The sequence below is a fragment of the Columba livia genome, chromosome 3 (genome assembly GCF_036013475.1).
Source record: "Columba livia isolate bColLiv1 breed racing homer chromosome 3, bColLiv1.pat.W.v2, whole genome shotgun sequence".
Lineage (NCBI taxonomy): Eukaryota > Metazoa > Chordata > Aves > Columbiformes > Columbidae > Columba > Columba livia.
In genome coordinates this window covers 77588820-77660860 of record NC_088604.1, presented here as the reverse complement: position 1 = coordinate 77660860, position 72041 = coordinate 77588820, and the positions used below count along the sequence as shown (strand labels likewise).

The 72041-nt window shown below is 42.6% G+C and overlaps 1 long non-coding RNA gene across 3 annotated transcripts; it reads left to right on the top strand.

The window, feature by feature from the left end:
* Window positions 1–27796: 27796 nt before the first annotated feature.
* On the top strand, window positions 27797–69967 carry LOC102092664 (uncharacterized). Of its 3 annotated transcripts, XR_272318.3 has the most exons (6): window positions 27797–27878; window positions 28025–28079; window positions 29098–29195; window positions 33571–33675; window positions 55776–56038; window positions 56203–56601. It is a non-coding gene; the product is annotated as an uncharacterized LOC102092664 (long non-coding RNA). The 3 variants fall into 3 exon arrangements; XR_010471480.1 differs by lacking the exons at window positions 27797–27878; window positions 56203–56601 and adding an exon at window positions 67970–69967 and having other exon boundaries at window positions 27885–28079; XR_002421527.2 differs by lacking the exon at window positions 27797–27878 and having other exon boundaries at window positions 27886–28079.
* Window positions 69968–72041: the final 2074 nt, after the last annotated feature.

Genomic DNA, 72041 nt, shown 5'->3' with positions numbered 1-72041 from the left:
TCTGTGAAGATCTTCATGAACCATAGAGAAAACACCTTAAAAAGTCAACCGTTTTCACCATCAGCTCTCGTCATCCTTCTGCTATGGGAATGAGTTCCAAGGAGCTGATACTCTTCACTTCCAGTTCCCATCTGCCTGAACCTTTCATACCACATGATGGGTCCAGGGAGAGACATGAAAAGGCTTATACTGGCAGCTATGTAGTCCCTTGGGAAAATGTCATTTCCACTTTGCAGGGCTCCTCAGATGCTTGCTGGTGCCATTTATTCACTTTTACTTTCTAGTATGCAGCGTGACAAAAGGAAAGTACGGCTTAAGAGATGTCTAAAGAACACTTCTCAGAAATGGCCTCCCTGCATTCTTCTATTATTTCTTTTTTTTTCTTTTTTTTTTTTTTTTTATGAACTTAAGCCATGCAGAGTAGTAACAAAGAAATTAAAATTTGAGAAGAATGTAGTATAAGAAAAATATTTTATTAAAGCGTTTAAAAAAAATGCTTCTTAGTTCTGATTTTTTTCAAGGGTCTTTGATTTATCATCTCTTGCCTTTTCCTCATACTCAGCAGCTATTCCTAAAAAGCCCTTCCATACAGGTTTCTTTCCATCACTAGTGGCTAAAGGTTCAAAGAGATTTTGTTCTTTCGACTGAGGAAATGCTATGCTTCTCTGACACTTGGGACCTTATGGTCACCACCAGTCCAATGCAAATCAAATCCACTTCACCATTTACTTCCCTTAATTTATCAAAGTTTGCCATTTTGAAATAATAATAGTAATGTGTTTAGAAATGTAGTTGGAGGCCTTATTTAACCTATCCACTTACAGAGACTGACTAAATATAATCAAATTACAAGCAACATTGCAGGCTAATGTAACAATAATATTAAAATTATCTGGGAACAATGTAGAATTATGAGTCACATGCACTCTAAGGCCAAACTGAAAAAAAGCAGTAATCTTGTTAGACTAGACTAGACTATGCTATGCTATGCTATGCTGTGCTATGCTATGTTATACTATACTATACCACCACAGTATCCAACAGTATTTCTCTCTAATAACACTGCAATCTCTGTACATTTCTAACTGTAAGAATTCACCAGGACACCTGTAGCACCATTCTGCTAAAACTATTTCAGCTGTCCTTCTTTGGACTGAGTTTGATTTAAACAGATTCTTTTTCCCCCATATTTTCTCTTCATATCTCTTTCAGTCGTATTTCTTGCATTATTACAGTACTCCTCCATGACATTATTCTTCATTTCTGCTGTTACTCACCAATGCATACTTTTCAATATCTGTGCTACAATTTGGATGACAAGTGGGACATCTTTCTATTATCAACAGTACCTAGCTTCATATCCTACACTTCTGAGACTTTTTCTTAGTTCCTGGAGTGTCACTCCAATCTTCAAAAAGGGCAAGAAGGAGGACCCACGTAACTATAGATCGGTCAGACTCACCTCTATCCCTGGAAAGATGATGGAACAACTTATCCTTGGTGCCATCTCAAGGAATATCAAGGATAAGAGGGTCATTAGGGGCAGTCAACATGACTTCACCAAGGTGAACTCTCATGTCTAACCAACCTCACGGCCTTTTATGATGACATAACGAGGTAGATAGATGATGGCAAAGCAATGGATGTGGTCTACCTTAATTTCAATAAAGCATTTGACACAGTCTCCCACAGCATCCTTGCTGCTAAACTGAGGAAGTGTGGTATGGATAATCGGGTAGTGAGGTGGACTGTGAACTAGCTGAAGGAAAGAAGACAGAGAGTTGTGGTCAATGGTGTGGAGTCCAGTTGGAGGCCTGTATCTAGTGGAGCCCCATGAGTTGGTACTGGGACCAGTACTATTCAATATATTCATCAATGACTTGGATGAGGGAATAGAGTGCATTGTCAGCAAGTTTGCTGATGACACAAATCTGGGAGGAGTGGCTGACACACCAGAAGGCTGTGCTGCCATCCAGAGAGACCTGGACAGGCTGGAGAGGTAGGCAGGGAAAAATTTAATGAAATATAACAAGGGCAAGTGTAGAGTCCTGCATCTGGGCAGGAACAACCCCGGGTTCCAGTATAAGTTGGGGAATGACCTGTTAGAGAGCAGTGTAGGGGAAAGGGACCTGGGGGTCCTGATGGACAGCAGGATGACCATGAGCCAGCACTGTGCCTTTGTGGCCAAGAAGGCCAATGGCATCCTGGAGTGTATTAGAAGAGGGGTGGTTAGTAGGTCCAGAGAGGTTCTCCTTCCCCTCTACTCTGCCCTGGTGAGACCACATCTGAAATATTTTGTCCAGTTCTGGACCCCTCAGTTCAAGAAGGACAGGGAACTGCTGGAGAGAGTCCAACATGGGGCAACGAAGATGATTAAGGGAGTGGAGTATCTCCTTTATGAGGAAAGGCTGAGGGAGCTGGGTCTCTTTAGCTTGGAGAAGAGAAGACTGAGGGGTGACCTCATTAATGTTTATAAATATGTAAAAGGTGAGTGTCACAAGGATGGAGCCAGGCTCTTCTCGGTGACAACCAATAATAGGACAAGGAGCAATGGGTACAAACTGGAACACAGTAGGTTCCACTTAAATATGAGAAGAAACTTCTCAGTGAGGGTGACAGAACACTGGGACAGGCTGCCCAGGGAGGCTGTGGACTCTCCTACTCTGGAGACATTCAAAACCCGCCTAGACACATTCGTGTGTAACCTCATCCAGGGGTGTTCCTGTTTCAGTGGGAGTTTTGGACTAGATGATCTTTTGAGGTTCCTTCCAATCCCTAACATTCTGTGATTCCTGGGTGTTCTGACCATCAGTGCTGTTTCCTAGATTAATTTAGGCTTCAGATCTCTTATTTCTTTTGACAAAGATTCCTCAGTCACATATATCTGCTTCTCCTCGGTGCTGCATTTCTCAGATTCTCTCTCCTCCACTCCTCCTGATTTCTGCCCGCAGGTCACACTGATATCCAATTAGTTTTCAGTTTAACTAGGTGTGTGAGTAGTCAGAGTTTGCCCATTCAACATGCACATAGGCATGTACAGGCAACAAGGGTGAGATTTCACAACCACATTCACAAGCAGATACTTGCATATGGTTCATTGTTGTAAGCTTCTGTTATAGCTGTTGGAAATCAAGTCAAAACAAGCAGCAGACATAGGGAATTATTCAGTTCATCCTAAAATAGACATCTAAATATTTATTCGGTTGATTCTGCACAGACATCTAGCATCATTTGAGATCCTCTGTTGTACCCAACATAGCATCTAGTGGCTATCCCAGAAGGGTGCATGTCCCCCATGGGTCCTGTGCCTTGTGTGCCTCAGTGTCTTACATGCCACTGCACTGGATCCCTCATTTAATTGGCTGAAATGTATCCTTAGTGGCTGGTCAGCTGAGTCACCTGCTGGCATCGCTGCCTGTAAGGACCAGGGCTCAGTTACCCACACTTTTGCATCTTGTGCCATTTTAGATATTCCAGTTTGACTCACCTGTGGAAAGAAGTCTATAGATCTTGTTCCATACATGGAGGTCTGCAACGCCTTTCAGTGACTCAGATGCCTATGTTCAGCTCTCTGAACCTCTGCCACAGGTCTCCACTGACTCCATAGGATCTAGGATATCTGGAGGCAAGTAGCCACTGAGATGCAGGTGTCTCCAAATGAAACTGGGTCTTACCCACAGGTGTGCAGTTGAGTAGGAAACCCCATCTCCTGCATTACAGTCATCTAACCAAGAAGACTGTGCAATATGCAGCACGGGGATTCAAGACCATCAAGGTGGAGAGAGGTGTTGGAGAGGACCTGAAATGTTTTCTACAAGTGTTTGTTTATTTGTTTCATTTTTTTCTCAATACTGGAATCAGTGATTTGAGCTTTATGTTGATTGGTGATTAATGTAATTGATTTAAATTACTGGACTTGAAACCATTTCTTTTTGCCCACAGTAGGTGGGTGACTCAAAACTCCATAGAGTTTAGACTTGCTGAAGTAATTTTCATGTCCCAGAAACTTTACCTCACTTTTTACCTCCTGCTTTCTTAACGATTTTGATTTATTCTTTAGGTAATACTAAACAAATATGTTGTCCAAACTCATGTCATTAAAAATATGGAAAAATCCCAACAGCATAAAAATGATTGTATCTGAAGGAAGTCAGTTACCTGTAGCAGAGACAAAGGGGGCACCCTGTTCAGAGGTGGGGGGTTATACAAAGGAAATAGCCCATTTTTAAAGAGGAGCCATAGCTACCTTTGGCCAAACACAAAGCGCCAGTCAGCAACCAACAAACCAGTTAGAGAAAGCAGGATAACCCACAGCTTTCCATGGCACATCTGTATTTTAAGAGTGGACATATGTGTCCAGGTGACTTTCCATGCCGGTATCATGCAGGGAGAGAACAGAACAGGTTTTGTAACATCAGATAGAAGGCGGTTGGGTCACCTCTGGCCCTGCAATCACACTGCTTAGCACTGTCATGCTGCTCACCAGTGGGTTCTGTCCCATGGTCCCCCATGTCAGCAGAGGCATCTGCTGCACCCCCATCACTTCAGTCGCCTGGGTTGGTCAGCCCAGCTCTCTTGGCAGCCACAGTCAGTCATCCCCATCAGCTATGCAAAACAGGTGAACTGCACAAAGCAGACTGACCATGTGTCAACAGGTCGGTGTGCAAAGAAACACTTCAGACTTCTAATGCTTCAAATATTCTGCACCGAAAACAAAAATGATGATTCAATATGAAAGTGGTTATTAAGAATGTTTTCATGCTAAGGCTGAACTTTAGCAAGAAAGTTTTACAGTTGTATGTTAATTTTTATGGATCTCCATCTGCCTTCTTTTAATTCCTGATTCAAAATAATACATGCATCTAATTAGGGGGAAGAAATAATGCTAGGTAAGCACCGTACTCTGAAAATAATAAGTAATTTATGGTCTAACGAATGAATTCCAAAAATACTGCTAACTGAAATAAGCACATCAAAACTACAAAGAATATTTGGAAACAATGAAACTTTTTTTCAGATGTGAGTTCTGTACTGAAGTATAGAAGACTCACCTTATCTGATAATTCATTTGCAGTGAATAATCTAGCTCTACTGCTTGAACACCTCTGCATGGTCAAAAAGTTTCATTAGACAGACAAAAAAGCAATGCAAAGGAAATGTATGTTCATCCAAATATCAGCTAAGGAAAAATGCTAAGATGCTGAGCTTTCCTTGAAAAACTGGAAGGAATATTCAAAGTTGTCATGTGTTGGTCCAGTATCAGTAAGAGGGAAAATACAACTATGTGTATTCATTAGGACCTCAAATTTTAAGAAACTTAGAAAAAAACGAACATGTATTTCTGATGCCAGGCAAAGGCCAAAACCTATTTTGTAAACACCTGCATCAGTAGGTCAGAATTTGTATTAAGAGAAACTGGGCTTTTTTCTTTGAAATACCCAGGCACTGAATGCTACCGAGGTCACCTTAATATGTAACTGACAGTAGTATAATTCCTCAGAGCCAAATTTTAATCTGATTAAAATTGATATTTGAGAGACCTAATCCCTATTTTTAAAATGGCCTTAAAGTTTTAATCCTGCTCTCAATTACAGCATTTTAAACTGACTTCAGAGTGGTTATTTTGGATTTACATTAGTACAAGTGCGATTAGAATAGGAGCCAGAGGCAGTTCACACTCTTTGCAGTTCTCAACAGCAGAAAGACAAGGTTTGAAGCACACTATACAGTTAAATAACTTGGATTTTTAATGACTTGTCTTCCTACATATCTTAAATTGTATGATATTTTGAATGTATGTTCCCTTGCATTTGTTTACCTAACTAAATAAAAACATTAGTTACCATCCAGAGTATATTATTTATTTTTCCAGTCTGTTCCTATTAAACAAACAAACAAACAAACAAACAAACCAAAACAAAACGAAAGACAAAAACCCCAGCTTTAATCACTTGGACTTGATCTAAGCTGTGTTTCTTTATGTTATTTACAGAAATTACTGCCTGGCACTTTAAAAGGAGAAGAAATCCATTGAAATAAGTAAAAAAAAGGTGAATGTAATAGTTTGTGTAGAAGTCACAGGACAAAGAATTTGTAAGGTTATGAAGAACATCATGGTATATTGAGAGCTCTCATGGGAATTAATCAAGTATTAGAAAGTCTATAACATGCCATTGAATCAATCTTCCCAGTTCATGGGGGGATCAATTATTTTTCTGCGTTCTCTGCTGAGTGTTTCATCTGTTCTTCAAAACTTCTATATCAACTATTCTAGAGGTGTTTTCTTTTTCACAGTATATTTCTGTTTCCCTGTGACTTTTGTCACACCATTCCTTGGAGATTTTTCTAATCTTGCAAGAGGGTTCACTTAAATGTTCAGTCAGTAGCTTACATGCTAGCTGAACCACTTGTTTCCACAGAACTATAGAATTAAAATAAACCCCATCCCCTGTTTTTCATTTCAATTCATCTGAATTAAGTGGCTTAATTCAGAGTTGGAAAAGTACAGAGATTACTGAGATTGTCTTTACTAGATTATCCGCTATAAAAATCCAAGGTTTCTCCAAAGCTTTTGATACTGTTTCCCACAACCTTGCCCTAGAGAAACTGATGTGTTAAAGTCTAAACAAGTGATCCACATGGTGGATGGGGAACTGACTGGCAGGCCACACCCAGAATAGCTCCTTTTCAAACTGGCAGCCTGTCACAAGTGGCTTCCCACAGGGATCAATATTGAGCCCAATGCTGTTTAATATCTTCATAAGTGATTTGGATGATGGAATCAAGTGTACCCTGATGAAGTTTGCCAATTATACTAAACTGAGTGGGGAAGTGGACACTTCAGAAGAGAGAGTCACCCTGCAGGAAGACCTGGATAGGCTGGAAGAGTGAGCTAACAAGGAAGTTCAACAAGGACAAGTGTAAGGTCTTGTACCTGGAAGAACAAAACCCAGGAGTGCAGCACAGGCTGGGATCTACCCAGCTGGGGAGCAGCTCAGTGGAAAGGGACCTGGGGATGCTGGTGGACAACAAGCTCAGTATGAATGACCAGTGTGCTGCTCCTGTGGCAAACAAAGCCAACAGGGTGTCAGTTTGCATCAACAGGAGCATCACCAGCAGAGACAAAGAAGTCATTATCCCACTCTACTCAGTCTTAGATTAAAATAGCCTGGCACCTTCCTGTGTTGATTGGCAGCATTTCTTCCCCAAGCTGTGTGTTGCACAGCAGAGGGTGCAGAGAGGAGGCTCCACATGTAAATGTGATCATGGTGTTTGTGAGGAATCAGACTCTAAACTCAGCAGAAGAATTGAGTCCCTCTGTGCTTCCTGACTCACTACTTTCAGTGGAGTTTGAGTCAGGCAGTAATTTTGCATCTTTTTCTTAGTCTTCATGCCCATTACAAGGCAGGGTGACTTGACTGCTGTGCATCTATTTGACACATGCTTGCTGCATTTAATACATGGCTCCTTACTTTGCCTTTATCATAACATGTACTTGTGGAAGCCATACATGTTATGGGAAGTATCAGGTTCTAAAGGAGAATTTCCTTGAGGCAGAAAAAGAGTCTGGAAAGACTTTAAATGAACTAAGAAAAAATAATAAAAAAACCACCCTTAACAAAAAACTATTGATTGTATCAGTCTCAGTCACTTGACTCACAAACACCTTTATTTTGGTTTTATGGTTGTAGAAATCTGTTGAGCTTGACAGAGATAATCCAGTGTGAAATAAGAGCAATGCATTGATGCATCAGGCCCTTGATTTAACAGTTTTTCTGTCTAAATCCCACTGTTTGGGATTTCCAGTCTCCTGTATGTCTTGCTAAACGGAAAGTTTGCTATCACAGTGATGTTCAAGGAGTAGTCTTTGCTTTCTCTATTCGTTGGCTAAGCTAGTGTATTGGCAGTTGTCCCAGAGGCACTGATAAAATATAGTATATGTAACATATATCATAAAGCTTGCCTTGGATAAATAAAGGGGTCATGATTATTTTCCTTGTTGCTCTTCCCATATGTTTTGTATAGTCTTTGTCAACATTGTGCTCTTACTTGTTTTCTGTTGAGGTATTTTTGCTAGTAGTAGTATAAGTGTAATTCAGGATGCTATTGAAGGAATTTGGGAACATTTAGCTGGAAAATGAAAGTGTTGTCCCAGAAAAACCCCTGTAGAACCAGATAAAATGTCATTCATTCAAATATTTTGTATTATATAAAATTACATGCATCACATTATTACAATTGAACAAAACAATCTGAAAAATGAGCCTATGATGCATAATAGAGCTTTCAATCTGTGTCTCCACCTACGTGCATTTAGCAACCCTACTGTATGATCCCAAAGTGGCTGGAAGTCTTCTGAAGTTCTTGGACAAAGAAACAACCTCATTCTGCTATCATTCTCTGATGTAATTATATCCCAATAAGCTCACTTGCCAATAGCAAAAGCTAAGAGAATAGGTAAGCTGAGCATCAAGGCAATATAGTAGATGTTTTGATTTGAAAATCCAGGAAAATTCATGATCCATGTTTTAATTTCAGAGTGACTAAACGAATTGTTTCAGATTGAATCTTCCTTTCTTTTCAGTGACCTTCAGCTTCTTCTTTACTGTACTGCCTAAGGTAATGAGCCTGTCAAAGAAATATGAAGATAATTCCTGCGCTCGCAGGAACTTAGTTTGTCAATTAATTGAGATGCATTTCTTTAAGCTCATAGGGTTACTTCTAGGAAAGACATCTCACCTAACTAGTTATGCACAGCAGTTAGCCAGCTAAGCCTGAAAATCTGTGGTTCATGAAAGCAGACCATGGCCAGCCTATCAACTATTGGGAATCCCCTTCCAGGACACATAGCAGTCCCTACATGTGGTACAGAGCTGATACCTGCTACCAATTTCACATCAGGTAGCTATTGCATTTGAAACTCTCTCTTACCTGTGTACAACACAAAGGAAATGGCTTTTTCTGCATAAGTGGAAAACTTTCTGCCTGGTTTTTGCTGGAAACAGAAATATTTCTTCCATTTACCAAGAAGAAAAGGTGCACATTGTGCACATTCCATACATGCAGTAAGCCTTCTAAAGTGTGTACAGTTCGCATAGCGTCTCTTCAGGCCTCAGTGTCTCTTTCATCCTGCTGGGTAATTAAGGTTACAAAGTCAAATGTGAGATGAGCAGAATAATGTGAAGCTCAATAAACTACTGCCCTACTACTCCAAAACCCACAATGAGGGTACTTGATATTCACTCAGAAAAGAATCAGCCTTACTATCCCAGCTTGTGTAACTGACACTATCTGCCTTTTTTAACCTCTTCCTCCTGCTTCCACCAAGAGGCTTTCACCTCCTGTTTCCTGAACACCTTGTGAGAATAGTTTTCATTCCTGTATAGTCCTAAGCTGCCTTCCCCCTTGCTGTGTTGTTCCTCAGCCAGAGGTTTCCCAGGAGCAGGGCTTGGAGACAGGAGTCCACCATGACACAAAACCCAGCTCGAGATTGCCTCCTCCTATACTTCAAACATAGGGCCTGCTAACACTGTCTTCTCCTTCCTTTCTGTGTTGCTCGGGTGGTAAGGGGAAACAAGATCCTATTTCCTTCCTTCCTCCCTCTTCCAAACCCTACTTTCCTACTGTAGTACTCCCAGGCTAGGAATGTCCTCCGTTATCCCAGAGCTGATGGGAACAACTATGGCAATGCTGGGTGACACACCACTCTGGGGGGCAGAGTGAAGGAGTGAGTGAAGCAGGGAGGTGGATCTTCAAACCATTTTTAACCACATACCTGCAACCAGCCGGGCACCTCCCAGGCTGAAGATCCTCACTCAGCAGAGAAATAAGTAACTTGGATTTTTCTAAAACAAGTTTTTTAAAAGTTTGCAGAGAGTGAACAATGTGAAGTTTGAAACTTAAACCTTGCACTGGCAGTTTTTGCTGCTCTCACCACGAAAGCTTATGTTCCATGCATAATGGGTAAAGCAATATTTTCATCAAATTTGGGCATATTTTTGTATTATGTGTTTCACTAATAAGTAACAGGCAAAAGGAAAACTGTTTATTTCACACAGTGCTGACCCGATGTACCTTCTTTCTCTGTGTACCAGTTACTTGAACCTGTCCTCTGTTGGCTCGTGAGCTGTTGATGATTACATCCAATACGTTATCTTTTAAACACAGCATGAAACTAATTACTACCACCCATATCTCTAGGCACCTTGGCTGCAGTTCTGATTATTCTTAGCTCTAGATCAAGAAAACCCACTGACCTCTTATTTTATATATTCTTCATTTATAGATTTTTTCTGCTCTGTGTCTGTACTTCAGGCACATCTTTTAGACAAAGAAATTCCAGCAAGGACAGTTGTTTGCCCTAAACACTAGACTCCATTTTCCCCTTTCCCAAAATGTTTTGTAACCACATCTGCTCTGGAACTTTGTCCTCAGAGCAGCTATACCAGAAGCAATGCCAGGGACCTCAACAAATTATCTGTGAATTAATCTGATCTTGGAAGGAAAAGGCCTTTTCTAACTCTTTTTTTTGGAGATTCAGTTTTGTTGCTGCAGATTAAGGCTTCAGCCTTCCTTTTATTGGGTACTTTACCTTACTTATTTGGCATCCATGGACACACCCCCTGGCTGTAAAGTGTGCCTCTCTTTGCATTGCAGTCCCGTGAAAGGTGATGCTCCAATGCTGCGACAGCTCCCTGGTAGTATGAGGGGCTGGGGAAACACCATAGCCCTCTACCCAGCAGTCTTCCTTTGTGGAAGCCATTCTTCAAAGCTTCAGTGAAAGAGTGAAAACTAAGATACACTCCAAATCAGAAAGTCTCTCTTCTTTGTCCTTGTTTCTCTGACTAGATTAGGGGTGAACCTTAATGCTATGAACCTCAACTGAAGGCAGGGAAAATGCAAGTTTGCATGAAGTAAGACCAGAGGTAATGCAAGGCAGAAATCTGAGGTGTTTTGCCTAGGCTAGAGGAATGCACCAAGAGGAATGATATTTCCACACTTATGGGGTCCAGCGTATTTAATCCTAGGCCCTTTAAAGACCTATCCAATTAAATCTGACTCATTAACATTAAGAATTTGTGAAGAATAGGAGAGGTACTAGAAGATGGTTCAAAAGGCAAATAGTGCACCTTGTTTGAAAGTCTTAGAGACAGGATGATCTCAGAGATGACAGAGCTGGCAGTTCAGTTGCTAAAATACAGTAACAACTAGTCAGTAAGACAATCTGTATGCCCGTTCAAGAAAAGCGAAAAAAAAAAGGCAAGTGGAAGTGTAGGAATTGGTGTAAATTTGTCAAGGGGAAATTGTGTTAAACTTATCTATTTTCCAGCTGCAACAGGGTTTGTGGCTTTGCAGATACAGGCGAGGCACTGTTGTCTTATATCTCAGCTTAGAAAAGTTTTTGCAGCATATGACACAGATTCTCATAAAGAAATTCAGGTATAGGAGGAATGAAAAAAGAAGATTGGGAAAGCTTCCGTTGCTCCAGAAATGGAAGGACAAACTAAAAGAGGTGGGTTTTTTTCTTGTTCCTGGTACAATTCTGTGTTTTTGTTAATGCCCTGAACAACAGATAACAGCACAGTCGTTCAGCAAGGCACTGGAGGGCAGATCTAGATCTCAGAATGAGAAAGCATGTTAGGAATCATCAGCTGTGTAGTAGGGTACTGCAGGATGGGATGAATGTAGAAATCTATCAGGAGCAGAACAAAGAGTAATAAGTTTAAGGGAGATGCAGATTAGATAGCAGGAACAGCTTTCTGGGATTGGGAATAGCGAGACCATAGAAAACTTGCCCAGTAAGGCCATGCAGTGCACATCTTGGAAAGTTTACCAACAAACAAACTTTATGTGGGCTCTCTGCTCCTCCTTTTTTTCCTAATCTTCCTTTCATTTTATTTTCCCTTCTGTTCCTTTGCTTCCATCTTGCAGGAGTAGATGGCAGCTTCAGGTTTCTTCCAATGACAGTATGCAAGCCCAGAGGTGCTGAAGATAACTATTCCCTTCAAGAGAGGGAGGAAGTGAGAGAGATTTGAGTTCAAGTTATGGATACATCTGACAGGTAACATCACCCTGAGGGGATTACCAAAAGACATTTAATTTTCACTTATCAACAACAGACTTGCTGTACAGGGAAACACATGAGCCAGTCTCAAAATCCGCCATTTAATTGCTTTGAGCTATCCATCCAGCACTGCCTTTCACCTCCAGAGTCTCTGAGGGTGCCCCTGCTTCACATATGCATTCAAGCTCCCAAATGTTATATACAGCAGTGAAAAACACTGTTAGAGTGACCTAGGGTGACCTTTTGTCTGATATCCCGATGAAGGCAGGGCCCTGGGACTCTATGGCTTCCTTTCTCCCAGCTGCAGCAATCTCCACTGCTCTTGCTTGTGGACAAGTAACATTTTTGCTGCCTCCCCTCCACCGCAGCCTGGCAGTATAGGGACCAGAGGTTGTGCACCGCCCTTCCTCACACTTGTGTGGGGAACTTTAGCCCATCTGAAAGGGTTTTCTTTTTGCAAATGTTCTGCTCTGGAGATAGTGATTTCTGGCTCCTTTGGGACAGTCATCAGTCCCATAGAAACTGAGGTAACAACTGGCAGAGAAGACAGAGTCACCGCACTTCACATGCTTCCAACCATGCTTTGCTCTGACTTGTTTCCACAGGGAAGCTGCAGTACCACCCTGACAGATGACATATATGTTACACCATAGGATATTGTTTGTATTTCTTCTGACAAAATATTTTGTATTCCCATTCCTCTCTGTCTCAGCACAGGAAACTTGGCATAATGTTACAAAGGTTTGTCAGGAACAGATTTGTTTCTTACTCTTTGGAGAAGGCATGAGCCACCTAGCTAAAGTGCACTTTGCACCACATTGCTGCAAAAGAAAAGCCAATGCAAAACTTGACAAAATGTATTTAAATCTGGCTTTATTTTCCATCTCTGCTATTTCCTAGGGATGAAATAATGGTATTATTGCCCTGAGTAGACATGGTTCTGAGGTGCATGAGCCCCAGAGATGCTCAGGGAACAAACTTTACTTCCTGAAGGTGCAAAGCCCAAGGACCCTCTAGAGTAAGTGGCCAAGTCTCAAGTGCAATATAGGTCAAAGAGAAGCTAATTGTGTGACACTGTGCAGGATGTATCATCGTTACTTTTATTCATGTTAATTTTGCTAGTGTCTTAAGACCTGCCACTGATGGATCCTTGTTGTACAAGATTAGCTGATTTCCCTGACCCATGGAAGTTACAGTTCAATGATCAGAGAAAGGGTTGGGAAAAGCATTCGACACACACAAGCAGAAACATTCATGCATCATGTTGATCTCAGAGTGTTTTTTTTTATTTCTGTCTCCACATGTGTAGGTTAAATAAGTTCAGGTAAGACAAATGTAATAATGAATGCAGAATAGATAAGGGAGAGTAGATGAGACAAGAGCAAGAGGAACAAAATGGACATTAAAAATAAAAATAAATTTCTCTTTGACCCAGAAATCCCCTGTTTTTGCCCAATCTAGAATCCAGACCACATGTTTGCACACAGGTTCTGCAGTCACAGCCACATCCACTTGGGAAGGGCTTGTGGAATTTGTTGCATGAGAAATTCAGGTTGTCTGTCAGCCATGCAGGTTTGTAAGTTGTTCTGCCTGCTTATGTCTTTCATGTAGCCACAGGAGCACTCTCGTAGTTTGATTTCTATTACTGGGAAGTATCCATCTGCGAGTCCCATCTGTTTTGCTTAGCCTGCCTGACACACACAGCAGACCCAGTCCTGAGGGCAGGCTGACAAGGGGCTGGTGCACACTTGCATTTCCTACCAGTGACTGAAATGGTTATATCAGCGTTTTCTGCACATGGAAAATGGGAGAATACCCAAGTGTCAGGGAGAGGTTTGATGTCAATTCTTCTAAAAGTCAATACTTCATAGGCAAGATGGCAGCCCCATTCGGACCTTTTTATACTTCAAATCCTGCCTCCAAAACAGGTCTCCTATTCTAAGAACTGTTGGCGTATTTCCAAGTTCTCTGCCATTTGGAGATGTTCAGTGAGTTTCCTCCTTTCTATTTTTTGGGTGCAAAAGACATAACAGCAATCCACATGTGTATTCAGTAACTTTGAGTTTTGCCAGTTTTCAGCTTCCATCTACTTGGACAATTCAGTTTCTCACGACCCTTCCTTCCACATCAGCTACCAGTGTCATCTACATAACGATTTGTTCCTCTATTTTTGATTCTCAGATTGCCTATGAAGAGGTGGTGCCCCATCCTCCCATGCTGTCTTTATCCATCGCATAAGCAGCTGTGCCTTGAAGTGCTGCAAGTGAGCAGAAGTCACCTCAGCTGGTAAAAACACTGCTACTGAGACCTGAGAAATGTGACATCTAACTGTTGCAGTTGTACAAGGTCAGTACTAGGGAGCCTAATAACAGACCAACAAGCAGAAAAATTATGTCTGTCATCAGCTGAGGTTTGCACAAGATACCTGAATTATTGTGCGGAGGAAACTGAGTGGATGGGGCAATATCCAAATACAATATCCAATGGTAAGACACTAAATGAATAAAGGTATCACTAGTGACTGTAACATTTATACGTACTAAACATATGGATATCTTGCAAATTAAAACAATGTAAAATAAGTGTGCGATAGAAGATGTGCTGCCTGATCACTGGTGCTAAGTATACCTGTAGCTTCTTCCTATTTTGGCCTGGTATGGAAACCTGCTGATGATCCCCATGTGCAGTTGAACTGTGCACTTTGTGGAGGCCAAGTCCTGGATTAAGATTGGGGACACCCTCTGCAATAGTTGACTGTAGCGAGGATGGAGCATCCCCAGCACAGAGTGCCACACACTGCCCACAGGTTCCTGACCCTCATGCTCTGGAAAAGGCTGCCCAGGGCACAAAGGCTGTCTGATCTGCCAGCCAAAACCTTCTGAGAACACCCAGCTTTTTTTCCACCCTCATAACTCTGTTCACGGCCAGCTCCATAGATCCATCTGCTGTATTCCCTGCCCTCTCAGGCAGATTCTGACATTCTCTTATTAAATCAGCTGTGAACTGATTTCCACACTGGATCAGCACAGCAGTGTAACAGATCTGTACACAATTTCTAGTAAGGCTAGAATGGCACCTTAAGCTATTCGATACCTTAGATACATGTAGCAGGTTTTCTTTCCCATACTCAGTGTAATTAAGTTGCTTTTAAAGGACTGGGCTACCTCAAAGATACCAGCCCAGTTAAAGTAACATGTATAAAAAGTGTATAAAAACCAAGCAGCTTTCTTAGTAAGATCTGGCACCCAATGGCAGCTCTGAACAGGAGTTCCCCTGCTGTCAGACAAGCTGGGCTGTATCCCTGAGTTCCACGTAAAAATTCACGCAACTCATTGAATTAATCAGTTTTCTGCAGGTTATAGGTCCTTCCATATGTTTTCACTTGTCACACAGGAAAACATATCAGTCTTACTCATTATTGTTTTTTGTTTTCCAAATTCATGCGTGGATTTCATTGCCACATCCGTTGCAAGATGTTGTTTATTAAAGCAGGTAGACTCAGGTGCTTCTTCCCCATTTTTGCTAGCATAGGCAAGCAAACTGTGCAGAGTTGAAGTCCATCTCACGCTCCACTGCATTCTGGCTCATAAGCTCCTTGGCGTTTGTGTGACCTCCATGCATGTGTGCAACAGAATTACTGACTAGAGGAAAAAATCCCCCTTCTTGTGAGCCAGTTCTGCAAGGTAATTATAATTGGCCAGATGAATATTAAAAACATCCTGTGGTTCTGCATCTTTGTAATTAGTGGCTGGTGGACAATCACAGAGGAAGGAGTCAATGTTTCCATGTCTGGCAAGTGAGGGACAGCCAAAGAAGAACAAAATATAATGCGCAGGAACACCAGTCAGAAGCACCCATGTTGCTCCATCATCTTTACTCTTTGCAGATCATTGCGTTCAGAAGATTTTTAAGGCCACAGCTCTTCTTTCCTTTGCCAGGGGGAAAATTTCCCTTTGCTGAGGGAAATATGTGGCAGCTGTTGTTCAGGGTGAAATCTATGGGATTTAATGTGCTTTGCCTTTCTCATGGGCTCCTTAAGGCCCAAAACACTGACTTGAGAAAATCACCAGAGTCTGCAGTGCTGCACCAAAAACACCAATTAAGCAGCGTAGTGAGAAGGAGGAGGGAATACACTTGGGAAAAGGGTTATTGAGAAGGGTCGAATGTGAAATGGGTTACCTTTCTGCTGGCTTTTGCTAGTTCTAAGCCAAATGTCACATTTTGTCCACTCTGGACAGAATGTACCACAGGGAAGGAAACCCAGCCCTGATGGCTGATGCATATTTTTTACGTTTTCACAAGGTATTTTGGCTCAGTTGGTCTGTTTTTCATACAATAGCCTGTCTAATGGAGTCATTCTGTTGTCCTTTCAACAGTTCTGAAGTACAGCATGTGTTGATTATCTCAGTTGAATGAATCTGAGTTCATTTATAAGTTGCTTTGTTTTGACTTCTTTTTTTTTTTTTTTTTATTTCTTTGTTCTTCCCTTCTCTGTCTAAAGGACAGAAAATTGTTTGTAGAGAGAAAAACATATAAACAGTGTGATTGAGTACAATAAAGAACAGCTTGTTAAAAATGTGCTTTTGGTGTATGTGGAACCCAAGCTTTTCCTTTTTCTATCATGCCTTGCTACACAAAGCATTAACCGAGTTTGCTGTGGGACTTCCATTATAAAATCCTCTTTTCTTCTGTCTGTAAAAGACTGAAAAAATCTTGTTTTAGGTTGAAATGATGTGTTTTCCTTTAAGCCAAAGACAACATTTTCCTAAAGTTTGAATCAAGCTGATACATCTATTTTTTAGTTCTACGAAAGTTATGAAACTTACCAGAAATTAATCTTTTTGCAATGATTAACCATGGCATAGAAAATATATTTATTCTTTTTTCCTTTTGTCTTTTTATCCAGCTTAAAGTAAGGCAATGAGAGCTTTGCTATCTTTCCTCTGAAACAGAATCAAATCCCATCCTTTCAGACGAAAAACTGTGTGTGACTCATTCTTATGAGCCAGACCAACCCAAAAATGCGACTGCCATCAAAGTTGGCTTTAATTCATCAAGAGTTGAAGCGACTGAACATCTGTTTAGTACGTGCACAGTTGTATGCATTCACTAAACGTCAACCTACGTGTCTGGGACTACACGCGGACATAAATACATCTAATGAATGTTAATTGTGAGGTAGTGTTTCATTCTGGAGATCTATCACTGCATAAGCTTCCTTAAAAGAGTACAACTTTCTCAGCATTGAGACTGATGTGTTTGGGCCTGTTTCTATGGCTTCACTTGCCCAGGCAAACTGCAGAAGCAAGAATGCTTTGAATAAAAAATTCAAAGCTGACATGCTTTGAATAACAAATAAATAATGGCATGCAGGTAGGGATGCAGTTCTGACGAGCAGCTTAGGAATCACTCAGCTGCTAGGAATGGTTTGCCTGAAGGGGAGAGGCACAACACTGAGGCTGAAGGCAGATCTTGGGGCTGGCGTGGGAGGAACGAGGGCCCTGCAGCCTCTGCCAGCCCTTTTGTCTCCTCTCTCCCCACACTCAGGTGCTCTTGTTTCCCAAGTAGTAGGGGGAAGAGCAAAGTATTTGCCCTGAGCCACAGGGACAGGTTATGGGGAGCCAGGGGTGGATGGGGTGGTGGTTGGAGTGGGCATTGGCTCAGAGGCTGCCCCGTGGTCATGGCACTGCCTGTGGGTGTGGGTATGGTCTTGCCTCCTCTCCATATCTGTCCCCTCTTCCTCTGCAGCACCTGCCAAGAGGATACTGTGCAAGGACTGGATCTGTCACTCAGTCATGGCTGGTCACACAGGCCACAGGGAGCTGTGCTTCATTGCAGACAGACGTATCATCTGGACCTTGGGAGCCAGCAGGGCTGGTGGCCGCAGCTGGAGAAAGCACGGCTGTGCAGGCAGGGGCAGGCAGAGGGGTCTTGCCAGGCAGGGGGTGATGGCAGTTTGGCTGGGCTGAGGAAAGGGGAGCGCAGCTCCCTGTGTTGCAAATTGGAGATCACAGGTTTTCTTCTCAGGGGAAAAGACGGCTTACATGTCAGATCTGGGGGTTGGCAGCTAGAGATTGGGGTGCAGAGCATCAGGATAGGCCTGAGCAGGCAGCATATAGAAGGGAGAGGAGGAAGGGATGAATATGCACAGAAAAGAAAGGGGAACGTGAACTAAAAATATAAGAAACCACTGGTACAGAGAAAGTATTTCAGGGCCTTCTGTTCTTTCTTTTTATAGCAAAAAGGAAAAGGGAACAGACTTTAGAAATATCAGGCCACATATTCCTGGTGAAGGAATCCTATTCCAGCTACAGCCTAATGAGATGTGTGGATATGACACTGCAGGAGCTCCTGAAGATCAGGCGTACTGCAGGATTCAACCAGGGGACAGATTTCTGCAAAGCTGTCAAAGTGGTTCATAAGGAACTTCTGGCCTGTTAAGAAGCAAACATTTCAGAAATTCCAAATAAAAGCTTACTGTCATGAGATTTTCATCTAAGTTTGCAGACACAAGAGGCTGAGGTTCTTTATAGATATATTCTGAAAGAACATCTGATGTTTGGATGCTTATGTATATATAGCACCCTCCAGCTGGGGCTTTGCTCTTCTCTGGCAGAACCACTAGGATGAGAAACAGCTTTCACCACTGCAGATATTTGAGGAAAGCAAACACGATCAGATTGAGCAAGCTGTTTCCTTAGCATGGCGTGAACTTTAGCTTTAGAGTTTCTGAGAATTGATCAGTCAGTCTCTTAAACATAGAAACCCCTAGGTAATTAGGAAGATGGCATTATTCAGAAGCCTTTGCTTTTAGTACCCTTTGCTGAACAGTTGGGGCTGGGTAATTATAGTCCCTGGGGGACAGGTTTCAGTGACTCACAGCCCCCAGCGATGCTTAGGCCTCATTCTTCCAGATGCACTGAGAAGTAAAACTGCACACAGAAGCAGTTTTTGTCTGAATTTGCAGCAGCAGGGATTTGTGTGTGTGTGTGTATGTGTGTATGCCTGTGGTTTTTGGTTTTGTTTTTTTTCAGGGTTATCAGTTCCAAATATAAGAGATAGGTTGTGTGCACAACATTTCCCTTACATCAGCAACAATACCACTTCTGAAGTCTATAGGCAATTAATGTACTGTGATTTTTTAACTCCTTTCTTACTTTTAAGGACAGAGAAACAACACTGCTCATTAGCCCCACAAGCTGCTCTGAAAACTCACCTAGACGAGTGCAAAATCCATTAACACATATGCACCATGAGTACAGAATATGAACAAAAGGACAGGCTTTTATTCACCTGTTTTAAAAAAAGTATTTGCCAAAAATAATAGGTGTATGCAATTATGCAATACTCATATATGAGAAAATCTGAAGCTATTTAGCAATAACATCTTTCTCAGCACAGTATGAATGGCTAGAAATAAAGTATTAGTTGATACTGCTGCTCTGCATTTTACTACAAAGAATTTTCATTTGGGGCAGAACCAGCTACACTCCTTGTTCAAAACAGCACAAGGTATTTCAGTACTTCTGGAATTTTCCACATTCCTTTTCTGTGAAAGAGCTAGGAGTTTCCACATATATTCTGTTGAGTTATTTGATGTTATTTTTTTCATTCAATCTGAATTCTGAATTTCCTGGATCCCAAATGTCTTTATAAGGTATTACCCATCAGGTTACTGATGTGTACAACTAACCTGAATGCCAAATTAATAACGGGATTGATTGGATTAGCAGCTGTTCATTAAAATTTCTCTTCTCATTTTAAACTAACATCTGTGTTTTCTTATTTAAGATTTTATAATATCATAAACAGTGCAAGATAATTTCTTACCATGAAGAAGTTTTAAACAGATGGATTATAATCAATTGTGAGTTGCATCTGGCGCCATTTTCAGATTTCTGATTTTACGCTAAACTATCTCTGATTAAATAGCCATCAAAGTGATAAACAAGGACTCAGATTTGTAAAACAAAGGCCAAAAATGCCTCAAAAATTAAGTCTGTGGAGAGGTGGAAATTTGCTTGTGGAGGTGCCTCACAGGCTTTCTTTATGTACAGGCACGTCATGGGGGTGCATCAGGCAGAGCTAGTTCTGATCAAACAGGCTTAAGCCCTGGGAAAAATCTAGCCACATGAGTGAACTATATTAGTTTTAGCAAAGCAACTGGCTGTGAGGGCAGTATTGTGCTGTGTGAACGCACCCCAAAGATGCATCCTGAGACAACATGGAGACGGGGAAGGTGAAGCTTAACATTTTAAAGGAATGACAAATTTGATCTGACTGTGAGTCCTTAAGGTGAAATAATCTTTCAGCAATTAGGGTGAAACACAGCTAGCACACATCCAGCCTTACACAGGTGCCAACACTTCAGTCCTGACATGGGGACCATATGCAGGTTTCTCTCTGTCTGTGATCTCCCTGCTTCACACAGGCAGCCTACCTTCCCTGCACTGCAGAGCACAAATTCTTCCCACCCACAACAGTTTTGTCATATTAATGGCCATCAGTACTGTCCAGCCAAACAACTTGATGCCTCCTGTAACACCTCCTGAGCATGTAACACAGGAATGATGTATTATAGAAAGCTGCCGATGAGCCCAGGGACTTGCATATGCTCAGCTTCCCACAATACCATTTTTCTCTGCATCCATTTATCCCTTAATTAGTGTGATGTCATATGAAAGCCCATACTCTCCCACATTTTCTGTCCTCATTGAAGATATTCACACTGCATTTAAGTCCTTCTTACAAACACATCACAGAAATTCTGGTTTGCATTTGCTCTACTTGAATGGTAAAAGGGCAAACAAGGGATGCTGGTTTGAAGCCAAGGCAACAAAAGAGCAGGAATGGATCCTGTAGCTCACAGCCAAGGCCAGAGCAGATACTGTGACATGCTGTGGAGTAGGAGCAAAACTGTGCCCTTTTTGGCTTTGTCCTGCTAGCCAGAAGGTGTGTGTGGGCTCATGCTGTCGTGGAAGGTGGTGGTGTTCAGCCAAAACAGGCCTTGAGTGTCAGTGACCCACAGCCACCTTATGTGTAAAATAAAGCTCATTTTGTCAAAACTTCGCTATGCAGGCAAGGCAGGAGAGGAGGCAAGCAATGAGGTAAGGGGGAAGCGGGGAGAGAAAGAAGACGGACAGTCCAGGAGAGGGGCGGGGGTGGGGAAAAAAAAAGCAGAAACTGAGTAATCATCCAGGATACACAGCAGGAAGAGAGAGACAGTCTCAAAAGTAGAGTCCCACTAGGTTTGCCTGGTGTCTTAGCTGCCATCTGAACCCACAGCTGCATCCTCTCTCCCCTAAGCAGAAGAGACCAGTTCCACCTCTATGCCAGCACTTTTCTCTAGGCCAGGAAAAAAGAAGGATTAATTATTTAGCTGAAAGGCCCTACATGAGTTTGTTAGCTGCTCTGGTTGCCACGAGGCATGAAGGCAAGTGCTCAGGCCGGCTCTTGTTCCAGGGAAGCTCCCACTGCTGAGATGACCCATGACATGAGGAGTAAGCTTTGAGGAAGCCCAGTGGATCTCCCTGATGAGTAATTTTGTTTATTTCTTTGTACAGATGCTGGCAAACACTTTAAAACCTCAGTGCAGGATCCCTGGTTACTGCACTGTCTGGTTTAAGAGACTTATGCACTTGCATGTAAATTTGGTTGTTTGCTTCTGGTTTTCAGTAAAGATCCTTTCAGCTAATCCCACATCTACAACAAACCACCAGTACTAGACCAGTGAAAGTGAAGCTCCTAACTATGTTGTACATCTTGTTGGGAATATATTGCCCACCAGGAATTTGACATCAAATTACAAAATATTAATGCTGAAATGCAGGAATTTTCCTCTGAACAATTATTCCAAGTCTCACCTGACTTCTCCTGAGAGTGTCTGAGATCTAAACCACTGAAAAATGTTATCCATCCCACCACACAGACAGTGTTTCTACTGCCTGTGTTAAAAGACTTAGCAGTGATGGTCAAAACTGAAGCAGCTGCCTTAGCTTTTTCTCATGGCCCAGTCACCACTAGAAGGTGGAAGAAACTTTCCTGGTATAAACTGCATGCTAAGCCTAAATGCACTTAACAAGACTAGCATAACTCATATCACTTGTGATGCAATTTATATAGTACTGCTTGTGTGGAAAATAGCTCTAAAAGTGTAGTTATTTTTGTGTTGTCATTTTGTCAGCAGTGCAGTTTTCAGACAGCTCTTAAACATTCTGGGGGCCACCCTGTGTATGGCTCCCAGAGGCTGAGCGAGACCACTTGGTTGCACCCTCAGAAGAAATGGCCACACTGCACAAAAAGCAGGTATGTTCATTGTGCAATCTTGTTTCACTCATTGGAAAACAGACCAGAAATTTTCCCCACAACACTGGTTCTTCTTTAGGGTATCGAATTGTGGTGTTTACATACTGTAGTGAACAGTGGTATAAGATCAATAAATACGGTGATTTCAAATTACATGGAGACCTGGATAGTGTTCAAAGGATTTTGAAGGACAAACATCTATATATTGAAGGAAGTATTGCACAAGAAAAACAAGGTGTTTACTGTTACTAAATGGATTCTAACTGTTGTTGCTGTCTTTGCAGCAAATTATGGGAACTGTGAAATTAACTTAAAAGGCAGAATTTTCTCTGTATGGATTAAAGCTGCACTATCCCCGTCAACTTCCCTCATCAGCTTTTTGAGAAGGAGTTTCTTATTAATCGAACCCTGGAGGAGTAAGTTTCCAAGAACCACATAGCAATTATCCTAAGCATGCTACACTGCATATCCTAGCCCCCAGACAACCCATCTGTGTATCTAAATGCCATTTTCTGTCCCTCCTGTATAAAACTGCGCCTGGAAAGGGAGAAGCATGAGGGGAGGGGTGCTGTTAAAGAGATTTCTTTCAGCCCATCCATATGAGAACAGCCTCTGGTGTGGCTGCTGGTGGTGGAGGGGAGGCAGCAGTGAGGTGGGCCTGCAAGCTGCAGGGCTTGCAGAAAGAATTTGATTTTGCAGATGGTGGTCTTGGTCACTACCCCTGTCTCCGGTCACCATACTGAAGCCCCTCAAGGGCTCATGCAGAGCACCTGAGGGGCTGCAACCTCTCTGTGATGTATGCAGGCACCTGTGCGAGCTGGCAGCATGGGCAAGGGACAGGCAGAGCAGTGGCCCAGCAGCAGCAATGCCTGGCAGCACTGAAAAGAGTAGCAAGGAAGCAGGTGAAAGCCCCTGAGAGTCCCCATGGGGCCTGGTGTTCCTCTAGGGCAGCCAGGCAAGGGAGGTGATTGTCCCACTCTGCTCTGCACTGGTGAGGTCTCACCTGGAGCACTGTGTGCAGTTCTGGGCACCAGAGTGACCAATGACAGAACCCGAGGGAATGGCAGGAAGATGTGCCAGGGGAGGTATAGATCAGACATTAGGAAAAGGTTCTTCACCCAGAGGGCAGTGGAGCACTGGAACAGACTCCCCAGGAAGGTGTCACAGCTCCAAGCCTGACAGTGTTCAAGAAGAGACTGGACAATGCCCTCAAACACATGGTCTGAACTTTGGGGCTGTCTGATGCAGGGGTGGGAACTGGACTTGATGACCGTTGTGGGTCCCTTCCAACTCAGGACATTCTATGATTCCCTGCCTTATTGCTGTTTGCACAGTGCCCTGCATTTTATTGGAGCACCCATGCCTGCTGATATGCCCTGCAACCAACCTTACTTTCAACCTCCTCAAAGCACAGCCCCATCTTCTGCCACCACCAGCTGCTAAGTAAATCTACTGGACCCAGATTCTGCTTCTTTGGGGGATTCTCCTGTCCCGTGAGTATGGGAGCAGCAGCTCCTCCTGTGTGCCTCATGTCTCACAAACGTTGCCCTTTCCCTCCTCAAAACCAGATATTTTTTTTTCTCCCGAAGTCTTTCTTTATTCTCTTTGCTACTTTTTATTCACTTACTCTGTGTTTGGAGGAGGAGACAGCAGAATAATACAACTGCATTTGAAAGTCTGTGCAGTGTTATGAACTGGACCCAAGGCGTACAAGAAATGCCCCGTTCACTTTCCATCATTGCATGAAATAACCACTAACATATTTAGAAAGCATTTAGTTCTTCTCATTTTAGTATTTTAGCCTGGTACGAAGACCTTTAACACCACTTAATTAGAAAAAAAGTGAATCAATCTCTGCAGGAACCATCTTTCTCTGCCTTGTTCCTTCTATCTCCTTAAGTTTCTACACCATAAAATAATCTCCCTTGCTATTCTTCATATTCCACACATCAATTCCTCTCCACAAGGCGTCAGATAGAAGAAAGTACTCTGAATGCTAAGATTCAAACTTAAGTGCTCTCTCAAGCATAGAAAAGGTTGCCATTCTTCTTTTTGCTATATGGAGTTGTAGTTAAATGTGATTGTGCATGTGTATTTCTTGTGTTCCTGTTAAACAAAACTTCAGCAGAAAAATTTTGCTCTTTTTGTCAATTTTCAAGCCTATTCCAGCATTTAAATTGATGAAAAACCTGATTTGATTTTACTGACTTTACTTGAGATCAAGATTATTGACACCTTGAACTCTTTCAGCTCTTCAGGGATGAAAGAAGTTTTCATTTACCTTGGCATCAATCCAGTCTACTGAAGAATGATTTTTAAAAAAAAAATATCTTGCTGCTTCTCTGTTCTGGGTCTTGTTATAACTCTTGTGGTCCAGACCACAGGCTACCACAAAATTCCTTCACCTTTTCCAATGTTGTCAGTCACTCACCATTATTGCTTTTCTGTGCAGAATCCCACAGATTCAGGTATTTACTGTAAAAGTACCTTATTAGATGTTGTGCACATAAAGCACTGTACACATCAGCAGTGTGTACATCAGCAGATACATCTGACCACTAACTTGATAAAACCCTCCAAAAGAACACTGCATAGTATTTAAATAAAACTGTGCTGCAGTAGAGCAGTTCCAGCAAGAGACGGCTGTCTTTTGGCCTTGTATCTGTATGTGCTTGTATACATCACCAGGTCCAGCTGCTGAAGTGAGTAGAGATAAAAGATTTATTTTGAGACAGTACATTACCTTGAATAGCATCACAGTCCTGCGTACCAGTGACAAATGAATAATGGAAGTACTTTTTCTGCCAATAGCCTTTGTATTTGTCTATTGCAGCTCCTGCCAACAAGTTTCTAAACTACTGTTTGTGTATCTAGGGCATGAATTTACAGAGAATATGAATAGATATTATTTACTATAGTTTGTTTTGCAAATGCAATATATTTTTATACTATTATTTCTTAAACGGTGTTTCTCAGAAACCAGAAAGAAGCAAGCAGTCTTTCTTTTGATTTTTAAACTGATGAATGCAAAGCGGCAAAGCTGATCAGTCCTATAACTCTTCAGTAAATCTTCTTTTGAGTTTAGAACTTAATATCCTTATACTAGTGGTCTGTCCCTTTTGTATGCAAACCGGCAGGTAACTTGCACTCAAGAAGCAAGTAACTGCTCTTTCAGAGAGGCTTTATTTACAGTTTTGTGCTGGTAAACTTTTGTATCAATCCTATGCCACCCAGCCCATGCACTGAATGAAGGTCAAAAGGTAAACGAATGTTTAATTAAAGACTAAACATAGATATTCTGGAGTGCTGTAGGAGTTAACCCCACCACTGCCACTGACCAGTGTCTGTGCAGTATCTGCACTGTCTACCACATAACTTGGCTGTGGCTATATGATGGAGACTGGAGCCATGTCCCTTCCTGAGACCTGGATCATAAGGTGGAGGTAGAAGGGAACAGATTAAGACCAGCTAAACCTTGGCCTATTTACCATCTTTTTCTGAAGAGACTTATGCCTTGGAGGAAAGAAGGATCAAGTGGCCCTTACTTGAGGGGACAGACCTTGGCAAGACCAAAGAACAGGTTTGGGAAGCCACTGTGCGCCTATGCCCCATCCTGTGCAATCTGCACAAAAACTGCTTGCACTTCAGTCCTTGATAATTGAGACAGACAGAGACAGGATTTTTAGGAATGAGTCTGACATATCACATTCCCTTGGCGATGGCTAGTGCCAAGTCACATTGACTTCCACAGTTTCCCTCCCAGTCTGGACCTTACGCCAAGGTTATCTCAAGGTTGAAAGGGACCATGCTTCTCACTTTTCATAGCCTGAATAGCTGATCTCTGTCCACGTTTGTTTGTGAAATGACTTCCTCCCTGGTTGTAGCTGTCCTTGTGGAAAGTTTCCCTATTTATTTTCATTGAAAAATATTGGCTGAAACTCACCATATTGTTTGGGCTCCTGCATTTATTGCTAGCTATCAGTTTGTGTTGTATATGACTTGAAGAGTTCATCTCTGCCTTCCAAACCTGCCACTCTCTTTCCCAAATGTCCACTCTGGGGCCTCAGCATTTTCACTCCTCTAACCAAATCCCAAAACAGACCAGAAGCAGCTCCACAGGAGAGAGGCCACAGGCCACCCCACAGGGACAGAGTGGGCAAGTGGCTGTCACTGAACAGAAATCTTACCCTGCATCATCCGGCTGTGCTACAGCCTGGTGAAAATTCATGTAAAAATCTGATCCTAACCAAGGCTGTCTGCAGCACACAAGTCTTGACTCCTTTCAAAAGCTTTCATGACACATTTCTTCATTACTGGGAGAGCTGTTAGGTCAGAGGATCATAGGATATCTGCTTTACTTGCCTAAATCTTCAGAGCTTTCCAGGCTGCTGTGCAGCTGTATTGTCTGACTCACATTCCCTAGCTTTTTGTTCTGCATTAATTTTGACTGCACATAAAACAGCACACTATTTAAAAGACAAACATTGATGAAAAAAGAAATCAGAACGTCAGTGGAGCTGACTGTGCTGCACATTGATTTCAAAATCAAATTTTACAGGACAGCAGATTTGTCCCAGTATCTTACTCCAATTAGACTTACAGTTACAGTGAGCACTGTCAGCTGAAAAGAAATGTGTTAACAGTTCAGCAAATGCTGAATCACAGTGGACACCTTATAACTAGTCTGTCTCACTCCAACATACATAAATTGGCTGTTGTCATTTTCCCTGCAGTGATGGGTGACATAATGCACCAACATCAAGACACAACTGCAAGAAAGTCCAGCTGAGAAGAACACAATCTTAGTAAGTGTTAGGTCTGAGAAGGAATTTATAAGACTACTGCTGCAAATTCATTCACGATCTTCATTCAGTCATTGCACAAAGCAAGTCACTGAGTATAGCAATGCTTCAGCCTCCACAGCTGTGCCTGAAGGCAGAGAACAGCCCAGTCTGCAGGCCAGTGCTACATGGTAGTCAGCAGGTGCCTTCATATTTGAACTATGGATCTATGCTGCCTTTTTAACAGCAAAAGAGAGGAATAGTAATTGAAAATGAAAAATGCTGTATGCATTTTAACCTGTTCCAAAGACCTCAGCCCAACTGCAGATGGCTAAACAAACCAGCATATTTGCTGCATAAATATACTCTATAAGTAGTGCCATCCAGAGCAAAGGAGTGATGCTTTATACTTGCCTCAGACCTTCAACACTGCCATCATCTTAGGATTTCCATTTGTAGACAACTAAGGCACAGAGCAACTAAGTACCAAGAACTGTAGTTTGAGCTGAGGCAAGTTTCAGCCCTAAAGATAGCGCTGGAAAGAAGAGGAGCAGAGTTCATGTTCAGACTATTTTCCTGATCTAAACTCTGACCCCACTCACTGGCAACAGAGAGAAGTTAATGTTTGAATGTCTGCTTGCCCTCTGTAAAAGTCGAGGCAAAGCGCTTTTCCTCCTGTGAAGAGCTAAATATCTTCCTGACTGGGAAATACTCATCCTGACCCACAGGTAAGGGCCTGCCAGGCCCATGTGGTTTCCTTCCCTGCCCACTGCCTCCTCTTACCCTGCCAGACACAGGGGGGACCTTACTTAGTGCAAAATGCCAGGGATTGCTGGAAGAGGGTTGATAACAATGTCGTGATGCCTGAAAACAGGGCTGCTCACAGACCTCTGGAGAAGGGAACCTGCTCCTTTGCCAGGACTCAGCTGGTAAGTGGGGGCAGCCGGGCCTGGGCAGTCACCCCCTAGTCTCGCCATCAGGTCCCATAGGGCAGCAGGGTAGGTAACATGGACACCCTCGGGGTTGGGACAGCCTGTGACATGTTCTGGAGAGGACAAGGGAAAGCTCTTTGCACCCTTATCTTCTTTGCACATTTTTTCAGGGATCCAGTTATAAAGCTGCAGATCTCCATATCTGTTAACACATCTGGAGAGAAGAAAAAGATACATTAAATTCCCATTAAACTGACAAAACAGCAGAGCATCTGTCTCTGCTGAGACCCTGTAACAAAACTTGAAGTTACCTTATCCTCTGTGCAAACAGTAAAACAATGGGCAGGACCCCATCTTCTCTCCCCCTGCTTTTATTAGGAGCTGCTGCTGAGAAGCTGGGTAGTGCTGCTGCTGCTGGTTCAGATCAAGGCAATGGAGTTCCGCATGAGATCCAGAGTGTTTTTAAAGGCTTAAAATAGGCCACAACTTGTCCAAAAATCTAAATTAAAAATCTTTTTCCAAGGTTTTGGCCAGCAGCTCCACTTGTCACAGTGACGGGCTGGAAAGCCAGGCATGCAGCTGTGCACAGCTTTCCACGTCCAGGGCTGGAACATTTTAATTGGGGAAGTGTGGGGAAAACTGAAGGCCCAGGAACCCATTAGGAAAGGGGAAGGCTTGAGGATGCTGAGACAGTTTGGGCTTTGCTTTTAGAGAGGCAGAGTGCTGGACTGCTGAGCCATCCTGGCCCTGTTGTTAATTGAGAGAAGCATCCCCTCAGTACCAGACGCTCCAGCATCATTTTACTTACTGCAGGGATGTCCCCTTCAAAATATATATAAATAGAGTGAATGATGTATAATACATGACAAAGCACTTATACACTTAGTTTCTAAGTAGTTATACACTGAGTTTTCTCTTGCTCCTTCCCAGTGCCGTGCCTATAGCTGAGATCACTATTGGTACCAATTAAGTTTGCATTGAATTTGGCTTGTTTATTGTTCTTATTCTCTCCCAGGTGCCACACTTGAACAGACTCTTTCAGGCAAGTATTTCAGGCTTCGGTATCATGCCAGCTGACTTCAGCTAGAGGAAGTGGCTGAAAGCAATGTTATGGTAAGGGAGCAATGTACACAGAGGAACCAAGTTCTGAGCAACTGGTTTTGGTTTACTCTTAGCTCTGAAGTCAGCTGCTGTGTTTCAGACCTAGCAAAGGTGCTATGTGCCAGAAACCTTGTCTAATCTTTTCCAGCCATGCCATTTAGTCTAATAAAAGCCAGCCTGTGGGGGAAAGTCTCAGAGTTACAGAGAGTAGTGAGGCTCCCAGCTCCCACCACTCCTAAATGCCCCTTTGCTGCAGAAGGATGGTTCTCAGAAAAAAGCTCAGGGGAGGACATGAGCGCAACCCAGGGGCACTTATTTGTGTAGGCAGCTCTAAATAAACACCTTGTCTTACCCATGTCCTTGTGCTATCATGGTTATACCAAGACTCTCACTCTTAGTTTTCAGTCATGTCATTCACTTGCCATTATTATGGTGAAAAAGAGAGAACTCATATTTCCATTGCATGACTGCAGCATGTGCAATTAGAAATAGCTATGTATGGATCAGTGGAAATTTCCAAGGGCAACAGATAAGGTGCTTCCTCTTTTCTTTCATAACAATTGTATCTCTGGCAACTTTCAGGCACAAAGACCTGTGTGAAAGTCAAAACAGTCAGTTTTTAACTCTTGTGTACCTTTCTTCTAGTATTCTCAATTTAAAAAAACAAAAATCTTCAATAGGATATAAACAATCCTCATAGCACACAAGAACACCTCTTTAAAAGTGCAGAACTGTTATGACTTGTACATCGGCTTGTACAAGAAGAATCTTTGAAAAGCAACAAAAGTCTGTAAAATCAGCACTAGTGTTGAAAAGTAGATCAGTTCAAAAACTATTCTTTGTTTCCTGGAGAATTTCACCCATGTCAGTCCAAATATGCACAGGCATGCATATGCACACACACACACACACACACACACAAAAATCTAAATACTTTCATTAAAAGAATATTTTTTATGACTGAATATTTTTCAACAGAAATATTCTGGGCTGCTCCACCAAAGAGCTCTTTTTTTAATCAAAGGAAACTGCAGAGATCCTCAACAGTATGAAATGTGTTTGCAACGATCTTCATTATTAACTCCTGATGGTGCATCTGTTTCGTCCTATTCAGTAAAGCCTTTTACAGATTTTGATTCTTTCTTTTCTTGCAGTAGGCTAACGCTTCTTGCTGTAGGCTCTGGACGTGCACCCTTTTGTTTCCCTGTCCTTCTATGTGCTTTTGTTGTCCTGGATCCTTCCATCCAGGGACTGCTCTTGTTCCCTGCCTCTTTGGTGAAGATCAAAAAAACAAGGGTGTTTTTCTTAACTTTGCCCTTGACTTTGTTTGTGCTGTTAGAAATATGTCTAGTATTTCACTTTATACAACTGCCCACTTTCATAAAACCTGCAAAGACTAGTAGGGTTTTCAGCAGTCAGATCTCAGACATATATCTGATTGCCTTTCATCTTCTCTTTAACAAAACACTTCTTCTCAGCCTTCCACCGCTTAAACCCATTTATTTCTTTTTCTGTTTTCACATTATTACCTTTTCATTAGATTTAAGAATTCCTCAGGAGAGGGACCATTAAAATAATTCTTACTGGTTGTGGAACACCTTTGACACCCTCTATGTTAGCATTGAAGCCTGTAAATACCAGTCTTGAAATAAATTGCAACCATTTGCCCATCTGATACCCTGTCCATACACGGGAAAAACCAAGCTTCTGAGGTGATCTTGGTGATAAACCCCATATTTAAAAGGAATTTTAATCCCATCCCTGAAAGATTTAAGGGCTCTGCACTTACACACGGGCTTTCTCGCAGAAGGGAAAACTCCCTGAAGAAAATACAAATGAACTCTCTTTCTGCTTGCTGCTTCACTATTAAAGGTTATGGGCCTGCTAATTACTCTGTGAAGAAAACATGGCCACACTGTTTGCATGAGGGCAGATCTTGCTGGTACAGAATGGTTCCCACTCAATCCAGCCCTCTCTAATATTGTGCAGCAGTCATTTGAACATCGCAGAGGTGTCTAGGCCTCATACCCATATCTAAACACGAGTGTTCACCCTGAACTACCTTACAGTGACATCTGGGTTGCAACTAATCCTGGGGACTTGGCTGGATCTCTTAGTCAGACCAACCATAGTTTTCCTTCCCCACCTGGGCTACTGTCCAGAGGTCTCATGCAGGCTTTTGGCATAGATACAGGCATGCTGAGCTATCAACTTTCAACATAATCATGAATCGTTACAGTAATTGAAGGGATCATTCCTACTGTGAGCTGCAGTAAAGGCCTTCACCACCAGGAGATTAGTTCATATTTACCCAGTTCACAGACAGCTACATCACTTGAATGATGCTAAGTATCTCCACTGTAGAAGGTTATGTGCAAATCAAAGGAGCCATTTACAAAGCACTTACAAAACAGTTCCAAGAGGCTGTTATAAATCTTATGTCTCTTGCCTAGACAGAGCTGTGCTGGAGATGATTCAGCCCAGTTTGATAGAAATGGCTGTCAAGATGACAGCCAAACTGGCTGTTAAATACTACTTTTGGCAAGCTCTGTTCACTGCCACTGAACTCCAGTCTCCCAGAGGCAGTGCTGTTACTCTCTGCTAATAAAACTGCTTCTTCCTAGCCCACCACGAAATCTCTGGTCTGGAAGTCTCTGGGTCGATTGTACTGAGGGTGTGTGAGGTCATTTTGTCAGGTTGCTGTGCTAAGGCCCCTCTCGTGCTCCCACTCTAACCTCTCCAGGTGTCTCTGGCCTCAGAAGGAGCTGTGCTTCTTCTGGAAGTGCCCTTTGCATCCAGGTGAGCAGTGGTAACACTTCTTCAGGCAATGAAAAAGTGGCCATGTTTGCACATTGCAAAAAAAAGGGTATTTTCTAGTGTTACCAATGCTGACATCAAGTAATGTGTCCTCTTATAAACTTGTCTCTTGGGTTTCTTTTTTTGCCTTTGTTTTATGATGTGTTTTATCCCCTGAACCCTGTCTTACCTCAAGAAATTGTTCCTCAGTAATTCATCCAAGAGTCATCAATGTCACTCACAGATGACCTTCCAGAGATCAGGAATAAGCCTCAAATACAGTCATGAGTCCAGTAATTCACGGTCTTAGGTCCTCCTTGGTTCCCTTCATTCCATCCTTACCACTCCAGTCCAAGGTTGAAATCCAGCTGTTTTGTATGTGCACTGAATAGACATGCTGCCAATGACAGTGAATTGGGCCTTAGGGAAGATGGAGATCACAGACCCACAGGATACGCCATCATCAGGAGGCTCACCTGTGGGCCAAGCAGCTCTGGCAATGTAATAAATTGCTGAGACAGTCAAACAATGTAATTGTCTGTGCTGGGGAACTGATGAAAAACAATCTGCAAAATTTGTGTTCTGCATATCTCTAGGAACACTCCTGTCTTTCTGCAGCATTAGAAACCAGTCCTCCATATTCAGGCAGAAGGGGACCAAGGATGGGATGTTTCTGATGATGCAGTTTCAGACCCATGTCACCCACATCTGATATTTGTTGTGGCTGCTCTCAAAACACATCTGTTTTTCAAGTACATTCCATTCAAGCAGCTTTCTGAAAATTAACACATCTACACAGATGTTTCAGCTTACCCTAGCAAACTCCCTTTGCACAGAGGGGCTGCAATTCTGTGTCTGTGCATGTGCATCTTGTGCCTCTCCTGTGTAAATGTGTCCCTCTGGCTCTGACCCCAAGGTTTAGCTGCAGCAGCACTAGGCAATATTTTCTGTGCAGTTTTACAAAGAAGCTGTGCTTAAGTATTCCTGTTAGCAGCTGATGAACTTGGGGGTATTGCATGGTAAAAATGTTTGTGTTTTTTAAAAAGCACAAAGAACCCTTAAGGAATATCCTCACAGGAATTTTTGCTGATGCAGTTTGTTTTGTTGCTTCCTAATTGGAAGGAGGCCTTGTTATCAGCATTTGTGCCCAATTGCACAGATTGTTTACCTGCTGTGAGGGAGCCGCAGCTCTCTGTATTTTAAGCCAGAGCTGCTAACACCATTATTTTCTGAGGACACAGCCAACAAAAATATCAAAGCTGCTTGAGATTAACATGATGGTACCTCCCCTCAGCTTTGGCCTCCAGCTATAAGCAGCTTTGTGGTTACTCAGGGAAAATCTCCCAGTTCTTGAGAGTTTAAACCTTAGTTTAAGTGGATATAAAGGAGAACAGCTTTACACTACTAAGGGTTATTTCAAGAATTATGATGGTTTCAAGCACAGAGTCCTGTTCCTGTTCCCTTCTGAGAAGCTCTGCTTAAACCTAATGTGACTTTATCTGAGAAACAGTTGAGAAGGGCTTGGGAGAAATCAGCCAGTACACACCAGTATCGATAACTGGGACTGACAAAAACATGATTCTGTTGCCAGATGTACCTCAACATCTTCAGCAAGATACAGCGAGACCAGAAGACATCCAACCTGAAGTTGGGTAGAACATAGTGAAAGAAAATAAATCCCTACCCTGGAGGACAGGTAGGTCTCGGACCATGAGGCATTAAGGAAAGAGGGTCAGTGATTCATTGCATTTCTTTGGAACCACTTAACTTTAGTAAGAATGGTCCATTATAAGGAATGAAACAATAAGGTAATTTTGATACAGAAAGATAGGGAAGAAGGAAGCAGATACTCTCAGCTATTGAAACTAAAAGAAACTGGAAACCCTCTCGTTTAAAGGTTATCTTCTCAGAAACTTTGTTTAATTTAACATGAATGCAATCAACAGTCTCTTTTATTAATGGATTGTTTTCAATAAATTTATAATATTTTCCCAAAAGCATCCAGGAACATGCCTGTGTTCACATATTCAATGCTAATACATGTGGGAAATAAGTGTTTACTAACCCATTACTTTGCACTTGCAGAGTGAGGGTATTTTTTTCATTTATCAGGCTGATTGAAGTCTTCTTTGCTTAACGGAGTACATGTGTGTTGTATATATATATGATCACAGAACCCCAAAAGGGATGTGAAATAGAGAAGTGGCTGGAATTCACTGAAGACCACCACTCATTCTCATGCTTCTGTCTGAAACAGGTGGATCTGGAGAGAGTTATTTTAAGCTTAAGTTGATGCTGACCTCAGCTGAAATAATTTGCCCTCTTGCTCTTCCTGCGATACAGAGTCAAGAGGGAGTTGTCTGACTGCTGTGTGTGATTGTACACATCCGTCAAGAGAACCGGAGATCTGAATGCAAAATGTAGCACTCAGAAACACCGTGTTGGTTTCCAACACTCCCTGAAGGATACAAGGACCATAAACCAGTGAATGGATTACAATAAGGCATAAATAGAGGATTTTTATCTGTGACAGATGTAATCCTGCTCCAGCACTGCTTATGTTATTTAGAGGAAAGCAGTCTCTATTTCAGACCAGCTTTCTGAATTTCAAATGAGAAAATAAGTCATAAGCAGTTTTCCATGTGAATAACTGTCAGCCTTGTTTGGAAGTGGTTTGCCAGCCTTGTTTTGAAGGACCCTGGCCATTACCTCTCACAGAGCATCCCTTACCCGTCAGCACGAGATCAAAAAACGGACCACAGGTTTTCACGTAACTTGCCACCCCAGGCAGGAAAAGGCTTTCTGTACTGCCCTGGCTTACCATTCGAACCCTGCATCACCACAAGTCAGCCAGGCTGGAAGAAGGTTCTGAGGAATAAAGTCCCAAAGCCAAGAAGCAGGTGTGAGACATGCTTCTCACTTGCGCAGACATACGCTACAAAACGTTGCAACCTTTCCTGCGTAATATCTCAATGTATGGTCATGAGGAAGGATGGAGTAGAGAGTGCACATACGGAAAACGTCTCTTATTTGAATACAGGAGCATGTACTTTCCCTCTGATACTGGCACATGCAAGGAAATACTGATATGCCAACTCCAAATTGTCAATCGCAACCTGATAAGGAGAAAACTTTGAAAAAGGAACAAATTTTACTAGATTTTAGGATAGAAATATTTTTTAAATTAATTATTCCCAGAAGCAGCACAGCTGGATTCTGGATGACTGCGTCTGGATTTCAGTGCACTGACAAGCCCTTCCAGGGAAATAAATTGAAAGATGAAGATTGGGAGTTAAGGCTGTGGTAAGTTCAGGTGTCGTGGGCATACGGCACTGAGTTAGTTCACTCCTTTGGACAACCTCTGATGTACTCACAGCTTTGGAGACAGGAAGGGAAATGTGCATGTCAAATAGCTGAACAAGGACGTATAACTGAGTAGAAAGTTCGTATCAGTAAATGGCTGGATTCTAACACTTGGAAGAGCTGGATTATTTTAGTTTTCCCTAAAAGTAGACCCTGATGAACTCAAATGAAATCTAAGATATTCTAGACTCTTTAGCCAGCCAAGAGGCAATCACAGATGCTGACTTATCATGGGAAACAAACCCGCAGAGTAGCTGGTGTCTGGGGTTTCAGGAACTGTTGTACTGTATTACCAGGCAAAAAATGATAGAATTCAAGCAGGACAAAATAATTCTGTCACTTTAAAGAGTAATTAAAGAACCAAACTGGTACAGGGCTGGTTATGTGCAGATTTTTAAAAGATTCACACATTTAGCAAGGTTAAGAATGATGTGTCTATTAGCACTGAGGTGAAATGAGGGAGTTTAAAATTTTTACTGAACTTCCAAAAAAAAAAAAACACCCCACAAATCCAGGTAACGTGGTCTATGAATGAACTTTTCATGGGAAGGGGGGAAGTTTTATTTCTTGGGACATCAAAAAACTAGCCAAAATCAGGAAATGAGTTGCAGAAAATGGCCATACACTGTCATGGAGATGAATAAGATGACCTAAATGGCACAAAAGGCATTTTTTTCATCTCTGTTTCTATTCATCTTTAGCTACAGAGACATATCATACTGGTATAACAATCCAGTGATTTTGTAGACTTGGTATTTTGACACAGACACATAAATATACCTCAACAAATTCCTCTCTTTCTCTCAGCCATTGTTGCTTAGATTTTTATACAGATCAGACCATGCACTGCTGTTCTGTTCCCAGCTGGGGAGACGATCGGTGACTTCCAGGTCAAATAAATTCAGCAGTGTCCAACAGCAAAAATAACACACTGACGCAAATCCGCGCACATTTAGTCAGCTGCTGTTGAGTCCATGCTCAAGCTCAGTCCCATTGTTTGTACTGCCCTTTCCATACAGTGCATGCAGGGACACATACATGGGCAGTGGAGCCATGCAGCCTCTGTCACATTTCTCACCGTGTTTCCTTAGCCTTTCACTTCCACTGCACAGACCCTGGACATGTGAAATCTTGGGTTTTTCCTTCAGTGGCATCCAGAGAAGCAGAGAAGTTATTACCAAGGAAGCACATAGCTTTTCTACTCTCCAAGGGAGACAATGGAGACAGAGGTATATGGTTTGCATATTCCAGAGTAAGGGCAATTTACAAAAAAGGGAGCTTTCCTCATATCTATTTATAAAAGACTGGGTTTGTGCAGCATGAACTATAATTTATGCATTTTCGTGGTGGTGTTACTTAGATGTTACTCACTGTGAAGCTTTGGTACCCACCGCAATTGTGTAATTTCCACAGAAAGAGGTAAAACTTGCCATACTCATCAACTGCGCAAGCTACTTCCCAGAGTGTATCTTTAGCAAGTGACACCCCATTGACATGTAGGACAAGGAATTTGCTGGAGAAGCCTGTGGATGGTTTTGCAATCTGGAGACATATGAAGGCACTGTTGTTGCTCCAAGGTCAGCTCCCAAGAAGGCAGTAAAGGAAGATGCCTAAGATACTGGTTATGGATCACCCTGTCCCCTGCCACCCATCCAAAGTAAAGTATACTTGCACATCTCCTCCTCAGAAAGGCAGGCCATACCTTGTTATCTCCACTGAGAATGTCAATGCACTGAACCCATTCCATAACTCGCTGTTGTTTATAGTACTGGTGGATCTTTTCAGTCCCTGCCCGGGAAGAAAGGCTCACTGGACTCGCCACTGTTTGTTAATGGCACGAAGCATTTTACTTGTTCCAAGGATGAGGGCATATTCGGTACAGCCAAGACAAGCTGCAAAATTATTCTGCTTCTTCCATGACTTGTCATCACGTGCCCTCTGGCCAAGACGTGGTTTAGAAGAATCAGTGGGCAAACAGCATGTGGAACAAATTATATCTGGAATGAGAAGAAATCCAAAGTGGTCCCGCATGCCTTACTGGCTCTTGTGTAGGGATCTTTTTGCTCATCTCTGGTGACAGTTGGTGGACATGGAATCTTTTTTATGGCTATTATCCTGTGCTCTTTGTTTTTATCTCCTAACAGTAACTGCTAGTAAACAAGTGAGGATTTTACCACATGTGGCATAAACCTAGGTTTTGCAGAGGGACTAAAAATTCGTCTTTCAGAAGGAAAACTCCAAGCCCATGCTAATTTTCCTTTAGTTTGTTTTCTGTTTATTACCATGTGGTTATACGTAGCCTGTGTATGTAAAACAATTACAGGTAACATAGTAGAGATCAAACTGTTTTCAATTATATGGATGCAAATAATATGACTTATACTCATATTTAAGTAAATTGTTTACCTGTATTACAAATGGCACAGATAAGCTTTTAAAATCAAATCCCTTTTCCTCTGACTGATTAAGTTTCTTTTATTTTAGGAGTGTTGAGTGGGCTTTTTTTTAGCTTGGAGAATTAAGACAGAGTTGTCTTCTTTCCTGCTTTTCTAGTTCCTGTGTGCCAGAGAAAAGAGCTGGCTTTGATTTAAATGCAGAAGAACATTTCAATTCAGAATTATAGCAACAGAATTTTAACTGATATAGTTGTGTTAAATATTATACATTAAGATCATAGCCTAGTCTGTAAACTCTGATTTAAAAACCTTTGAAAATATTTAGAGTGCTCAGCAGTGGCAGTACCACAGAAAAGAGGAAAAGAGCAAAACGAACTGTGTCTGATTTCCTTTGCCCCTATGTGTGAGGGATCCCAGGCATGAAGTTTCCCATCACCACCCCACAACCAGGCAAGGCCTCCTTCACTCCTCCAGGCACAGTTGCCAGGGAAAGGGTGCCTGCTTTCCCCTTGTCCCTGCTCCACTGCAGGGAGCGCTGCTGAGAATGCAGGTTGTCCTGCTGAGACTGCAGGGTGTCAGGACCAAGTGGATGCTGAGGTAGGTGGGAAGGACGGGATGGAGAACCTGCCTAGGCCAGGATGGGACGCTTGGAGGGAAGCACTGATCTCCATGTGTCACTCAGGAGGATATGGCTGATGGGCAGCTGGTGTAGCTCCAGCCCCACACCCAAATGCCTGAGTGAGGGCGTCTAGGGAAACATGTCTGGAGCAGGAAGAAGGAAGGGGCAAGAGGAGAGGGCTCCTCTCCACCACTGCACAGGTGCTGTGTCTCCTGCTTCTCATTTTCTGCATGGCTATTTGTGGCCAAATTTTGCATGGCAATAGTGTTTTTCCACAGAGATGGCATGGAAGCTCGGCCCTCTGTGCTTAGTAAAGAGTTGCCTCCTCCATGCACTTTCACCATCCTCGCCATTTACAAGAAAAGTCAATTAAATTGCTTAGGAATGGTGAAGACGTTCAGCTAAGATGAAGTGGTGGTCTTTCTTGATATTCAGCTTCTTCCTTGCCCAGTTACGATAGCAGCGGGAGAGTGACTTGCTGAGCCACACTCAGTGGTATGTCTGCAATTGTTCCTTAACCTCCCTCTATCTCCAGGACCATGCAACCAGCTAATATTGGATCCCCGGGGAGAACTTACTCTGTGAAGCTTTGTCCTTTTAACCTTTTAATGCTCTTCCAGTTTAAGCTGTTTGTGGCAAGACCCAGACTTAAATTGCTGAACGCAGATGTCACAAATTGCTTTTCAATATGCTCTGGTGATGCCTGGAGCTGCTGACAAGACCTGATAGTGTGAGTTTTAAAAGAAGATTTTAGTTTGGACAAGCTTTAAACTGCTTTCTCCAAGCTCAGCATCTGGTCCCACATGAGTGATGAACCGACAAGTACAAAGGGAAAATGAAAGTGCTTTCCTAAAGAATGGGCTCATGGCCTGTGAAACTCTTTGCCAAAAGGTGAAAGTAAGTGTTATAAAGAAACAGGGAATTTTGAAGAAGGTGGGAAGCCTCCTTCCATAGCAATTTTCAAAAAGCAATGAACAGGAAATGTGAAGCAGGGCAGTTTGTAATTGCCTTCCACAAGATTACTGCTGTATTACTCCTAAGTAGTCCATGGAGGGGACTGCCAGATACGGGGATGTGGGAAAACTGAATGTGCCCTCCAGCTGGTTATGGCAATTTCTGTCTTCTGAGGAAGCTTTGATGGCTCAGCCAGGAGAGAGACAGCCTTCAGAACGCCACCTTGAAAAGGCACTGCTGGTGCAGCACTACCATCACCAAAACCAACAAACAAAAAATATTTGTAGGAAAAGATGTGCCTCTTTGGTGCTTACCACCAGAGTGGCAGAGAAGTGAATGGAAAAATCCTCCCTTGAGCACTGCAACACATTCCTCATAAGCACCGCCACAAAAATTCTCCATCAAATCCTCTGAGCTTTAGTGCAATGAAGACGTGCACTAAAAATGCTTGGGGGCAATTACATCTTTATCTGTTTATTATCTTCTTCAGAAGTGTGTTCGTCTGAGTGCTAATGTCCATGATTGGATATTCAGGTTGTATTCCTCTTTTAATTAAGGAAATGTCTGAATCCTATTTGACAAAGAATGGTTTTCTTTCTTCCTACCCCTACACTCCTCCTTTCACTCTGATTTCTGGAGATGTCTGCTGTCACTGTGCTGATTATATCTGATATTTCATTTTTATATCAACATTGATATTAGATATAAATCTACTAGGCATGGTTCTAGTGCAGATGTCTAGTTATTTGCCATTTTTTTCCTGAAGTGCACCAATCTGGTTGATTCCCTCACCATCAATTGCAGACCAGTCCAGACTGGGAACTTCTTAGTGGCAAGGCTGGTTGGGAAGGCATAAGTTTTCCCCTGCCAGCTGCCACAGGTTCTCTGAGGCTGTGTCTGTGCCATCAGACCTCAGCTCGTCCTAAATGCAATGTAGAAGCATAGATGGAGGACATGTCCACCAGCCTGCCACCTCCCAGTGCTGGCATAACCTCTGCTGACTTGGGGGAAATGGCATCACAATATGTGTGTGACTCAAGAATTTGGGGCCTTCTGGAGAGATTATACTTAACAACTTTGGGCCATGCAGATCCAGAACTAGGAAAGGGACACAAAATCATACATCTGCCCACGCCCAGCAGAAAGAGGCAAACACCCTCTGCAGTCACAAACTCCCCAAGTCACCAGAGAGAACACCTGGCTGCTTACATGCTTCGTTTTTGGAAAGGAGATCCAGCTCACCCTGTACTGTGTCTCTGAGAAAGCAAGATGTAAGCCCCTGGGACAGGGAGAGGGAGGGTACCCAGGTACCACTACCTCAGGGGCCAGAAAGCACTGCACACTTGAAAGCAAGGGGGTTTGGAGCAAAGGACAAGCTGGGGTTAAAAGGAGCTGAACTGAGGATACCTCCACATTTGGATAGGCTGCTGAGCAGAGGAAGGGGCAGCTAGCAAAGGCATCAAAGCAAAGAGATCTCAGCGACAAAGTGCATAAATGCATTGGCACAAGCAAGAAAAGTCTCCTTGTCCCTGGTGAAACCAGACCCGCATCCTGATCGGACTCAGCTCCGTGCCTGCTTTCTGACTGCTGCTCACAGACTACATGTTCATTTATCTTTTAAATTCAAAATCTCTATGATAAACACTGGGTAGCACACAACACTGTGTTTACCGTTGCTTCTCCTGTGAGCAGATTTCTTAATTGTCTCAAGCGATGACTGTATATTGCACTAACGCTCCCAGTTCCCATGAGACCTCACACTTGCCTGGCTTTCCTGCAGGGCTTTTCTCAGAGCAGATGGTTTTGCTCTCAGAGGCTGCATTTTTTCTAACAGGAGGAACTGTTACAGCCCAGCAGCTGAGTGGTCCCCAAGGCAGGTGTGGGACCATCTCTGGAAAGAGCCTTCTGGCAGGAGTGAAGATTTATCATAGCTGGGGCTGCTGCCTACTGAGAGAGCAAAGGCCTACAGGACAGAAACAAAGCACAGCAGGCTGGGTACAACCCTTTCCTGCAACAACACATCTCAACCTTCAGCTTATTTTTAAGCAATATTTTGCAATAACAAAAAGCTTGATGAGTGCTGACTCTATCTGAGCACTTTGCCTTCCTGTCTTTCACAACAGTGCTAGCTAATCAGGCAATTTTTATGTATGACAATGAACAACCCTTTCCTATAATGATTCTGTGCGCTCCTGGAGCACTTTGCTTTGTTATATTGGACAGCACATAGACACAGTTATCCCCAGTCTGCAAATGAGGAAGATGAGATACAGAAAAGTTAAGCAACCAGGTCAAAGCCCAATTGCATTCACAGAAATAGGTACAAAAGGCCATAAAATCCAGACAGGTGTACAAGTTTGCTTGTTCTTTTTTCATGGCACCAACACTAGTTCATTCCCTAGCACACTGCACTAGATATGGGCGTTTATTACTGGTGAGGTTCATCTTCTGTCTTTAATTTTTCCTTACAAACTAGAGCACTAACGGACATCCACCAGCCTTGAGAAGGCACTATGCAAATAGTTATTTAACCTTTTACCAATAGTTATGGTTATTTGATCACATACGTTTGTGTATCTGACATGAACTCTGCATATGGAAACCACTTTGTGACCACACAAAGCAGCTGCTTTTGAAGTGTCATATTTTTAGGCTTTTTTAAAAAGCAAATGTCAAAGGAATGCCCCCTCAAGCCCCTAAAAGATTCAAGTGCACATATCTTGACTAATCTCTTGCCAAAGTTTGGTTTTAATTGGCATTTTTAACATTTAATTACCATATATAAGTGCAGAAATGTGAGTCAAACCACAAAAATCTCCCTATTTTATTTCACACTCACAATAAATTACAGTAAAATTGTCAAAAGTATGTATTTTTTCACAACCCTCTGTCTTGAGCAGGGACAGTTAGAGTTTTTGCATCAAGGCCACTCTGCAGTAAAGCTATTTCTCCTAAAACCTCCTATTCTTAGACTAAGGGAAGAACTTGGTGAGATGCTGTTTCTCAAAAATAGTAACAATGTGTGTTCAGTAAAGCAGCAGGGGTAACCACAAGGGCTTCCAGCAAAAAGATTTCACTTATATGCAGCAAAGCATTTCCACCAACATTTGGAGACAAAGCTTTGGGGATGAATTCAACCTCTGAGTTCTACCAGCTCCAAACTTCGGGTGCTGACCATGACTGATGCTCCTGAGACTCATTTCAGTTGTGCCAAACACAAATTGTCCTTGCTGGCACACTGGGAATTAGGAATGCTATTTGAAGGTCAGGCTGGCAGCATCCCAAAAGTCAGTTGCCTGCTAAAGAGTTCCTACCTCTGATGAACTGGTTGTGATGGTTTTAAGTCCCTTCAATTATGAAGATGTTGCCCACCTGATCCTATCACTGCCCACAACATGCATTTCCACTAATTTTAATGGCCTTTGGAATGGCCCAAGGGGGTGGGTTCTGGACCTTAATATAAATTTGCCCTCAGGGATGGAAAGGCACAGCCAGTCTGTGAGCACATTAAGGGTTTAGCACTTTGGTGGCCTGAAGGCAAAGTTTGCTATGGAAGACAGCATCCCATGGTTCTGTGGTAGAGAGTGTACAGTGTAGAGGGCAGTGCAATGGCAATGAGGGTGAAAATGATGTCCCAAGAAACAAAAAAATGAGAAATAGTGAGCCAGGGACTTTGAAGAGGCAATGATATGCAGTAACCTAACTCCACCTGAGTCAGCAGCCACCAAAGATGTTGTGAAGTGGCCTCTCTCTGACAGCTCCATAGCCCCCCACCATTTCTTTTCACCAGATAGAGTGAAAACCTCACACAAACATGGGCTTTAAACCGGTAGTGATGAGCAATGCTTGGCATCCACATGCAGTTACCCCATGAGGAGAAGGAAAACCCCACTGTTAGAGATACAGGTATCACCTTGGCTGCAACCAAGGTGGAGTACGCCACGTGCAGATGGAGAGGTTGTGGCCTTGGTGGTGTGCTTGCCTTGGAGCAGTGACTTAGCCTCCCACCTGAGACACAGATGTAAAAATAAGCATCTTTTCCTCAGGGCCTTTCTAGCAGCAGAGCAAAACCTGGTCTGAGCACCAGTGCATTTTTTCCCCAAGGCTTTAAATGTTTTGGTTTTGGTGTTTTTTATTGTCATGTTATGCTGCATAAGAAATGTACTCCTCTGGCAACAGAGCAGAAATATAATGGGTGACAGATAGGAAAACTTGCCTGCTCCGTTCTCCCCATAATTTCTGGACAGACGAGCTTGTCTCTAAACCTGTTTCGCTGTTACCATTCACACAGGAGATGGGGCCAAGCCAGCTCTGCTGAAAACCACTGCATGTAGTCTGCAAGAAGAGAGGATTTCTCCTCTTGCTCTGCAGTGTCCTCACTGACATTGGCAAGAAAGGGGTTTGAGCCACAGGGTTTGACAGAGATTGCAGCATGTCCTTCCCCTCGCTTCTGCAGTGCCATTGATCCCCAGCATGTAACGCATCACCCCAAATGGAGAGTAGATTCACCCAACGTGGGGACCCTCCAAGGAGTCACTTGCAGCTGCCCTGTCCAGCCTTCTTCTGCTGGCTGTGATTTAATGTGACATCTCGATGTTGCCAGATTTTATCTTGCTTCCATTTTCTTGTGATAGCTGATGATTTAATGAGAGCATAGCTGTGGAAACAAAAGGTTACCTGAACAGTTGAGGGTTATTTTCTCATTTCTTTTTTTTTTTTTTTCTCAACAGACACATTTCTGATTTTCCTAGGGGAAAAAAACAAAAACAAAAACAAAAACAAAAAAAACAAACAAAAACAAAAACAACAAACCAAGAAATTGAGTTTGAAAAGAAAGCAACCTTTTGTTTTGGTTTGGTTTTTTTTTTAAGCCAGTCTAACTGTTTGGGGGTGAGAAAAGGCTGGGTAGCAAGGCAGTTGTAGGGTTAGGAGGAATGCAGCTGGAAAGACCCCTCTTCTTCTCAGGAGAACTTGAGGGATTTTGAGAAACAAGCACATTTCTCATTAAGTACCTTTGCACACTGTTTTTATTTATGCTGCAGCTATGTCTGCTGCATTTGCTATCTTGTCTGGCCACCTGCTTAATCTCAACCTATCAAATGTGGATTTGTGGCGATGTGGCAGCAGATAGATACTGTTGTTCCAGTAAATCTTTTTTACAGTGTTTGTCTTTGTTTATAGTGTGAAGGAAGGGACTCTGAAGAAATCCAGAAAGCCAGAGATTCCAAAGACTTTGCATATAACTCGTGGAATAGACTCACCACAAATCTGACTGAAGCCAGTGGGTTACCCACTGTAGCTTCCACAGCAGCTTGTCTGGGGAGGTGCACCACAGACCAAGGTTTGTGCTGCTGAGCTGCTGGATGTCTGGGTTGGATCAGGAGGGATGAAGAACAACAAGCACAGTACAGACAGTTTGTCCAGACTGTCTGCTCTGTTTCATTGAGACCTTTGTCATTAGATCAAAACCAGCTTGCTTATATGTGATTTTTTTACCTCTAAACCTTTTTAGAATCTGACTGGAGGTGTTCACTCATTGCCCTGCATGCACCATCTGTTACTTAGAGATGTATGCAAAAAAGACATCAGTGAATAGATAAAGATATATAGATAGACAGCAAGAGCTGATTGCAATTGCTTTAGTATACATTTTTTACTCTTCAGACATTTTTTAAAAAAGATTTTAAAAAATGAGATAAGTAAATCAAGCTCTGCAGGGGAACTGAAATCTTGCAATGGAAGCTAGTGTCAGCAGTCTTAACTCAAACAAAATGTGCTGTAACAACTCCCAGAGCAGCCAGAGACGACCAGAGCTGGAATACTCTCCTCTTTGCACCTGAGTTCATTTCAGATACATGACTCCAGCTCTTCAGTCATTCATGTAGCATGTCCCTGGGACCATCAGTACAGGAGATTGCAACATTCTGTACCTGATCCTGCCCGTAACAGCCAAGAACCTGAGTACAAAACCAAGAAATCTTGTGGCTTGGAAATCACAGTTCTTGAAAGATAAACCAAATTTCTGGATAGGCTGCATATGATCTTAATTCCAGTTAGGATATGTACAGGGAGTTAACTTGTCTCTTTCAATATAGAAGTTGAAGTTGGTATGGGCAAAGCTAAAGGCATTGGTCTTCTCACTTAGAGGCAGAAACAGTTCATAGACACACTGGGATATTTCCAACTAATGCTGTGCAGACTGGCACACCCGTGAAGCAAACAGCTACGAGGATGTGTCCCAAAAGCAGGGTAAGGTGTTAGGAGCTCCTCTGGTCAACACCAACACAGGCACCTTTGCAGCAGATTGGCCACCCATGCTGCAGAGTGTGCCCCTTTTCAGCACATCCCAGCCACTCGTGGGGGCCAACAAGCCTCTGGTGACTGCACAGACTGTATCTGCCAAGGGCAGTGGATGATTTCAAAACAGCGGAAGGTGTTCAAATGCCAAACACTGTTTCTAAGTCAGTTTGCTGCTTATAAGCAGGTCACACAAATTCCACCTCAACACGCCCTTCCTGCAAGAACGTAGAAGGTTCGTTATAGAGAGATTAATGAGTGCTCTTTCAAGTTGCTGAACTTGTCTTAGTGTGTCCTCGAGCTGGGCACGTCCTTTTATTTTGTTGGAGCTGAGGCAGGTTAGCTCTTCCACCTGTGCTTGCTGAGAGCAACCTCGAGGTGTCTGACACTACCACCATCAGGCTATGTTTGTCATTCCCTAATGCAGCTGACACTGTGATACATTTTCTGCCAGGTGAAATTTAGAGGCACATTAACGTGCTTGACAGGAGCAGTGAGTCACAAACGGTTCCTGAGGAGAAATGTCCACATTGTGGAAAATGGTTCAGTGTTTTTTAGGCTGCAGTTTGATACATACACTAATTATATTTACAGTCTCACAGATACAGCATCCCCCCAAAAAAAAACAAAGCATAAAAATGCATAACCTTTCTAGAAACACAGCTGACTTTGCTGCCTGAATTTTCTAGACATTTCTGTCTTCTTTAAATAACCAAAACCAAAACTGACTACAAGACTCACTGTTCAAGTCCACTATTCTGCTACTAATTTCAGAACTGGTCTGTGTCATGACAGTTGGTGGGGCACCTGCTCCAGAGTCAAATCGAGAGTCAAGAAGAAGCAACCATTCGCTGCCTGTACTTGCAGATATATGCCTGTACGTCCCATAGAGTTTCCTGTGCTGGTGGCGTTGGCAGTAGAGCTGTATGTGTTGCAGTCCAGCACTGTCCAGGGGCCCGGCTTGGCAATTTGCTCTTAGCAGCCCTGCAGAGCAGGAGAGGGGAGGATGCAGCACCCCAGGGTCCTGGCTGTGGCACAGTGCAGGGATTCTTGCACTGTTTCTCACCGAGGACCAGCTCTTTTCCAATTGCGGCACAAGTGAGGCGTCGCCACTCAGCTGATTTCTGGCAGGGTTCACCAGAGACAGACCACTTCCAGCCCAACCTGAGAGGGGCCTGGGAGTGATTTGAGCATAGCAGGCAGCTCAGGAAGAGCAACTGGTACTGATTATCTCTGGACATATTGCTTTAGAAAGAGGAATTATTCCTGGCTGGTGGTGATTATTATTGTCAGAGATGTTTGAAATTAGGGTTATTAGTACCGCTGGTATCTCTAACTTGAAAGTGACCATAGTTGGAAAGGAATCTTTCTGTCAAAATGTTAGTTTTGCTGGTTCAGTTTCATCTTCTAGCTAGTAGCATAGCTGAGCCACATTAATCACTTCTTTCCTTCTCTTGCTCTCTCTCACTCTATGTACTTGTATGGCTCTCATCACACTCATATCTGAGCGCCTCTCCCTAAGGAATTTAAAAGTAAAAATAACTCTCTATCTCCTTTCCCAGGCTGGAGAACTGCCTCCAGTTTACAGTTGCCTAAAAGAGCACTACACATATTTTACCCCAAAAGAGCTCTTTTCCTCAGCAGGAGTATGTGGTGCAAAAGTTACATCAAACAATGGCTGAAGGTAAACAGAATAGGGAGAAAATGTTACATACTCCTTTGTGATAGTGCTCATTTTGGCATTCCCCAAGCCAGCAGTGGGAAGCTCTTGCCACTCAGGGGTCTTGCGGGGGGTGTGGGGGGGTGGCGCTAAGAGGCAGGAGATGAATGAGGTAGGAAATGGAGGCACAAAGCTTGTCTGCATGGGATGCCACGAACTCTGTTAACCAGCTGCCCAACCGCTGTGAGGGTTTCTGTAGGCAAGACGGAAAAGGCAGTTTTAAGGGACACAACAGGGCAGGCCTAGCAACACTCCCACCTTGAAGGGAAAAAATAGCACTGCAGAGGTTAGCAACTGCTATGTGCTTAACAAATTCCTGGAGCATCAGTGTGGTAAAAGGGAAAGAGAAAACAAGAAAATCCTGTCCTGGGTCCTGTCCTAGGAAGCCACAAAATCCTTTGACCTGAGTCTCATCCTAGAAATATAGCAGGAATGTGATTTCTGCTACATTTATGTAGTCTTAAATTACACCACAAAAGGTGCAAAGGAAATAGGTCTTTACCTGCAGTAGTGCACCTATTTAATTCAAGTGCAAAATGTTTTGGGATGCATTAGTTGGTGCTGTAGGCCACTATGAAGATGTAAAATGCTATGTATGCGCTAAGTACTATTATTATTAAAGCTGAGTTGAATAATGTAGTAAAGATGCTGCAGAGTAATTAAAAATAAACTGAATTTCTTCCAGTTGTTTGGGGGAAAGAAGCACAAAAAGATTAATGTCTCTTATAAAGAATTAGCAAAGCGTTAACTGCACTTGCTGTAGGGAGATAAGTGTTTGTTTCCTGACAAAAGACCTTTTCCTAGACAGCCCCATCCATTAAATCCTTCCAATTAAATTGAACAACATGTTTATTTTTACAGATGCTTTATTGCTAGATACTGATGCCAACAATTTATATTAAAACAATTGCGAATCCTAAATCCTTGAAAGTAGTGCCTCTATAAAGGAAGGTATTTGGCAACAAAGCCCACCTGATAGGTTCTTGGGCAGGGAGCTCAGGAAGCATTCCCAGCTACACTGCAGGAATCCAGGAAGGGATGCAGGCCTTGATACCCATCTCATGTATGATCCCACATATCCCAAAATTACAAGCTTCCATTGGTATCAGTAGTATATACAGGGGGCAGAAATATGAGAAAAGGTTAACATATATAGCCAGTACTCTGTATTAACAATGACACATGCTTCAGAGGAAGCTGCAAAATCTGTCGGTCAGGTGTTTGAAACAGTATTTTCAGAGTGGCTGAAGAGACGTGACTTGGATTTTCAGATGCTCCTTGGTGCCCAGCTCCACTCAATGCAGTAAGCAGTGAGAAAATAACCAAACAGTTAACAAATGCTTTTGATCACTCATGTACAAAAAGGGCCAAAGAACCTTAGCGTACTTGTTTAGAGCAAAACATAGCTGAGCTATTACACACTATTCTGTCTGTAACATAAATTCCTTTTTAGAAAAATATGTGCCCTTGTGTACACTTCTACTTACTAAGAGAAAGCTTACAACACATGGAAGAAGAATTTTCCTTAGGCTTCTCTGGTATGTAAATGCCTGGTAAGTGGCAACATACATTGTTGATAAGGCAGCTAAATCCCCAGGTGATTCAAATTTGAAGGAAGTATCTGAGCCAACTGATGTGTGTACGAGTGCACCTGAAATCAAAGACCTCATCCCAGAGAGCTTTGCGATGTATCCCTTTGGGGGAAGGCAGGGTGGCCCCCACATTGTTCTCTGAGAGTTCAGAGCAAACTCGCTGAAATTGAATTAAGCCTTTGAAAGCAATCTTTAGCCTGTTATAGCTGAGTGGTTGAACTCTGTGTGAGGTTACATACAGAAAGAAGTTATTTTGCATTAGCAGAGTAGATTAGATTTTCATATTTTACTCTTTGTTGTGACCTTGACTACGCATAAAATAACAGCCAGGTAAGACCTCTTCAGGGCTTGCTCCTTAGGGAAGAAATGAAAAGAAATGTGTGATAAAACTCTTGATTCCACCATTATCTGGGAGAAGACCCTCAGAACCAGCACTCCTCCACTCCCACATGTTGTGGCTGGGAGCCAGAGCTCTCTTAACCCCTTTCCTTGCTTAGATCACTTACAAAATCAGCATAACACTGCACATTTTCAGAGTAGACTTAAGCCTTAATTAGTGCTGGTCCTTGATAAAATGACTTTTTGCTATTTCCTCCTGAACTGGCTTGATGCAATAAACAAGAGATATACATCGAAGTAAGGGATAATCTGTAAATTTTCCTCAGGAATTGTCTACAAAAAAGCATTAGCACTTTACTGCTCTAATAAACAAAGCAGAGCCGCTTCAGAGTGTAAGGGCAGCTAGACTGACATGAAATTGTCAGTATACCTATTCCTCAACAGCAGCTTTTACTGAGGCTCTTAGAGCCATGCATCTCTCTAGCAGAACCTCATCCATCTGTCAGGTCCAGCCCTGCGCTGGGTAACCCAGACCAGTGAAGGAAGCCCTGGAAGCCAGCTCAGGCACCAGCTCTAGTGGTGGGATTTCACTTTGCACCGAACCACCGGTAACTGCCTTCTTTTCATACATCTTCATGTTGCAAGTATTCCATGCACCTCATCCTACAACCAATAATGAAGCCAGCATTCCCACTGAGATCAAAAATCATTTTGCTTTAGCAAGAATGCATGTTTGTCTAATATTTCTGTGTATGAGTGTTCCTTAAATGTATTACAGTTTGTGTTAGATTTAAGCATGCCTGCTAGTTAATAAAAACTGACTCCTCCAAATCATATACTTCTTTAGTTTAGGAACGCTCTGGTGCCATTAGCTGGTGAGAGACTTGGCTGACATCCAGTGTTTCTCATTTTGGAAAACCTCTTAAAAAACCCACACTATTTAAAGTGAAGTTGACTGAACTGCTTCAGTACCTTTCATTGGACATTCAAGGAGGGGTTCATCTCACCTAGCGTTAAATAATGAAGAGATACAAGATTCACTAAGCTAATAGCCTAAGGCAGATCAAGAGCCTGTGAGGCCTGTGTCTCTCCATTGACAACAGAAAAAACCTAAATGACTAACTCAGACTAGGGTATCTGGTTTTTAGACAGCTTAAGTTACCACACTCAGGAGAAAGAAAAGTACTGTGTGGTTTTGCAGTCAGCTAACATCAGTCTAAGCCTCTGCTAGCTGGAGGGAACCTGCCATCTCTCACTCCCCACCCTGACTGTTCCTTCCCCAATATGGAGAAGAGGAATCTTTCCTTCTTCCCCACCGCCCTCCCCTTCCCCCCCCCCCCCCCTGTTTTTTACCTTTATTCTCTTCTTGTAAGATTACCTTAAAGGTACCTGATCTGTCTGGATATATAGCCCCCCTCAAAAGCTACTGGCAGCACTAAGGGCAGTGGCAAGATGAATCCAGGCCTGTTTAAGTCTATCATGAAACTGCATAATCTTTTTGAAGCAAAGTTTCGTTTTGCCTAAAGCTTGTTTATACAGGAAGATTTTATTAGTCCCATTGATAAAACATGTAGAGTCAAATAATATATTTTACATCAAACTGGACTTTTTGCATGAGCATTCTTGTTCAGGAATAATAGTGGTAGTTTTTGACTTAAATTAATTCTAAACCATCATTGACTAAACGGAAGGAGTAAAAAGAAAGAGAGAAAAAAAAAAAAAGCAAGCACCACAAATAAAACACGTTCTTCTTTCCAAATAAATAAACACCAGGAATTATTCCAGTAAAACTGAATCAGTTTGAATTCACGCCTTTGTTTATGCCACTGTAAGTTTTCCATGTAGACAACCCCATATAGGGAAGTTACATTTTACATTATAATGAGGTTACAATGTGCTAATCCCCTTGGACTGAAGCAATTATCACCTGCCTGCTAGGTGTTAAATGCAACATTACAAGGGGATTATTTTCTCTTTTGTTCTGACTGAGGCCTAGTCTACCTTCAATTCACACTGGTTAGACTAATTCAGGAGGGAGTTCGCATTTTGCCTCCTCTGCATCAGTTACGTATTGCATTAATAAAACTGGACTCAACGACAATTCCCTTGATATGATGTAATTCAAAGTAGGAAAATTATTATTTCTGTGCTACCTGGCCATTCACCATTATTCTCTAGCCTCAGTTATTTGATTTTATTTGTAGCACACTTATTTTATATTTGTGCATTTCCACAGCCTTGCATTGAAGCACAGCTAAATGTAAGTGAAGTGAGTTTAGAACATTTTCAGTCCCTGGAATGACACATGGCAAATATAGGTGGCACAAGAAGTAGGTCAGCAATTGGCCTTTTCTTTTCCTTCTCACTCAGTGCAATAAAATAGTTCCAGGGGACAGCTGGCTGTCAGAGATGTAGTCTTTTTAGCAAGCTATAAACATCTAACCATTTGTAGAGCTCTTCCAGCTTCCACGTCAGTGTTCACAGCAGTAATGAAAGGTTGCTGCCTTGATTCCTGGGTAACTTCCAGTTACATTATTACAGTTTACACATCTCGGTTTCCTTATAACTTATTTATATGAAGTACCGATCACAAACCTTTTGTGTAGACATGCATCCAGTTTAGAGGCATCTGTCTACCACTTCAGAGCAGACTGTGGTTTAGTGATGGTTGAGTGATCTGGACCCATGCACACATCATACACAAACACACATCAGTACCCATCTACAGTCTTACTGAACACAGACAAGGAGAGAAATACCCACTCTGGTGCATGCCTCAGATCTATCCTGATCTGGCAGTTTACCACTTACTTCAAAGCTGGAAGATATTTTTTGGCATGAGCCATTACTCACCATTCTGCTGGTTGTGTTCATAATGCTGCCAGGCACAACTCAGACCCACTGCTCTGAGACATGTCCTCCTACCTTGCTCTCCGCCCTTCATCATGAGTTGCAGGACAGAGAGTATTTCTGTGGCCAGGCACAGTTGTTTTCCACTTGCTTAACATTTTGAGAATATTGTCTTATTTGGATGAAAGACACCATACAGTACCAACATCCATATCATTTGTTGGTTGTAATGTAACCAAAGACTCCTAGAAGGTCAATTATACCATTCCTGTTGTTTCAGCCACTTGGAAAAATTTATGCAAATTTTCTCAAATAAAAATATAATTTATTGTGGCTGTGTAAATGCTCTTCATGAGTTTGGGTCCTGCTGACACTGTCAAGAAGAAAGTTAATGCCAGAAATCTTTGTAAAGCCATTTTGAAACCCACTTCATATTCTTATTGGTAAGCTCAGTTCCATACTTAGTGCAATCAGTGTAAGATCAGCACATTTAAAAACAGTATGTAACATCAGTTAAGGTAGTACTCAGTGTTTACCTCACACGTTCCTACCGATTTCATAGTGAGCATAACCCAGGTGCATTTCTCCCTGTTGGATAAATAGTGTGGCAAAACTCACTAAGACTTTCTGATACCACTGCTCTATGTGGTGACACAAAGCAATGCCCAAGCCAAATTAGAAAGAGGATTAAGATGGGTTTGCAGTTGGTTTGTACCGTAGGAGTATTGCAAATGTCCTGCAGTGGCTTATCTACCATTCTTAGTTGTGGCACAACAAAACTGAACACATACAGAACTCCAGGCAAGTTCCAATGCCTGTGAAGCCCAGAGGGGTGCAGGCCCATTTGGAGGGAATGCAGACAATGTGTTGGATAGGTGGTGTCACTCTTAGTAAAGGGTTAAAAGAAGAAAGATAAGGGACTCTGGCTGAACTCTCTCAGTCATCTCCTTCCAGTGCAGCAGGATCACGAAATAAGGCAAAGAGTGTGGCGCGGAGTGGGTGTCGTCACAGTAAGTGTTTATCTATGGTAGGTGTCTGTGAGCATGTAGTAAGAAGACTGGCTCCATGTCCTTCTTTGCTGGTGGCAGAGTGCCAGGGAGACACTGATGCTGCTGCCGGGAAGTGGGGAGAGGAGCTGTTAGCACTGAAAAGAGAGGGGTTACTCAGTCATCTTTGCAAGCCCCTGGAAATTCTTGTGATGGAAGTTGTTCAGCCTCTCTTTCCTAGGAGGGAACAAGTAGTCCATATTCTCCCCCTGAGGAAAAACGGGAGCCACTTCTGGCCCATGGTGAAGAGCAAAGGAGAATGCTCCATTTAAACTAGCCGTTGACTTAGCTGAAGTCAGTGAAGGCATGTGGCAACATACAACTGAGAACTGGCAACCCATTTAAATGACTGCTCCACTTGCATGCATCACTGTCACTACTAAGCTTGTTTAGGAACTAAGCATCTGCAGGTTTCTTGCTTACAAAATAAGAAGGAATTATTATTATTTTTTTCCACAACTGGTTACTTGAGTCACATCTGGTCTAAATCTAGTAGGAAGCCAAAACTGGAACTGTCAGCACTGCTGAAGGATATTTTCTTCTGCTGATTAACGATGGCAAATGTAAGCCTGATGGGATCCCTGCCTTTTGTCTCAGAATAAACCCCAGAGCTCTATATATTGTGTGTGGCTTCCCCAAAGTTCTGCCCACTTGTGCCGCATTAATGAGGAATACATTAGAGATGTTCTTTGTCAACAAAGAACTTACAAAATCTTTAACTCCAATAAATGAGAGGGTAGGGAGGGGGAAAGCTATAGAGCCAGCTGTGGTGGAGGTGAGAGGAAACAGCAACTCTAAGTGATTCACACCCCACTAGTCCATATCTTTGCTGGTTTTCCTTCTGCCTGCTCTACCTGTGACACCAGACTGGTTCCTATTGCTCCTGCCAGGAAGAGAAGGCAAGAGTGTATAAGGCAGTGACTGTTGCTGAGACAGCCCTTTTAACAAGGCCAGTCATTGTCCCCATCGTACCTACTTCCTCAGTGGCAGGAAGAGCAATAAGGCTGTTTTTATGGATCTGTACATGGTTGGGGAGTCTTTGAACAGTGTTCACTCTGCTCCATCCCTGTGTTTGCCTCTTCCTTCAGCCATGTCTTAGAGTTGCTCCTAGATTCAATGGAGAACATTACTGGAGAAAATTCTTCTGACTATGGGCATCAGAAGTGCTTTTCCCTCTGGTTGAGAAAAAGGCAGACTATTAGCATACTTCTCTGCTAGCAGTCCCTTCAAATGGCTGGAATTCCTGGCCAAACATCCATGAATTCATGTCAGTCTGCACATGACATGATCTTCCCAAAGGCTGTAATTTTTGAAATGGTTTCTGTTGCCTCTGAATGCCTGGTTTGTGGCATGCATGCTCTGAATTGCAGTGACGAGCTTTAACTTCAGTTCTTGTGAACTTCATGCAGACTTGTGAGCCTCTAGCACTACTCAGAGACAGGCCATCTTCTCTAAAGTTGGGACTGCACAGATGACAATACCCCAAGGAAGGAGTAGGCATTCATGGAAATGTGATTTAAGTGTACAATAAGTCTCTGTCCAGGCATGTCAGAACAATGTTGCAGAAATCCTTGAAAGCACAGGTTCTGCCTTGGCATGGAGTCTCAGTCACTGAGTGCTTATCATCAGCTCATACCAAAGGTATTTGAACCTCAAAAGATTATTTATTGTTCAGGGAAAACTTGTTCTTGCCCCTTTTTCTTTAAAACTTGTAATGATTCAGTGTACTGTAACTGTAAACCTCCATCTTTTCAGGGTCATAAACTCTCTGTGCTGCTGCAATAATATTGAAAGAAGCAGTTTTCCCTGCTCATGTCATGTCTTGTGCACTTAGGACTGGGTGAGGTGGTTTGCAGTTGGATAGCAAGGTAAATGATACAGCACTAAAACAAGGAGATCGCATTTAGCCATTGATGTAGAATATGATCTGTTTTCCGATTGAAAATGCCTTTTTTTCTTTTTTCTTCTTCAATACTGGCCATTATAAAACAAAGTACACTGGAGCAGAAACATAATTGCAATTCATATAAATGTCTACAGTGATGAAATTCCCTTCAGTCAGACAACAAAGAAGAAAGATGAAATCCTAAGCTGCAGGTGTCCCCAAATTACATAAACAACTGGTTTGCATTAAATTTCAAAGGCCCATCACATGGCAGTAGGCTTGAATTCAGACCTTTCTTCTCATGTTATTATTCTTCCTAAAGTACCACCCAAATCCCTACATCTAAGAGCCCATTAGCAAGAAGACAGCCCCTAGCCATGGGGACACAGATAGCCTGTAAGGACCCCATTTCTCAGCAGTATTGGCTCTTCTGCAGTTGCCACAGCAGTGATGTCATTGGACCCTCTCCAATTTTTGCCACAGGAACTGGGAGCTCAGTTGTGGTGGCCAGCTTTGACCTTTTCATGCTCTGATTCAGCTGTGTCTGTTCTGCACCATTGCACACCATTTGGATCTGCTCTAAGATTTAAAGCCCAGAAGCCCAGAGAATGAATGGGGAAATGGCAAGAGATACAGCATTGTTATCACCCTCTGCACTTCTGTCAAGAAAGGCTGGGCAGGATGATCTTTGTGATCCCTTCCAACCTGGTATTCTATTGTTCTATGATCCTTCAGGAACTGCAGGGTTTGGGAGTGCTCCTCTTCAGACATGCCTGGAGGTTTTCTTTTGTGCCTGCTTTCCAAGAGGTCCTTCTTCCTGGAGATCCCTGAGAAAGCAGATCCTGGAGAGGCCAACAAAGCTTCTGCGATCCCAAGCTGCCTTCTCTTCCTGAAAGGACTGTGTTCCAAAGCAGGATATCCATGCCAGGACCATTGCTCTCTGTGCCACCAAACTTTGGCTGAAGAACATGTTGTCATGCATTATGTGTTAACTCCAGGTAAGCTTAACTATCAGACAAAATTTAAGGAAAAAGTACTTGCACTAATGCAACAGGATACAAACAGATGAAGTAATAAAAATCCCACTGTTAAGATTATACTTACTGGTAAAGATCCTTTGTGGATCTCAGACATTTTATGTTTTTCTTTTATCTTAAAATAGGCACCAGAATCTCCCTTTATGGATATAAGATGGAGTTTCTCTGTCAGAGACAGCTGTTGCTGCCTGCTGCCATCTCCCCTGTCACTCCTCATTCAACCAAGGAAGGGAAGGCTAGAGGGCAAATGCTATGACTCTTTTTCTATGTCATCCAAAGCTCAAATACCCCAGTTTTCACATAGCTCACTTGAGAAAACTTTCTTCTCAACACCTGTGATTAGTTTCTGGACTCCAGATGGTATCATATGAAGAGTTACCTTACTTCTGTCTTCCATTACCCTCAGGATCCTTTGCTTAACATTTGTAATCTATATCCTAATTATTAGCAAAATCTTTGTTCTGGAATACTTGTCATTGTCACTGTCTTCTGCAGGCAAATAAAACACTACACCTGTGTAATAATGCCGAGTCTTCTCACTAGATTTGAAACTGTTGTTTTTCTGTGAGCTTCTTGTAAAAAACAAATGTGATACTACAGATGATGTTGAGCAATACCAAACACTGCTCTCTACATTTTATGGAGGCACTTCTGAGAGACACTGTCACAGATACTATGTGAAAAGCCATCTCAACTTCTGCCACATGTAGGAAAGAAGAAGCCATTTCATTGTCTGCAAATGCATTTTTAAACAAGATATTACATCTGACATTGCATTTAGGCGTTAACCAATTTTTATGTGAATAAGAGTTACTAACAAGATGGCAGAAATTAAAAACTATTCATACTTTTTGAAGAGTGAGGTGGGCAGTCACTGCAGCCCTCTGTTTCATGCTCTGACACCTTCTCTCCTTCTCCTGAATAATCTAATTATAACGGGAGTTTCTGCTCCAAAAAGCCCTGGGCATTAATCATTGGGTTTGTCAAGATCTCAGCTCAATTATTGTCAGCCTGCATCCCTGCAACTAGGAAATTACTTTAAAAGTTACTCCAAAGTGATGTCAGAGTACAAGCATTGAACAGAGAAGGGATAGCTGGGCTTCACAGTGTAACAGGAAAGCGTCCTCCATGGGACACTGCTGAGCTGGTATGCAGTGCTGTTTCCAAGGAAAAAAAATTAATGCAATCGATTTACTTCACTTTTTGCCTTGTCTCAAAAATTATTGAGTCATTAATCTTAGCAATGTCATGGTGTTGTCATTCACTGAATTCAATTAAATAGGAGCTCACCATTAGAAACCTGTGTGTTCTTCACATGAAGTAACAGCCTTCTTGACCATAATGAGTGGAGGTCCCCATGTTGAATTTGAGGGAATTTAAAGGAAAGGAGCTAATGAAGATTAATAGGGTAAACCACTTCAGTATGCTGCATCTTGTACACAGCTAACCCTGACAATCCTGGGCCAAGTTCTTCTTATGTAGGGATAGGCATTAAATGCAAATGCAAGTTCACAAGCTTCATTTCAGGGCCTTTAGCTCTTGTGCCCTTCAATTCTCTAATTTCTGTTTTCACCGAGCTAATGCAGAATTTCTGGACCAAGAGGCCAGGGGCTTCCACGCACCAGAGCACTCAGCTGCCTTCCTCGGAAAACTGTGCTGCAAAGTGGCTTTGTGCCCTTGCGTCATAGCAGTCACTGCTGAAACAGCACCGTTATTGCAATGCAGAGGAGTGTTCACCAAACTGAGTGCTGATGGTCTGAAGGAACACCAGCTGGTCTGAAGAGAAATTGGAAAAAACAATGTATGTCAAGGGGTTAATTAAGCTGAAGGTACTTTACACTGCATGAGCAAGCAAAAGTTTCTGTGATGCCACACAAGAGTGTAATTAACATGGGAACATCAATGAAACTGCAGTACATTAGATCGATAGATCATCAGGAAAAAATTATCTGATCATGTCTAAGGGAACATAAGAGACTTGTTTTGGCCATCAGGTTGAAATTTTGTCACTGGGAATGTTACAAAAGGTGGCACTCAGACTGATGAAGGAAAGGCGTTGCTGCTGACCACTGGGTAGTGCTCAAGGGGGATTTTGGGGCTACCTCAATTTCACACATGAACACAGTGCCACAAATCCCAGGCTACTGTTGACTGATTTAGGGCCACCTTATGACATGGGCTGCTGTTTATTAGCAATAACAAATGTTAGTTTGATTCCCTAAGGATGCATAGCTGGAAGATAACAGGGCTGTGCCTAAGGTAATTAGTCTTCCCTGTCAGCAGAACTAATCAGCTATAGCAATGGTGATAGCATAATGATATGACAATAGGTCTTCCGTTTTTGGAGCTGACACGGATGGGTGTCTGTGCAGTGCTTGTGCCTTCTCACGTGAATCAAACTTGGCCTTCTTTATTCTTGGAAGTGCTCTAAGTAAAACATATGCTACATACCATATGGGATACTTTTTGACCTGTTTCCTGAGAATACTAATATGAAATAGGGCCACCGCATGTATTTGCTGTACTATGGAAGTGTCATGGGGCTATATAGAGTCAATGGTAGTCAGTGCAGATGCACAGGTTAAAAAAAAAAGGTTCCAGTATTGACTAAGAAGACCTTACTTCAAAAGAGACAGAAGTGGGGAGACAGAGCACACCAACTCAATGTGTAATGTTAATATTAAATTACCCAAATTACAGGTGTAGAGTGTGTTAAATCCTCAGGTGAGTAGACTCATTCAGATGTGTGTTATATTTTCACTGCAGCATAATCCTTTTTAGAGGATGACTTTATTCCCAGAAGAGGGCATCTGTACAGGAATTTAATACACTTTAACTTGTTCTTACTGACTTTGTACCATTAACTGACTGGCTTTCGCTATCCTAAGTGTGTCTGTGGCAGCTCAAAGTTTGCAGCACTCCACCTCTAATCTTCACAAATATCTAAAGACCCACCTGTCTTTGGTGTTATGGACCAAAGAGACGAGGGCAAGTTATTGCTCACATTGTGCTCCTGTGAACAAAAGGTATGACTTCAGAGTTTGAAAAGATAGTGGTGGTGTTGTCACTGATACTTCCCAATTCCTGTGTTGGGAAAGGAGCACCAAGACTTGAGGAACTTTACTTTATCCCTGATCAGGTATAACCATTAGAGTGGTATCCAAGAAGCAATGTACATATCTTCATCTCTGGTCATTTCCTGGCCTCCTAGGCCAGGAACAGCCTCTTTCAGAGGGCCCATTAGGTTCTGGTCTAGCCCTGTGTCAGTTATTCAGTGCATGCTTTGCATATTCAAAGTGTTTCTACAGGCTTTGTAATGACTCAAGGCATTGATTACTGTTCCTACAGTAAACAGTTGTAGTGGCATAACTCCTTACAATTCCCCATCATTTGAGTAATGACCCTTTCTTGGAGACAAGTCCTTCATGAGAAGAGAATAGGTGCCTGCCTTTACAATGTCTCAGTTCACATCATCTTACTTAGCACAAACCAGCCTTCAGTAGAAGCATCACTGACTTTTGAACATCAGGAGGAAGGCAGGTGTCTTGACAACAGCTTGTGTCAGAGCACAATAAAATCTCAACTGCCCCCAGACTATCCACCAGGACACCTTGGTCATAGTCTTGCAGTACTAGTGCAGCAGGTGATCAGTGGCTGATACTCACCAGGACAATAGTCTTGAAGGGAGCTCTGCATTCTGAAGTCTCTGCGTTATTACAAGGAGGAGTGCTTTCCTGGTGAAGCCCAAATGTGGAGCTAATATTGCTTAGCTTCTGCTTCATAAAATTGTTAAGGTGAAATTGTAAAAGTCAGTGAAAAGGCTAAAAGACCACTCCCTCAGCATATACACTCTTTCATCAACTTTCTTCTCCTTTTTCTTTTTGCCACGTGGTTGTGGTATTTTCATTACCTTTTTAACTTCTTATTGACTCTTTATGGGGACTCTTAGCACTAGCAAGTCTTGCAAAGTCGTCTGCTTTTTTTTTTTCCCTTTTTTTTTTTTTTTCCTGTGGTATGATTCATTGTTTGACAGAGGGACTTTTTTCTATATTAAGAGGAAGAAAAAGTATTTCCACAGAGAATAGCTGTGCAAGCATCATGGAACGATTTGAGCCAAGAGCAAAAAAATAAAAAATAAACATTGAATGTAGCTGAAGGAAAGTGCAGCCATAACTCGCAGTAGAAACTGTAGGGAGATGAAAAGGAGATGATGATTTGCTGAGGGACGAAAGTGGTCTTTACTCACATAGATGTATTTATTTGTAGCTCATAATTCTGAGCAGATTTTTCAAGTAATTGGAAATACCAAGTGCTGTATATTGTTGGTTTTATCACCTTATAATTTTTTTTTCTGCTTCCTCTCCTCTGACTAGGAGAATAACAAGAAGAAAAAAAGCAACAAATGACCACATCTGAAAAATGAACCTGTGTTTTAGTTTATGTACTTGCACCTTCCCTTTTACTTCTGTGATAGGTTCTCAGTTTGTAACATATCTGTGATAGACAACTCTTATTGAAGTAGCCTTTGTGTTCTCCCAGTGTGCAGCAGGAAACAGCTTGTATTTCTATACATGTAACCATCTTAGTTAGTTAGCTAGTTTAGTTTTACTATTAAGGTGTCTCCCCTGGGCCCACCTCAGACACTGAAGCCAGACATCGTGCTAAGCGAAGGGTGTCATCCCACCCCAGTGCGCTGTGGACAAGCTCATCCCCCACCGCCTTTATTGTGGGCAGTGGCTGGTGTGACGGCTGCTGCCTTCATTCCTCTGAGGCGAGGAGCTGGAGAATGGACTGGGCAAGCTGGGGTGGGGAGGAAGAGGAATGGAAAGCTGGCACCGAGCAAAGATGGGGCTGGCAAGGAGAACTGAGGCAGAACTGAGGAGGTAAGCGATGGCCCTGCAGATGAAGCAAGGGCACTGGGAAGATGTGAGGCTTCACAGGACCTGGAGAGAAGGGAGATTGGGACTGGGTGAAAGAGAGTAGCCTGGGCAAAGGCACCAGCACAAGGAGAAATCCAGGGAGCAGAAAATGAGATGGGTTAGGATGGGATGGGATTGAAAGTGAATTTGATGGTGGGAGGAAGACTAGAGAAGAGCAAGAAGCTCTGCAGAAATCTTCTGCAGAAATCGGGAGCTACAGGGTGAATTAAACATTGAAGTACAGGAAATTAAAAGCTTATGTCAAGGTTGAAGCAACTGATGACTGCTCTGAAAAATGCAATTCTGTTCTTACAGTCATCAAAGAAATCCTATGTCATGCTTGACACACATCTCTTAATCCAAATTTGGCGTTAGTAGTCACTGATGCCCTGTTTCTTTTTCTGTTTTTTGGTGCCTGACCTGAGATGCTGGAGCACTTCCAGCTGTGGAGGCTGACAACGGACAATGCTAGTAGGTGTGTTTCGTGATGTAAATTGCCAAATATGCCCAAATCATCATACCCTCATCACTTGAAACAAGGTGCTGAAATCAGTGCTACCTTTTGATCTTACCCTTCCTATGCCTCAGCTGTGAAACAGGAATCAGACAACCGCCACCCCTCATAGTGCTGCTGTGGTGCAAAGTCACGTACAAATTCAGGTCCTGAGGTGTGAATCAGCCTGCAGGGTGATGGGTGGCCTGTGGGAAGCACCATGAAGCCAGGAGCCTGGCCCCAGAGCTGGAAGCAGAACAGCAGAGGATGCTGCCCAGTCTCAGCCATGGTGCAAAGGAAGAGGGGTGTTACAGGGCTCACCAGAAAGGCTGTACTGGGAAGGCAGCTTGGGAATTGTTGGATCAAAGTTTTAGATGGATTCAAAGACTGTAGTGCTCAACTGGCAAACAACCAGATGAGGAAACACTCAGCTTTCTGAGAAGGGTTTGTATTGTACACAGAAAAGGAGGTTTCATTTGCAGAAAGCTGCATTTGAAACAGAAAATATTGAATATCTGCCCATCAAGGGAACACAATCTCCAATGTATAGTCACTGTGATAGGCCCTGTGATAAGAGATGTGGGTAAGATGATTTCAGACATGATGTATTCCAAATTACCTAATTTCTTGAGCACATAATTTGGCAACCTTAACAACACTTTTCAGTGTTAAGCTGCAAAGAGTGCTGATGGAAAATGAACTCCAAAGCTGACATCTTCAGGGACAAAGGAAAAACCAGTCTAAAGCATCATCTTGGGGAAAAGCAAACATTTCTCTCCAGATCCCTTTCTCCTGTGACGTTTAGTATTCAGCTTTAGATGTGAAATTTCTTCAGAAAGTTGCGTCTGTCTCACAGCAGGGAGAAAGAAAGGGACTGGTAGGTCAGAAACTACTGCTTGCAACTAAGGTAATAAATTCTAATTAAAACACTGTAAATCAAGATAATGCCACAAAAAAAAAAAAAAAAAAGAAGTAGTTGGGTCAGATGATTTGTGATCTTCTCCAGCCATTTTGTCCCTATGCAGCACAGGTTGGTCAGCTAACTAGTCTTTGTGGCATCTGTATCCACATTTCCTATTAAGTGCAGGAAAAGAAGACCCAGCCCATGTGACAGCAGTATGAATGCCTTTCAAAATATTCATTATAGGCAAAGTCAACAAAAGGTGAAAACCTATCATAAAAGAAGTCACGTCAAGGCTGGGAACTTACCCTGTGTGCTCAGGCCACACACTAAAGTGATGATATTACAATCAGAAAGCGAGCAAAACAAAGCCCAGCAGTGTGGTAAAGAAGCTGGTCATCGTGACCATGGTATGGTGCAGAGAGGATCATTGTACATCCTGCAACAGGAGTCATGGTGCCACCTTTTTGTTAAGTAGCTTCCCAGGTGCCAAGGGGGAGCATGGTGAAACATGTGCAAGAAATCCCCATATTTGTACATGACTGGGGTTACTTCTGAGTGCCTCACTGGAGCATATAGCTACTGCATTTGGACATTTGCTACCATGTTCCTTCCCAAGCTCCCATTCCAAAAGCAAGGGTTTCAGTTTCAGCTAGTCACAAAACGAGAACAATCCAGCATATTTTTATTTTTTTTTTTAACCATTTATATTTATAATTTGTGAATAGCAAGGGAAAACAGGGATGCTACCATGCTAAACAATGCAGTCGAAACACTCTGCTCATCTTGCTATAATAGCCTAGAGGAAAATAAATATCATGGCATTTTGTGCAGAAGCAACACAGTCCAAATAATGAAGTACTTCTATTTTAATGTGGTGACTGAAAATAACAGGTTCACAAGCAAAAGAGGTGGGACCAAACACATTAGGTATACACACCTAGTAACAGCAATAAAGGTTATATTCCTGGGAGGAACAGTGTGACTAATAACAGATGACATGCAATTTTTTTCAAACAATAGCAAATTGTTAAAAGGCCTTTAAGTGTAGTAATAGAGCACATGAGTGATCCCATCTCTCATTTGCTGCCTGGCAAACTTGATTAGGTATAGTAGATATGAATGCTGCAAGTAGCTACATGATCTTCCTCTACAGTTATGTAAGCAGGTTTTGACTTTGTGGTAACCTGTGTGCTTCAGCAGAGGATAACCAAAACTCAGCTTCGATTCCTGTTAGAAAGATAGGGGAAAAAACCTGCAAAACCGGTGTGGAGTATTTTCCATATTGGCTCCGTTTGAAAGGCAGAGGCCTGGGGCCAGATCCTGAGCTGTTACAGAGGGAGGAGGCTCCACTGGCTCCAGCTGAACTCTCAACTTTCTCAAGGTTGCAGACCTGGCTGTGAGTTTTGCAGGCCATGCCTGTCTTTTCTAACTGCCTTTGAAGCTCTAAATAAAAGCAAAAGCGGTAGCCATACAGCCCTTCTCCTTGTCTTTTAGGTGCTCAGTTTTTAGTACAAGCAGTGTGACATTCAAATAGTGAGGCTCAAATAAATTAACTTCTTTTTGAAAGTTGATAGACAGGTACTGGTGGTCCATATCAGGTCTTGTGTCAGGAAGCTCCACTGTCTCAGAAGTTAAGGCACAGGGGAATAATTTTTTTTTGAAGGGCATATATTTAGTGAGGCTCAGTCACTGTGTGATTTGCTTTTGAAAAAAAAATGAGGTGGAAAAATGGAAAGATGCTCCTGCATTGGTTGCTAACACACTTGATTCAACTGCTACAGACGTGTGAACACCTAGACTGGCGCTTGCATTTGAACAGTGCCTGCAGTTGCACTCAGAAGCAGAAGCTGACCTTCTGCAGATCAGTCCTTTGCCAGTGTACCACCACCCCTCAGTAAATTGCCAGGGAAGCTCTGTAGTTCCTGACAGTAAATTTTCCCTCTGCAGATTCTTCAGAAAAGCTTCTCCTGCTTATGCTCTCATTCGAAGGCATCAAGCTAGGCAGGTATAGGCTTCCTCCATAAATTATCAGGACAATTTAAATTTCTTGCTGAGGAAAACAAAACCAAGGGTCTGTTTCAACCTTAAATGCTTCTGACTCACATATTTTGTATTCACCACACTGGCTGTCAACGTATAAACAGCTATTCCACGGAGTTGTATCAGGGAGAGATTTGACTGTTCCTGTTTATTTCTTAGCTAATTTCTAATGAAATGTCCTAAAGACATGAGCTGTAGAACTTCTGATTAATGTGTACAGAATAGTTTGCCTTACTGCCATAAAGAAAGCAGAAGAAATTACTGAACAGCTAAATAAACACTTTAGCTCTTAGCTAAATAAGTACATGGAATTCTTGATTAACGCGGGAGCTTCAACATGCCGTCCCAACTGCCATATCAACAACCAACATCTGCAATATCATTGTCCCCAGTTTCTATAGCTGGGGCCCACTCTGTGACCAGGCTAGGGAAAGTGTCCCAGTAGAAAAAAAAATGCAACTGACAAATAAACAAAAACTTTCTCCCTCTTTAACAGCCTCGGAGAGGAGAGGGGAAGCTGGTGACAGGCTTGCTGCTGTCATGGGTGAGCATAATGTAAATACGTCAACAGGCAGAATCCGAGATTTTGACAGATGTGACATAGCTGCAAAGCAAGTAATAACCAAGTGTTAAACCCCTGTAGTGAGTGTGCAGCCCATCTCTGCTGGCAATCTCCTTATCCTTTCTCCCCCACTCCTCCTTTTGTAAGATATTATTTTTATTTTTTAGCTTGCTCTTCCACCTCGTTTCCCCTTTCTTCTTTTTGTGCTTTACACTCCACCTTCTCCTCTCTTGGGATGGGAGAGCTTGGGCCCTGTGATTCTTCATGGTTCATTGGTTTTGCTTTGCAGGGCTACATTCCTCCATGTGAAACAAAGATTGGAAGGAGGAGAGCAGAGGCTATAGAAAGGAGGTTACATCAGGCATGTTGTCAACAGTGCTGAAATGTGTTTGTAACCTTGCCAGATGGATGGACAGCCCCTGCACAGCAGGGGCTCTGAAAAGCAGATTCAAAGTCACACATACCAGAGGGTGGGGAGGAGAGGGGGATGGAGAGGCGGGATGCCGAATTTCCATACATTTCCATGAGCTTACTGTCATTTCTGCCTAGCATGTCACTAGCAGCATATTACAAGGTTTTTCTGCACTAGTCCTGCCTATTAAAATCATATCCTGACCTAGATGCTTCGTTTCCCCCTCAAAACAAATGCATACGGTGGAAAGATCATAGGCACTGCCTGGAGATGGATGGAAGCATCCCTTGTCATGGTTTGCTTGTTTGTGCTTGTTGCAGTTGCTGTTCTAAGCCATGCAAAACAATTAAGCAACTATAAACAGGGATATCCCAGTCACGCTTTGAGGGTACTGAGGATTTCATTCAACATCATCCAGGTACAAAGACACGTTGTGTAAACAGGCAGACGCTTGTCATGCCAGCAAGTCTTACAGGTGTTACAACCCGCATCAGTGCAGCGCCTGTGGGCGCAGGCGCGGCTGGGAACCCATGGTTCCCAGCTCCCTCCAGAGGGCAACAGGGAAGAGCCTGGGTTGGCGAGTTTAGTTTGTCAACACACCTGAAAAAGTGGCATCATTAAAAATAGCAAATAAGAGCATTCAACTCTGTTCATAAAAGGAGTTTACACCAATGGCCAGTCCTTGATACTCCCCTTCTGCTGAAGCGTCACAGAAACTTCATCCCAGGTGCAGTTTCTCTTGGGCACTGCAGTCAGCCCTAGCTCAGCCCTCCATCCCACCACCACTGACCCACCACTGTCAGCTCTGCTCCATTAAGAACCAAAGGCATAGATCTGTCCATGGAGCCTTGAGGACTGGGTTTTCAAAGCAGGACTTACTCTAAACATGCATTTTTCTGTCTTTCAAAATGTACTGTAGCAACTAAATCCTGAGCGGACGGCTGGACTACTTTGCAGCCTGCACTGAAGGCTGAATGATCCCCTGCCTGCCCCAACAGCTGAGGCTCATGAGGCACAGTTAGAAGTCTCCTTTTCCTCCTGCAAAGTCCATGACACCAATCAACATGGAGACAACAGGTCTCCTTTGTCCGAGAAGCCAGCCATCAGCAATGCTTCCTATCACTGCAGTGACTCACAGCTCTGTCACTGGCCTTTTGAGTTGGAAATTAGGGAACCAGTTTTTTTAATTCTTATCTCTCAGAACAGTATAAGGTGTGTCCTAAATCACACTCCCCAGTCTTGGACTCTACAGGCACTTATGTCGACTCAGTCTTGAAGAGTTGTGATGCCTGGAGGGAGATGGTTTAGCTGGTTCCTTGAAGTGCTCCCTGCACTTGGAAAGGCTCAGCCAGACTGAGCCCCCAAATGCTGCCCTTCCCTGGAGAGACGCATTGGGAGAATCCAGCCTCACAGCTTTCATGCCCAAGCATGGCAAGACATTTTTGGAAGAATTCAGGGCTTAGAAAAAATGTAACAATTTTTAAGTATCCTAAAATAGACCATACTATATCATGCCTGACTAGTATCCACTTTAAAATCAAGTTCCAGTCCAGTTGCCTGAATTTAGCTACTTACAAAAGCTAAACTACTTTTGAGATAGATTTTCATACATTTTGCCTTATGCTGGTGACAACCATATATAACTGCATGTGTATGTCAGCCAATTCTTTATTTCAGAGGGAACTAAATAATTTCTTTTCTGCCTGTTCCACTGTCTACCTTCCTGCTCCCTGCTCCAGCAGCTGAAGGACAGGAAACTTTCACATAATAAGACAAGCCCAAAGACAACGGTTCTGGTGGCTTGAGAAGGGTCAAGCAGTTCTCCAGCCCAACTTGCCACTGTGTGTGGCACCACAGCCGTGTGCTCTGGCAGGCAGCAAGCTGCTTAGTTGTTCTACTGCTTCAAGGAGCTTAAAACAGGACCTTCCCCTGGAGCAAAGGTGGTGGCTGAGAGTGAGCAAAGATGTAAAATGAGGAGTGTCAGGCACCTCAAATGTCTCCAGATGCCACAAAGACATTTCTTACTGAACCTTAAAGCTCTTGTTTAATCACTTCACTCACAGCCAGATTCCTGTTTTTGCTTATAGAATTTCTGCAGTCTGCTATGTGTTTTCAGTCAAGATCGAGCTGTTTTCCAGCAAAAAGGTCTTTTCAAATCTGTAGTCATGTCTTATTTGGACTCCAGCTGGGCTCCTTTCTGAGTGCAGCTTGTCATGGTTTAAAATACAGCATTTCTTTCTGTAGCTGTTGTTTTACTGTTCATGTTTGAAGCTGACTCTGAGCTTCTGCCGTCTTGTGCTCAGACCACCTCTTGGCAGGGAGACACTGGGGCACAAGGACCATCACCATGCCATGCTTGGTCTCATGTAATACAGAAAATAGATAAAGATGTATGTTATGTTATGTTATGTTATGTTATGTTATGTTATGTTATGTTATGTTATGTTATGTTATGTTATGTTATGTTATGTTATGTTATGTTATGTTATGTTATGTTATGTTATGTTGTTATGTTGTGTCATGCTATGTTGTGTCACGTTATGTTGTTATGTTATTTTACAGGCAGAATACTGCAGCCATCTGTGCAGAGCTACATCCAGAAACTTTATAATGCCATGCCTGACAGACAACTGATTTACCCAAATATCTGGTGAACACTTGATGGTCTACTAAAATAAATTAGTGTCTAATTACTGCTTCCTACCCCATTAATTTATTCATTGGTTTAATGCCTGTCACGAAGAATAGTAACATTTCAAAGAACTACCATTATTGAGAAATTTTATACCCCACAGCTCAACATTGTCTGATTTTGCAAATTAAATTAAATTATCAACTCAGGATCTTTCTCAACCTACTGTCACAAATGTGATAAGTCTTTTTTTTTCTTTTTTTTTCTTTTTTTTGGGTGCATTTTTGTTTTGTTTCATTTTGCTGCTAAAAAGAAGAAAATTCGACTAAAATAAGTACCTAGGAAAGGTTAGGTTAAGAATCTTTGAAGGATCTCTTTGATTTCTAAACAATAATAATTTTAAAACACCTTCACCATACTCCAGTGGGTATCAAGTGTATAAGTAAGCTGTCATATTACAAGAAATACTGTCTAGGAAATGACAACTCCTTCTAGCATAGCTCACATGTTGCAGAGTTCAGTGTAAGTAAATGTAGCCATGATAATCTCAGTAGATCCCAAATATGAATACAGCAGTGTCAGTTATTGATCTAGTGTTTAGGGGCTGTGCATAACTCATTTTCACTGAACACAGAAATAGTTTGTAGAAACCTATTTGGCCAATTATCTAGTATTGCCCTGTTTGTCTGCATGAACAAGGATGAATAAAACAACAAAAAAAAATTCAGAATTCAAACTAGCTAGATATCAGTGCAGTAACAGGACGTGTAGAATGACTGCTAACAGTAGCTAACTTCAGGACGCACAGATAGCACAATCTGTTAATTTATTTATGGCTGCTATCCAGCAATAGCGCTAAGTGTGGCTGGATGGAAAACGATGTGATGGAAAAAAATCCACAAAGTTTACACCAAGTTTGGCAGTGTCAGACAACAAAAGGGACCTGGTAGAGCAGGCCGCAGCCAGGTGAGCTGCAGGGTGCCAGAGGAGGGCTGCCCAGCACCCAGCCACTGCTGCCTCCCACCGCCCACACGGGCCTGCTCAGCCGGGCTGACAATGCAGGGAGTATCACCTCCTTCGGCCCACGCCTCATACGACAGAATTTTTTTTTCCCTCAAATTTAAGAGAATCATGCTTGCAAAAAAATCATAGAGTCTACCAACTTGTTCCTTAGTTTAAAGATTTAAATCTCATGTTTAGTTACGTGTGCAGACTAACTGGTCACCAGAGAGGGAAATTAAGTGGGTTACAAAGCCCCAGAGTTGGAAGATCTCAGCTCATACTGAAATCACTGGGATTAAGGTACCTATTCTCCTTGGAGGTGATGAACCGAAGCACGTCCCCTTCTCCAGAAGCAAAATGAATTCCAAAACAGGAACAGGGCTGGAAAGCTTAATTTCTATTAACAGCAGTGTGCCCTGTTAAAAACATTGTGTTATATTTCATTTTGTGGCTGCTCCACAAATACTCTCAGCAGCTGATGCAGCATCTTGGTTGGGATTCCTCCCACCTAACTTTAGTGTTCTTGAGTGAGGCCTCCAGTCTGAATCTGAGTCCCTGGCCTTCCCCCCTCCCAGACAGGCAGCTGGCGATTCAGAACACCAAAAATTTAGTAAGGGGAATTTCTATGGTTCTGTAGTTTAATTTACTTTAAACAAGCAACTGGTTTATAAAATCCTACTCTCAGAAAACACCCTTTAACCTATTGAAGATCACAGTATTCTGTTACACAGAGCATGAGACACACAGAAACCCAGATGCAAAATAAAACAATTGTGTTTACTCTCAGAGATTTCAACTGCTTCTGTAAATCGTAAGCTGTAAACCAGCAAGGTACTGGCTGGGGATGGCCCCCAAGAACAGGATGCTGAGCTCCTGGAAACTCCCAGGGACCTCAACACATACATTAATTACTTGCTTTCTCCTTATTTCTGTCCCCAAGATGTGGCAGGACAGGATGCTTTTATTTAAACAGTGTTACTTTCGAATTGAGGGTGACAGAACCTGAGGTATCACCCTAGCTAGGGCTGCAGTCTTCAGTGTTACAGTAAAAAGACCTTTCCTGGGCACTGGGGAAAAAAGAAAGAGAATTGCTCTCATGAGCCCACCATGGCCCCATAGCACTGCAGAAGCAGCCCTGAAGGAACCAGCAGAGCTGACACAGCTTCCAGAGAAGCTGTAAAGAAACCCCGCCATTTCCCCAAGGAGAGCTGGTGGAGTCCTTCATGCCACAGCTTTTTCAGATTAGCAGGTTCTACTTAAAGGAAGCTCATCCCTCCAGGTAAAATACAGACCTTCCCAAAACAGCAAGCTCCTTCAACGCTGGGTAAAAAGAGGTATCTAGGACATACAGAATTGAATCTTCGATTACTCAGAGGCACTGGGGAAAAAAAAAAGACAAGCACTAAGACTTTTGGTTGTGTGGTAAACTGAGCTATTGACCTGAGCTACTGCTGTTGTCCTTTTTCTTGAAGGTTTTGAGGGGTTTTCTTGGTTTTGTTTGTGTTTTGGTTTGGTTTTTTTTACTCCCTTTACTCTCTGTGCATGGGGGTATTTCTGCTCATTCAGGCCACCTGAAGGAGGTAATTTAATTTGCCAGTGTGGTAGCTAAAGCTGTAATTAATCTCATGATTTGCAAGCACTAGAGCCTCCTTCAGTGGTGAGTGCTCATCAGCTGTGGCTAATCATAAGGTGCCTCTGCAAGGGCCATTTGGCTGTGCAGTTTAGAGTGGGGATGTCAGCTCCTCTGAGTAGCATGTTGGGTCCTGATCACCTTTGGCTGGCTGGTGGGAAGTGTTGTGCGTGCTGTAGGTATGGAGGACAACAGAAGTAGTTTCCTGGACTGAACTTCATAGATAATCTACTGGTGAGTGTTGATTTCAATCTACTAATCCCTCATACAGCAACTTGGAAACAATTAGCAGAACAGAATATGGTAAAAGCTGACTGCTGAAAGTGTTCTTTTTAAATGTATCTGAGCATCTCTTTAGCTGTCTGATTGGCAGGGTTCTTTGAGAAGTGTTGTTTTCAAAGAAGGTAATTGTATTTTTGCATGTTGAAACTCTGGTGCTCTGATGTTTGAAGTAGAGTTAAATCTTCAAGTCATCTTTCCTGCTCAGGCTTTTCTCAACCCTGCTGAGGTCTGGGCACCTGTTCCCTTTGCTCAGAGGGACTGGTCCCAGACATGCTGAAATGGGTCTGTTGGAAGAGCTGGTTTTGATTTGGCCTGAGGTGACTTCTTTCTCCTCTGAAAAGAGAACTGCTTCTTTTGAACTCTTTAGTCTTGGCTTTAAGATCTGTTTCATGTGAAGAGCCTGTGTTCTCCTGGGATATGACATTTCCCTTTCCTCAAACCGTGGCCCCTATGGCCTCTCTAGCTGATGATGCTTCCAGAATCAAGCTTTGTCCCTGTTAGTGAGGAGGGGTCTCCATCTCTTCCTCAGAAAGTAAAACTGCCTCCTTGTACTTGGGGGTTTGTCCATATAAATCATGCGAACCTCCACGCATTGGTCTAGGGCTGCGGGGTGTTGGGGTATTTCCAGGAAGGCTTTAATTTGAAGAACGGGTGGCATCGAGCTGCTGGTGTGTGACTGCTGCTGCAGCTGTGCTGTGCGTATCTCGGCTTTGTGCTACGGCTTCTACTCTGCTGGTAATTGAATTGAAATCAAAACATAACTGTATTGCTCTGATGCTCTGGCTGCTAAATAGCAGTATTGTGAACAAATCAGAGTCATTTCAGAGAATCGTTTTAATATGGCAGAATCACAGCAATCAGGGGATAAAGTTAGATTTAAGAGTATCTGGTAAAGGAGCTGATTGGCATTCAAAGGAAAACTGCTTTTGTTCAGTCTTTCTGCAAGTGGGGGTAGGCATCACCCAGAGGAATTAGCAGTGCTTGAGGGCCCTAGTAACTCTGTGTTCCTGCTCTGCCTCTGATTTTTGCCCTGTAGCTTTATATAGACAATTTTGCTTTCTGTCATTTTTTCCTACTTTTGAGAGTAC